Raw genomic sequence first — 72,089 nt, 5'->3', positions numbered from 1 at the left:
GGTTAACGAGCACATGTGTTTATGCCATGCGGTGACACTACTTCGAACTGTTAAAAAATGCATTGGAGTTGCCCTATTAAGGGAACGAGCGTGGTGTGCCGCCGTCTGGATGGACAACATTTTATGGCAGACCATGTCCGGTTAGAAGTGGTTAACGAGTACAAGTGTTTACGCCAAGCGGTTACACTTCTTCGAAATGTTCAAAAATGCATTGGAGTTCCAATATCAAGAAAAAGATCGTGGTGTGCCGCCGTCTGGATGGACAACATTTTATGGCAGGCCATGTCCGGGTAGAAGTGGTTAACCAATACATGTGTTTACGCCAAGCGGTGACACTACCTCGAACTGTTCAAAAATGCGTTGGAGTTGCCCTATTAAGGGAAAGATCGTGGTGTGCCGCCGTCTGGATGGACAACATTTTATTGCAGGCCATGTCCGGGTAGAATTGCTTAACCAATACATGTGTTTACGCCAAGCGGTGACACTACTTCGAATTGTTCAAAAATGCGTTGGAGTTGCCCTGTTAAGGGAAAGATCGTGGTGTGCCGCCGTCTGGACAGACATTTTATGGCAGGCCATATCCGTTTGAAGTAGTTAAAGAGTACAAGTGTTTACGCCTAGTGGTGACACTACTTCGAACTGTTCAAAAATGCATTGGAGTTGTCCTATTAAGGGAAAGATTGTGATGTGCCGCCGTCTGGACAGACATTTTATGGCAGGCCATATCCGTTTAGAAGTAGTTAAAGAGTACATGTGTTTACGCCTAGTGGTGACATTACTTCGAACTGTTCAAAAATGCGTTGGAGTTGCCCTATTAAGGGAAAGATCGTGGTGTGCCGCCGTCTGGACAGAAATATTATGGCAGGCCATATCCGTTTAGAAGTAGTTAAAGAGTACATGTGTTTATGCCTAGCGGTGACACTACTTCTAACTGTTCAAAAATGCATTGGAGTTGCCCTATTAAGGAAAAGATCGTGATGTGCTGCCGTCTGGATGGACACCATTTTATGGCAGGCCATGTCCGGTTTGAAGTGGTTAACCAATACACGTGTTTACGCCAAGCAGTGACACTACTTCGAACTGTTCTAAAATGCATTCGAGTTGCCCTATTAAGGGAAAGATCGTGGTGTGCCGCCGTCTGGATGGACAACATTTTATGGCAGGCCATGTCCGCTTAGAAGTGGTTAACCAATACATGTGTTTACGCCAAGCGGAGACACTATTTCGAACTGTTCAAAAATGCATTGGAGTTGCCCTATTAAGGGAACGATCGTGGTGTGCCGCCGTCTGGATGGACAACATATTATGGCAGACCATGACCGGTTAGAAGTGGTTAACGAGTACAAGTGTTTACGCCAAGCGGTTACACTTCTTCGAACTGTTCAAAAAAGCATTGCAGTTGCCCTATTAAGGGAAAGATCGTGGTGTGCCACCGTCTGGACAGACATTTTATGGCAGGCCATATCCGTTTAGAAGTAGTTAAAGAGTACATGTGTTTGCGCCTAGCGGTGACACTTCTTCGAACTGTTCAAAAATGCATTGGAGTTGCCCTATTAATGGAATGATCGTGATGTGCCGCAGTCCTGACGGACATTTTATGGCAGGCCATGTCCGGATAGAAGTAGTTAAAGAGTATATGTCTTTACGCCAAGTGGTGACACTAGTTCGAACTTTTCAAGCGAAAGATCGTGGTGTGCCGCCGTCTGGATGGACAACATTTCATGACAGGCCATGTCCGGTTAGAAGTGGTTAACTAATACATGTGTTTACGCCAAGCGGTGACACTACTTCGAACTGTTCAAAAATGCAGTGGAGTTGCCCTATTAAGGGAAAGATCGTGGTGTGCCGCCGACTGGATGGACAACATTTTATGGCAGGCCATGTCCGGGTAGAAGTGGTTAACCAATACATGTGTTTACGCCAAGCGGTGACACTACTTCGAACTGTTCAAAAATGCGTTGGAGTTGCCCTATTAATGGAATGATCGTGGTGTGCCGCCGTCTGGATAGACAACATTTTATGGCAGGCCATGTCCGGGTAGAAGTGGTTAACCAATACATGTGTTTACGCCAAGCGGTGACACTACTTCGAACTGTTCAAAAATGCGTTGGAGTTGCCCTATTAAGGGAAAGATCGTGGAGTGCCGCCGTCTTGGCAGACATTTTATGGCAGGCCATATCCGTTTAGAAGTAGTTAAAGAGTACATGTGTTTACGCCTAGCGGTGACACTACTTCGAACTGTTCAAAAATGCGTTGGAGTTGCCCTATTAAGAGAACGAGCGCGGTTTGCCGCCGTCAGGAGGGACAACATTTTTGGCAGGCCATGTCCGGTTAGAAGTGGTTAACCAATACATGTGTTTACGCGAAGCGGTGACACTATTTCGAACTGTTCAAAAATGCATTGGAGTTGCCCTGATAAGGGAAAGATCGTGGTGTGCCGCCGTCTGGATGGACAACATTTTATGGCAGGCCATGTCCGCTTAGAAGTGGTTAACCAATACATGTGTTTGCGCCAAGCGGTGACACTATTTCGAACTGTTCAAAAATGCATTCGAGTAGCCCTATTAAGGGAACGATGGTGGTGTGCCGCTGTCTGGATGAACATTTTTATGGCAGGCCATGTCCTCTTAGAAGTGGTTAACGAGCACATGTGTTTATGCCATGCGGTGACACTACTTCGAACTGTTAAAAAATGCATTGGAGTTGCCCTATTAAGGGAACGGTCGTGGTGTGCCGCCGTCTGGGTGGACAACATTTTATGGATGGCCATGTCCGGTTAGAAGTGGTTAACGAGTACGTGTGTTTACGCCAAGCGGTGACACTACTTCGAACTGTTCAAAAATGCATTGGAGTTGCCCTATTAAGGGAACGATCGTGGTGTGCCGCTGTCTGGATGAACATTTTTATGGCAGGCCATGTCCTCTTAGAAGTGGTGAACGAGCACATGTGTTTATGCCATGCGGTGACACTACTTGGAACTTTTCAAAAATGCATTAGAGTTGCCCTATTAAGGGAACGATCGTGGTGTGCGGCCGTCTGGACAGACATTTTATGGCAGGCCATATCCGTTTAGAAGTAGTTAAAGAGTACATGTGTTTACGCCTAGCGGTGACACTACTTCGAACTGTTCAAAAATGCGTTGGAGTTGCCCTATTAAGGGAAAGATCGTGGTGTGCCGCCGTCAGAACAGAAATTTTATGGCAGGCCATATTCATTTAGAAGTAGTTAAAGAGTACATGTGTTTATGCCTAGCGGTGACACTACTTCTATCTGTTCAAAAATGCATTGGAGTTGCCCTATTAAGGAAAAGATCGTGATGTGCCGCCGTCTGGATGGACACCATTTTATGGCAAGCCATGTCCGGTTTGAAGTGGTTAACCAATACACTTGTTTACGCCAAGCGGTGACACTACTTCGAACTGTTCTAAAATGCATTCGAGTTGCCCTATTAAGGGAAAGATCGTGGTGTGCCGCCGTCTGGATGGACAACATTTTATGGCAGGCCATGTCCGCTTAGAAGTGGTTAACCAATACATGTGTTTACGCTAAGCGGTGACACTATTTCGAACTGTTCAAAAATGCATTGGAGTTGCCGTATTAAGGGAACGATCGTGGTGTGCCGCCGTCTGGATGGACAACATTTTATGGCAGACCATGACCGGTTAGAAGTGATTAACGAGTACAAGTGTTTACGCCAAGTGGTTACACTTCTTCGAACTGTTCAAAAAAGCATTGGAGTTGCCCTATTAAGGGAAAGATCGTGGTGTGCCACCGTCTGGACAGACATTTTATGGCACGCCATATCCGTTTAGAAGTAGTTAAAGAGTACATGTGTTTACGCCTAGCGGTGACACTTCTTCGAGCTGTTCAAAAATGCATTGGAGTTGCCCTATTAAGGGAAAGATCGCGATGTGCCGCAGTCCTGACGGACATTTTATGGCAGGCCATGTCCGGATAGAAGTAGTTAAAGAGTACATGTCTTTACGCCAAGTGGTGACACTAGTTCGAACTTTTCAAGCGAAAGATCGTGGTGTGCCGCCGTCTGGATGGACAACATTTCATGACAGGCCATGTCCGGTTAGAAGTGGTTAACTAATACATGTGTTTACGCCAAGCGGTGACACTACTTCGAACTGTTCAAAAATGCATTGGAGTTGCCCTATTAAGGGAAAGATCGTGGTGTGCCGCCGTCTGGATGGACATTTTATGGCAGGCCATGTGCTGTTAGAAGTGGTAAACGAGTACATGTGTTTATGCCAAGCGGTGACACTACTTCGAACTGTTAAAAAATGCATTGGAGTTGCCCTATTAAGGGAACGATCGCGGTGTGCCGCCGTCTGGATGGACAACATTTTATGGCAGACCATGACCGGTTAGAAGTGGTTAACGAGTACAAGTGTTTAGGCCAAGCGGTTACACTTCTTCGAACTGTTCAAAAAAGCATTGGAGTTGCCCTATTAAGGGAAAGATCGTGGTGTGCCACCGTCTAAACAGACATTTTATCGCAGGCCATATCCGTTTAGAAGTAGTTAAAGAGTACATGTGTTTACGCCTAGCGGTGACACTTCTTCGAACTGTTCAAAAATTTATTGGAGTTGCCCTTTTAAGAGAAGATCGTGATGTGCCGCAGTCTTGACGGACATTTTATGGCAGGCCATGTCCGGATAGAAGTAGTTAAAGAGTACATGTGTTTACGCCTAGCGGTGACACTACTTCGAACTGTTCAAAAATGCATTGGAGTTGCCCTATTAATGGAATGATCGTGATGTGCCGCAGTCCTGACGGACATTTTATGGCAGGCCATGTTCGGATAGAAGTAGTTAAAGAGTATATGTCTTTACGCCAAGTGGTGACACTAGTTCGAACTTTTCAAGCGAAAGATCGTGGTGTGCCGCCGTCTGGATGGACAACATTTCATGACAGGCCATGTCCGGTTAGAAGTGGTTAACTAATACATGTGTTTACGCCAAGCGGTGACACTACTTCGAACTGTTCAAAAATGCATTGGAGTTGCCCTATTAAGGGAAAGATCGTGGTGTGCCGCCGACTGGATGGACAACATTTTATGGCAGGCCATGTCCGGGTAGAAGTGGTTAACCAATACATGTGTTTACGCCAAGCGGTGACACTACTTCGAACTGTTCAAAAATGTTGGAGTTGCCCTATTAAGGGAAAAATCGTGGTGTGCCGCCGTCTGGACAGAAATTTTATGGCAGGCCATATCCGTTTAGAAGTAGTTAAAGAGTACATGTGTTTATGCCTAGCGGTGACACTACTTCTAACTGTTCAAAAATGCATTGGAGTTGCCCTATTAAGGAAAAGATCGTGATGTGCCGCCGTCTGGATGGACACCATTTTATGGCAGGCCATGTCCGGTTTGAAGTGGTTAACCAATACACGTGTTTACGCCAAGCGGTGACACTACTTCGAACTGTTCTAAAATGCATTCGAGTTGCCCTATTAAGGGAAAGATCGTGGTGTGCCGCCGTCTGGATGGACAACATTTCATGGCAGGCCATGTCCGCTTAGAAGTGGTTAACCAATACATGTGTTTACGCCAAGCGGTGACACTATTTCGAACTGTTCAAAAATGCTTTGGAGTTGCCCTATTAAGGGAACGATCGTGCTGTGCCGCCGTCTGGATGGACAACATTTTATGGCAGACCATGACCGGTTAGAAGTGATTAACGAGTACAAGTGTTTACGCCAAGTGGTTACACTTCTTCGAACTGTTCAAAAAAGCATTGGAGTTGCCCTATTAAGGGAAAGATCGTGGTGTGCCACCGTCTGGATGGACAGCGTTTTATGGCAGCCCATGTCCGGTTAGAAGTGGTTAACGAGTATATGTGTTTACGCCAAGCGGTGACACTACTTCCAACTGTTCAAAAATGCATTGGAATTGCCCTATTAAGCGAAATATCATGGTGCGCCGCCGCCTGGAAGGAAATTTTATGGCAGGCCATGTCCGGTTAGAATTGGTTAACCAATACATGTCTTTACGCCAAGTGGTGACACTAGTTCGAACTTTTCAAAAATGCATTGGACTTGCCCTTTTAAGCGAAAGATCGTGGTGTGCCGCCGTCTGGATGGACAACATTTCATGACAGGCCATGTCCGTTTAGATGTGGTTAACGAGTACATGTGTTTACGCCAAGCGGTGACACTACTTTGAACTGTTCAAAATGCATTGGAGTTGCCCTATTAAGGGAACGATCGCGGTGTGCCGCCGTCTGGATGGACAACATTTTATGGCAGGCCATGTCCGCTTAGAAGTGGTTAACCAATACATGTGTTTACGCCAAGCGGTGACACTATTTCGAACTGTTCAAAAATGCTTTGGAGTTGCCCTATTAAGGGAACGATCGTGGTGTGCCGCTGTCTGGATGAACATTTTATGGCAGGCCATGTCCTCTTAGAAGTGGTTAACGAGCACATGTGTTTATGCCATGCGGTGACACTACTTCGAACTGTTAAAAAATGCATTGGAGTTGCCCTATTAAGGGAACGAGCGTGGTGTGCCGCCGTCTGGATGGACAACATTTTATGGCAGACCATATCCGGTTAGAAGTGGTTAACGAGTACAAGTGTTTACGCCAAGCGGTTACACTTCTTCGAAATGTTCAAAAATGCAATGGAGTTGCAATATTAAGGGAAAGATCGTGATGTGCCGCAGTCTTGACGGACATTTTATGGCAGGCCATGTCCGGATAGAAGTAGTTAAAGAGTACATGTGTTTACGCCGAGCGGTGACACTACATCGAACTGTTCAAAAATGCATTGGAGTTGCCCTATAAAGGGAACGATCGCGGTGTTGCGCCGTCTGGATGGACAACAATTTATGGCGGCCCATGTCAGGTTAGAAGTGGTTAACGAGTAAATGTGTTTACGCCAAACGGTGACACTACTTCGAACTGTTTAAAAATGCATTGGAGTTGCCCTATTAAGGGAAATATCATGGTGCGCCGCCGTCTGGATGGACAGCGTTTTATGGCAGCCCATGTCCGGTTAGAAGTGGTTAACGAGTATATGTGTTTACGCCAAGCGGTGACACTACTTCCAACTGTTCAAAAATGCATTGGAATTGCTCCCATAAGGGAAATATCATGGTGAGCCGCCGCCTGGAAGGAAATTTTATGGCAGGCCATGTCCGGTTAGGATTGGTTAACCAATACATGTCTTTACGCCAAGTGGTGACACTAGTTCGAACTTTTCAAAAATGCATTGGACTTGCCCTTTTAAGCGAAAGATCGTGGTGTGCCGCCGTCTGGATGGACAACATTTCATGACAGGCCATGTCCGTTTAGATGTGGTTAACGAGTACATGTGTTTACGCCAAGCGGTGACACTACTTTGAACTGTTCAAAATGCATTGGAGTTGCCCTATTAAGGGAACGATCGCGGTGTGCCGCCGTCTGGATGGACAACATTTTATGGCAGGCCATGTCCGCTTAGAAGTGGTTAACCAATACATGTGTTTACGCCAAGCGGTGACACTATTTCGAACTGTTCAAAAATGCTTTGGAGTTGCCCTATTAAGGGAACGATCGTGGTGTGCCGCTGTCTGGATGAACATTTTATGGCAGGCCATGTCCTCTTAGAAGTGGTTAACGAGCATATGTGTTTATGCCATGCGGTGACACTACTTCGAACTGTTAAAAAATGCACTGGAGTTGCCCTATTAAGGGAACGAGCGCGGTGTGCCGCCGTCTGGATGGACAACATTTTATGGCAGACCATGTCCGGTTAGAAGTGGTTAACGAGTACAAGTGTTTACGCCAAGCGGTTACACTTCTTCGAAATGTTCAAAAATGCAATGGAGTTGCAATATTAAGGGAAAGATCGTGGTGTGCCGCCGTCTGGATGGACAACATTTTATGGCAGGCCATGTCCGAGTAGAAGTGGTTAACCAATACATGTGTTTACGCTAAGCGGTGACACTACTTCGAACTGTTCAAAAATGCGTTGGAGTTGCCCTATTAAGGGAAAGATCGTGGTGTGCCGCCGTCTGGATGGACAACATTTTATGGCAGGCCATGTCCGGGTAGAAGTGGTTAACCAATACATGTGTTTACGCCAAGCGGTGACACTACTTCGAACTGTTCAAAAATGCGTTGGAGTTGCCCTATTAAGGAAAAGATCGTGGTGTGCCGCCGTCTGGACAGACATTTTATGGCAGGCCATATCCGTTCGAAGTAGTTAAAGAGTACAAGTGTTTACGCCTACTGGTGACACTACTTCGAATTGTTCAAAAATGCATTGGAGTTGCCCTATTAAGGGAAAGATCGTGATGTGCCGCCGTCTGGGCAGACATTTTATGGCAGGCCATATCCGTTTAGAAGTAGTTAAAGAGTACATGTGTTTACGCCTAGCGGTGACACCACTTCGAACTGTTAAAAAATGCATTGGAGTTGCGCTATTAAGGGAACGAGCGTGGTGTGCCGCCGTCTGGATGGACAACATTTTATGGCAGACCATGTCCGGTTATAAGTGGTTAACGAGTACAAGTGTTTACGCCAAGCGGTTACACTTCTTCGAAATGTTCAAAAATGCATTGGAGTTGCAATATCAAGAGAAAGATCGTGGTGTGCCGCCGTCTGGATGGACAACATTTTATGGCAGGCCATGTCCGGGTAGAAGTGGTTAACCAATACATGTGTTTACGCCAAGCGGTGACACTACCTCGAACTGTTCAAAAATGCGTTGGAGTTGCCCTATTAAGGGAAAGATCGTGGTGTGCCGCCGTCTGGATGGACAACATTTTATGGCAGGCCATGTCCGGGTAGAAGTGGTTAACCAATACATGTGTTTACGCCAAGCGGTGACACTACTTCGAACTGTTCAAAAATGCGTTGGAGTTGCCCTATTAAGGGAAAGATCGTGGTGTGCCGCCGTCTGGACAGACATTTTATGGCAGGCCATATCCGTTTGAAGTAGTTAAAGAGTACAAGTGTTTACGCCTAGTCGTGACACTACTTCGAACTGTTCAAAAATGCATTGGAGTTGCCCTATTAAGGGAAAGATCGTGATGTGCCGCCGTCTGGACAGACATTTTATGGCAGGCCATATCCGCTTAGAAGTAGTTAAAGAGTACATGTGTTTACGCCTAGCGGTGACACTACTTCGAACTGTTCAAAAATGCGTTGGAGTTGCCCTATTAAGGGAGAGGTCGTGGTGTGCCGCCGTCTGGACAGAAATTTTATGGCAGGCCATATCCGTTTAGAAGTAGTTAAAGAGTACATGTGTTTATGCCTAGCGGTGACACTACTTCTAACTGTTCAAAAATGCATTGGAGTTGCCCTATTAAGGAAAAGATCGTGATGTGCCGCCGTCTGGATGGACACCATTTTATGGCAGGCCATGTCCGGTTTGAAGCGGTTAACCAATACACGTGTTTACGCCAAGCGGTGACACTACTTCGAACTTTTCTAAAATGCATTCGAGTTGCCCTATTAAGGGAAAGATCGTGGTGTGCCGCCGTCTGGATGGACAACATTTTATGGCAGGCCATGTCCGCTTAGAAGTGGTTAACCAATACATGTGTTTACGCCAAGCGGTGACACTATTTCGAACTGTTCAAAAATGCATTGGAGTTGCCCTATTAAGGGAACGATCGTGGTGTGCCGCCGTCTGGATGGACAACATTTTATGGCAGACCATGACCGGTTAGAAGTGGTTAACGAGTACAAGTGTTAACGCCAAGCGGTTACACTTCTTCGAACTGTTCAAAAAAGCATTGCAGTTGCCCTATTAAGGGAAAGATCGTGGTGTGCCACCGTCTGGACAGACATTTTATGGCAGGCCATACCCGTTTAGAAGTAGTTAAAGAGTACATGTGTTTACGCCTAGCGGTGACACTTCTTCGAACTGTTCAAAAATGCATTGGAGTTGCCCTATTAATGGAATGATCGTGATGTGCCGCAGTCCTGACGGACATTTTATGGCAGGCCATGTCCGGATAGAAGTAGTTAAAGAGTACATGTCTTTACGCCAAGTGGTGACACTAGTTCGAACTTTTCAAGCGAAAGATCGTGGTGTGCCGCCGTCTGGATGGACAACATTTCATGACAGGCCATGTCCGGTTAGAAGTGGTTAACTAATACATGTGTTTACGCCAAGCGGTGACACTACTTCGAACTGTTCAAAAATGCATTGGAGTTGCCCTATTAAGGGAAAGATCGTGGTGTGCCGCCGACTGGATGGACAACATTTTATGGCAGGCCATATCCGGGTAGAAGTAGTTAACCAATACATGTGTTTACGCCAAGCGGTGACACTACTTCGAACTGTTCAAAAATGCGTTGGAGTTGCCCTATTAATGGAATGATCGTGGTGTGCCGCCGTCTGGATAGACAACATTTTATGGCAGGCCATGTCCGGGTAGAAGTGGTTAACCAATACATGTGTTTACGCCAAGCGGTGACACTACTTCGAACTGTTCAAAAATGCGTTGGAGTTGCCCTACTAAGGGAAAGATCGTGGTGTGCCACCGTCTAAACAGACATTTTATCGCAGGCCATATCAGTTAAAAAGTAGTTAAAGAGTACATGTGTTTACGCCTTGCGGTGACACTTCTTCGAACGGTTCAAAAATGCATTGGAGTTGCCCTATTAAGGGAAAGATCGTGATGTGCCGCAGTCTTGACGGACATTTTATGGCAGGCCTTGTCCGGATAGAAGTAGTTAAAGAGTACATGTGTTTACGCCTAGCGGTGACACTATTTCGAACTGTTCAAAAATGCATTGGAGTTGCCCTAAAAAGGGAACGATCGCGGTGTTGCGCCGTCTGGATGGACAACAATTTATGGCGGCCCATGTCAGGTTATAAGTGGTTAACGAGTAAATGTGTTTACGCCAAGCGGTGACACTACTTCGAACTGTTTAAAAATGCAAAGGAGTTGCCCTATTAAGGAAAATATCATGGTGAGCCGCCGTCTGGATGGACAGCGTTTTATGGCAGCCCATGTCCGGTTAGAAGTGGTTAACGAGTATATGTGTTTACGCCAAGCGGTGACACTACTTCCAACTGTTCAAAAATGCATTGGAATTGCCCTATTAAGGGAAATATCATGGTGCGCCGCCGCCTGGAAGGAAATTTTATGGCAGGCCATGTCCGGTTAGAATTGGTTAACCAATACATGTCTTTACGCCAAGTGGTGACACTAGTTCGAACTTTTCAAAAATGCATTGGACTTGCCCTTTTAAGCGAAAGATCGTGGTGTGCCGCCGTCTGGATGGACAACATTTTATGACAGGCCATGTCCGTTTAGATGTGGTTAACGAGTACATGTGTTTACGCCAAGCGGTGACACTACTTTGAACTGTTCAAAATGCATTGGAGTTGCCCTATTAAGGGAACGATCGCGGTGTGCCGCCGTCTGGATGGACAACATTTTATGGCAGGCCATGTCCGCTTAGAAGTGGTTAACCAATACATGTGTTTACGCCAAGCGGTGACACTATTTCAAACTGTTCAAAAATGCTTTGGAGTTGCCCTATTAAGGGAACGATCGTGGTGTGCCGCTGTCTGGATGAACATTTTATGGCAGGCCATGTCCTCTTAGAAGTGGTTAACGAGCACATGTGTTTATGCCATGCGGTGACACTACTTCGAACTGTTAAAAATGCATTGGAGTTGCCCTATTAAGGGAACGAGCGTGGTGTGCCGCCGTCTGGATGGACAACATGTTATGGCAGACCATGTCCGGTTAGAAGTGGTTAACGAGTACAAGTGTTTACGCCAAGCGGTTACACTTCTTCGAAATGTTCAAAAATGCATTGGAGTTCCAATATCAAGAGAAAGATCGTGGTGTGCCGCCGTCTGGATGGACAACATTTTATGGCAGGCCATGTCCGGGTAGAAGTGGTTAACCAATACATGTGTTTACGCCAAGCGGTGACACTACCTCGAGCTGTTCAAAAATGCGTTCGAGTTGCCCTATTAAGGGAAAGATCGTAGTGTGCCGCCGTCTGGATGGACAACATTTTATGGCAGGCCATGTCCGGGTAGAAGTGCTTAACCAATACATGTGTTTACGCCAAGCGGTGACACTACTTCGAACTGTTCAAAAATGCGTTGGAGTTGCCCTGTTAAGGGAAAGATCGTGGTGTGCCGCCGTCTGGACAGACATTTTATGGCAGGCCATATCCGTTTGAAGTAGTTAAAGAGTACAAGTGTTTACGCCTAGTGGTGACACTACTTCGAAGTGTTCAAAAATGCATTGGAGTTGTCGTATTAAGGGAAAGATCGTGATGTGCCGCCGTCTGGACAGACATTTTATGGCAGGCCATATCCGTTTAGAAGTAGTTAAAGAGTACATGTGTTTACGCCTAGCGGTGACACTACTTCGAACTGTTCAAAAATGCGTTGGAGTTGCCCTATTAAGGGAAAGATCGTGGTGTGCCGCCGTCTGGACAAAAATATTATGGCAGGCCATATCCGTTTAGAAGTAGTTAAAGAGTACATGTGTTTATGCCTAGCGGTGACACTACTTCTAACTGTTCAAAAATGCATTGGAGTTGCCCTATTAAGGAAAAGATCGTGATGTGCCGCCGTCTGGATGGACACCATTTTATGGCAGGCCATGTCCGGTTTGAAGTGGTTAACCAATACACGTGTTTACGCCAAGCGGTGACACTACTTCGAACTGTTCTAAATTGCATTCGAGTTGCCCTATTAAGGGAAAGATTGTGGTGTGCCGCCGTCTGGATGGACAACATTTTATGGCAGGCCATGTCCGCTTAGAAGTGGTTAACCAATACATGTGTTTACGCCAAGCGGTGACACTATTTCGAACTGTTCAAAAATGCATTGGAGTTTCCCTATTAAGGGAACGATCGTGGTGTGCCGCCGTCTGGATGGACAACATATTATGGCAGACCATGACCGGTTAGAAGTGGTTAACGAGTACAAGTGTTTACGCCAAGCGGTTACACTTCTTCGAACTGTTCAAAAAAGCATTGCAGTTGCCCTATTAAGGGAAAGATCGTGGTGTGCCACCGTCTGGACAGACATTTTATGGCAGGCCATATCCGTTTAGAAGTAGTTAAAGAGTACATGTGTTTACGCCTAGCGGTGACACTTCTTCGAACTGTTCAAAAATGCATTGGAGTTGCCCTATTAATGTAATGATCGTGATGTGCCGCAGTCCTGACGGACATTTTATGGCAGGCCATGTCCGGATAGAAGTAGTTAAAGAGTATATGTCTTTACGCCAAGTGGTGACACTAGTTCGAACTTTTCAAGCGAAAGATCGTGGTGTGCCGCCGTCTGGATGGACAACATTTCATGACAGGCCATGTCCGGTTACAAGTGGTTAACTAATACATGTGTTTACGCCAAGCGGTGACACAACTTCGAACTGTTCAAAAATGCATTGGAGTTGCCCTATTAAGGGAAAGATCGTGGTGTGCCGCCGACTGGATGGACAACATTTTATGGCAGGCCATGTCCGGGTAGAAGTGGTTAACCAATACATGTGTTTACGCCAAGCGGTGACACTACTTCGAACTGTTCAAAAATGCGTTGGAGTTGCCCTATTAATGGAATGATCGTGGTGTGCCGCCGTCTGGATAGACAACATTTTATGGCAGGCCATGTCCGGGTAGAAGTGGTTAACCAATACATGTGTTTACGCCTAGCGGTGACACTACTTCGAACTGTTCAAAAATGCGTTGGAGTTGCCCTATTAAGGGAAAGATCGTGGAGTGCCGCCGTCTGGGCAGACATTTTATGGCAGGCCATATCCGTTTAGAAGTAGTTAAAGAGTACATGTGTTTACGCCTAGCGGTGACACTACTTCGAACTGTTCAAAAATGCGTTGGAGTTGCCCTATTAAGGGAACGAGCGCGGTTTGCCGCCGTCAGGAGGGACAACATTTTTGGCAGGCCATGTCCGGTTAGAAGTGGTTAACCAATACATGTGTTTACGCGAAGCGGTGACACTATTTCGAACTGTTCAAAAATGCATTGGAGTTGCCCTGATAAGGGAAAGATAGTGGTGTGCCGCCGTCTGGATGGACAACATTTTATGGCAGGCCATGTCCGCTTGGAAGTGGTTAACCAATACATGTGTTTGCGCCAAGCGGTGACACTATTTCGAACTGTTCAAAAATGCATTCGAGTAGCCCTATTAAGGGAACGATCGTGGTGTGCCGCTGTCTGGATGAACATTTTTATGGCAGGCCATGTCCTCTTAGAAGTGGTTAACGAGCACATGTGTTTATGCCATGCGGTGACACTACATCGAACTTTTCAAAAATACATTGGAGTTGCCCTATTAAGGGAACGATCGTGGTGTGCCGCTGTCTGGATGAACATTTTTATGGCAGGCCATGTCTTCTTAGAAGTGATTAATGAGCACATGTGTTTATGCCATGCGGTGACACTACTTCGAACTGTTAAAAAATGCATTGGAGTTGCCCTATTAAGGGAACGAGCGCGGTTTGCCGCCGTCAGAAGGGACAACATTTTTGGCAGGCCATGTCCGGTTAGAAGTGGTTAACCAATACATGTGTTTACGCGAAGCGGTGACACTATTTCGAACTGTTCAAAAATGCATTGGAGTTGCCCTTTTAAGGGAACGATCGTGGTGTGCCGCTGTCTGGATGAACATTTTTACGGCAGGCCATGTCCTCTTAGAAGTGGTTAACGAGCACATGTGTTTATGCCATGCGGTGACACTACTTCGAACTTTTCAAAAATACATTGGAGTTGCCCTATTAAGGGAACGGTCGTGGTGTGCCGCCGTCTGGGTGGACAACATTTTATGGATGGCCATGTCCGGTTAGAAGTGGTTAACGAGTACGTGTGTTTACGCCAAGCGGTGACACTACTTCGAACTGTTCAAAAATGCATTGGAGTTGCCCTATTAAGGGAACGATCGTGGTGTGCCGCTGTCTGGATGAACATTTTTATGGCAGGCCATGTCCTCTTAGAAGTGGTGAACGAGCACATGTGTTTATGCCATGCGGTGACACTGCTTCGAACTTTTCAAAAATGCATTAGAGTTGCCCTATTAAGGGAACGATCGTGGTGTGCGGCCGTCTGGACAGACATTTTATGGCAGGCCATATTCGTTTAGAAGTAGTTAAAGAGTACATGTGTTTACGCCTAGCGGTGACACTACTTCGAAGTGTTCAAAAATGCGTTGGAGTTGCCCTATTAAGGGAAAGATCGTGGTGTGCCGCCGTCTGGACAGAAATTTTATGGCAGGCCATATCCGTTTAGAAGTAGTTAAAGAGTACATGTGTTTATGCCTAGCGGTGACACTACTTCTAACTGTTCAAAAATGCATTGGAGTTGCCCTATTAAGGAAAAGATCGTGATGTGCCGCCGTCTGGATGGACACCATTTTATGGCAGGCCATGTCCGGTTTGAAGTGGTTAACCAATACACGTGTTTACGCCAAGCGGTGACACTACTTCGAACTGTTCTAAAATGCATTCGAGTTGCCCTATTAAGGGAAAGATTGTGGTGTGCCGCCGTCTGGATGGACAACATTTTATGGCAGGCCATGTCCGCTTAGAAGTGGTTAACCAATACATGTGTTTACGCCAAGCGGTGACACTATTTCTAACTGTTCAAAAATGCATTGGAGTTGCCCTATTAAGGGAACGATCGTGGTGTGCCGCCGTCTAGATGGACAACATTTTATGGCAGACCATGACCGGTTAGAAGTGATTAACGAGTACAAGTGTTTACGCCAAGTGGTTACACTTCTTCGAACTGTTCAAAAAAGCATTGGAGTTGCCCTATTAAGGGAAAGATCGTTGTGTGCCACCGTCTGGACAGACATTTTATGGCAGGCCATATCCGTTTAGAAGTAGTTAAAGAGTACATGTGTTTACGCCTAGCGGTGACACTTCTTCGAGCTGTTCAAAAATGCATTGGAGTTGCCCTATTAAGGGAAAGATCGCGATGTGCCGCAGTCCTGACGGACATTTTATGGCAGGCCATGTCCGGATAGAAGTAGTTAAAGAGTACATGTCTCTACGCCAAGTGGTGACACTAGTTCGAACTTTTCAAGCGAAAGATCGTGGTGTCCCGCCGTCTGGATGGACAACATTTCATGACAGGCCATGTCCGGTTAGAAGTGGTTAACTAATACATGTGTTTACGCCAAGCGGTGACACTACTTCGAACTGTTCAAAAATGCATTGGAGTTGCCCTATTAAGGGAAAGATCGTGGTGTGCCGCCGTCTGGATGGACATTTTATGGCAGGCCATGTGCTGTTAGAAGTGGTAAACGAGTACATGTGTTTATGCCAAGCGGTGACACTACTTCGAACTGTTCAAAAATGCATTGGAGTTGCCCTATTAAGGGAACGATCGCGGTGTGCCGCCGTCTGGATGGACAACATTTTATGGCAGACCATGACCGGTTAGAAGTGGTTAACGAGTACAAGTGTTTAGGCCAAGCGGTTACACTTCTTCGAACTGTTCAAAAAAGCATTGGAGTTGCCCTATTAAGGGAAAGATCGTGGTGTGCCACCGTCTAAACAGACATTTTATCGCAGGCCATATCCGTTTAAAAGTAGTTAAAGAGTACATGTGTTTACGCCTAGCGGTGACACTACTTCGAACTGTTCAAAAATGCATTGGAGTTGCCCTATAAAGGGAACGATCGCGGTGTTGCGCCGTCTGGATGGACAACAAGTTATGGCGGCCCATGTCAGGTTAGAAGTGGTTAACGAGTAAATGTGTTTACGCCAAGCGGTGACACTACTTCGAACTGTTTAAAAATGCATTGGAGTTGCCCTATTAAGGGAAATATCATGGTGCGCCGCCGTCTGGATGGACAGCGTTTTATGGCAGCCCATGTCCGGTTAGAAGTGGTTAACTAATACATGTGTTTACGCCAGGCGGTGACACTACTTCGAACTGTTCAAAAATGCATTGGAGTTGCCCTATTAAGGGAAAGATCGTGGTGTGCCGCCGTCTGGATGGACATTTTATGGCAGGCCATGTGCTGTTAGAAGTGGTAAACGAGTACATGTGTTTATGCCAAGCGGTGACACTACTTCGAACTGTTCAAAAATGCATTGGAGTTGCCCTATTAAGGGAACGATCGTGGTGTGCCGCCGTCTGGATTTACAACATTTTATGGCAGGCCATGTCCGGGTAGAAGTGGTTAAAGAGTACAAGTGTTTACGCCTAGTGGTGACACTACTTCGAACTGTTAAAAAATGCATTGGAGTTGCCCTATTAAGGGAACGATCGTGGTGTGCCGCCGTCTGTATGGACAACATTTTAAGGATGGCCATGTCCGGTTAGAAGTGGTTAACGAGTACGTGTGTTTACGCCAAGCGGTGACACTACTTCGAACTGTTCAAAAATGCATTGGAGTTGCCCTATTAAGGGAACGATCGTGGTGTGCCGCCGTCTGGATGGACAACATTTTATAGCAGGCCATGTCTGGTTAGAAGTGGTTATTGAGTACATATGTTTGCGCCAAGCGCTGGCACCACTTCGAACTTTTCAAAAATGCATTGGAGTTGCCTTATTAAGGGAACGATCGTGGTGTGCCGCCGTCTGGATGAACAACATTTTATGGATAGCCATGTCTGGTTAGAAGTGGTTAACGAGTAGGTGTGTTTACGCCATGCGGTGACACTACATCGAACTCATCAAAAATGCATTACATTTGCCTATTAATGGAACGATCGTGGTGTGCCGCCGTCTGGATGGACAACATTTTATAGCAGGCCATGTTTGGTTTGAAGTTGTTATTGAGTACATATGTTTGCGCCAAGCGGTGGCACTACCTCGAACTGTTCAAAAATGCTTTGGAGTTGCCCTATTAGGGGAACGATCGTGGTGTGCCGCCGTCTGGATGGACAACATTTTATGGAAGGCCATGTCGGGTTAGAAGTGGTTAACGAGTACATGTGTTTACGCCACGCGGTGACACTACTTCGAACTCTTCAAAAATGCATTAGAGTTGCCCTATTAAGAGAACGATCGTGGTGTGCCGCCGTCTGGATGGACATTTTATGGAAGGCCAAGTCCGGTTAGAACTGGTTAACGAGTACATGTGTTTGCGCCTAGCGGTGACACTACTTCGAACTGTTCAAAAATGCATTCGGGTTGCCCTATTAAGGGATCGATCGTGGTGTGCCGCCGTCTGGTTGGACAACATTTTATGGAAGGCCATGTCCGGTTAGAAGTTTGCTTTGGTTTATGGGGGTTTAACGTCCTAAAGCGACTCAGGCTATGAGAGACGCCGTAGTGAAGGGCTCCGGAAATTTCGACCACCTGGGGTTCTTTAACGTGCACTGACATCGCACAGTACAGGGGCCTCTAGAATTTCGCCTCCATCGAAATTCGACCGCCGCGGCCGGGATTGGACCCGCGTCTTTCGGGCCGGCAGCCGAGCGCCGTAACCACTCAGCCACCGCGGCGGCTCGGTTAGAAGTGGTAAACCAATACAAGTGTTTACATCAAGCGGTGACACTACCTCGAACTGTTCAAAAATGCATTGGAGTTGCCCTATTAAGGGAAAGATCGTGGTGTGCCGCCGTCTGGATGGACATTTTATGGCAGGCCATGTTCGGTTAGAAATAGTTAGAGGACATGTGTTTACGCCTAGCGGTGACACTACTTTGAAATGTTCAAAATTGCATTGGAGTTGCACTATTACGGGAACGATCGTGGTGTGCCGCCGTCTGGATGAACAAAATTTTATTGCAGGCCATGTCCGGCTAGAGGTGGTTAACGAGTACATGTGTTTGCGCCAAGCGGTGACACTATTTCGAACTGTTCAAAAATGCATTGGAGTCCCTCTTAACGTAACGATCATGGTGCGCCGCCGTCTGGATGGACAACAATTTAGGGCAGGCCATTTCCGGTTAGAAGTGGTTAACCAATACATGTGTTTACGCCAAGCGGTGACACTACTTCTAACTCCTCAAAAATGCATTGGAGTTTCCCTATTAAGGGAAAGATCGTAGTGTGCCGCCGTCTGGATGGACATTTTATGGCAGGTCATGTCCGGTTAGAAGTAGTTAAGGAGTACATGTGTTTACGATTAGCGGCGACACTAATTCGAAATGTTCAAACTTGCATTGGAGTTGCCCTATTAAGGGAGCGATCGTGGTGTGTCGCCGTCTGGATGAACAACATTTTATTGCAGGCCATGTCCTGTTAGAAGAGCTTAACCAATACATGTGTTTACGCCAAGCGGTGACATTACTTCCAACTGTTCAAAATTGTCTCGGAGTTGCCCTATTAAGGGAACGATCATGGTGTGCCACCGTTTGGATGGACAACAATTTATGGCAGGCCATGTCCGCTTAGAGGTGGATAACGAGTACATGTGTTTGCGCCAAGCGGTGACACTATTTCGAACTGTTCAAAAATGCATTGGAGTTGCCCTATTAAGGGAATGATCATGGTGCGCCGCCGTCTGGATGGACAACATTTCATGACAGGCCATGTCCGGTTAGAAGTGGTTAACTAATACATGTGTTTACGCCAAGCGGTGACACTACTTCGAACTGTTCAAAAATGCATTGGAGTTGCCCTCTTAGGGGAACTATCGTGGTGTGCAGCCGTCTGGATGGACATTTTATGGCAGGCCATGTGCTGTTAGAAGTGGTAAACGAGTACATGAGTTTATGCCAAGCGGTGACACTACTTCGAACTGTTCAAAAATGCATTGGAGTTCCCCTATTAAGGGAACGATCGCGGTGTGCCGCCGTCTGGATGGACAACATTTTATGGCAGACCATGACCGGTTAGAAGTGGTTATCGAGTACAAGTGTTTACGCCAAGCGGTTACACTTCTTCGAACTGTTCAAAAAAGCATTGGAGTTGCCCTATTAAGGGAAAGATCGTGGTGTGCCACCGTCTGGACAGACATTTTATGGCAGGCCATATCCGTTTAGAAGTAGTTAAAGAGTACATGTGTTTACGCATAGCGGTGACACTTCCTCTAACTGTTCAAAAATGCATTGGAGTTGCCCTATTAAGGGAAAGATCGTGATGTGCCGCAGTCTTGACGGACATTTTATGGAAGGCCATGTCCGGTTAGAAGTAGTTAAAGAGTACATGTGTTTACGCCTAGCGGTGACACTTCTTCGAACTGTTCAAAAATGCATTGGAGTTGCCCTATTAAGGGAAAGATCGTGGTGTGCCGCCGTCTGGATGGACAACATTTTATGGAAGGCTATGTCGGGTTTAGAAGTGGTTAACGAGTACATGTGTTTACGCTAAGCGGTGACACTACTTCGAACTCTTCAAAAATGCATTAGAGTGGCTCTATTGAGGGAACGATCGTTGTGTGCCGCCGTCTGGATGAACATATTATGGCAGGCCATGTGCTGTTAGAAGTGGTAAACGAGTACATGTGTTTATGCCAAGCGGTGACACTACTTCGAACTGTTCAAAAATGCATTGGAGTTGCCCTATTAAGGGAACGATCGCGGTGTGCCGCCGTCTGGATGGACAACATTTTATGGCAGACCATGACCGGTTAGAAGTGGTTAACGAGTACAAGTGTTTACGCCAAGCGGTTACACTTCTTCGAACTGTTCAAAAAAGCATTGGAGTTGCCCTATTAAGGGAAAGATCGTGGTGTGCCACCGTCTGGACAGACATTTTATGGCAGGCCATATCCGTTTATAAGTAGTTAAAGAGTTCATGTGTTTACGCCCAGCGGTGACACTTCTTCGAACTGTTCAAAAATGCATTGGAGTTGCCCTATAAAGGGAACGATCGCGGTGTTGCGCCGTCTGGATGGACAACATTTTATGGCAGCCCATGTCAGGTTAGAAGTGGTTAACGAGTAAATGTGTTTACGCCAAGCGGTGACACTACTTCGAACTGTTCAAAAATGCATTGGAGTTGCCCTATTAAGGGAAATATCATGGTGCGCCGCCGTCTGGATGGACAACATTTTATGGCAGCCGATGTCCGGTTAGAAGTGGTTAACGAGTATCTGTGTTTACGCCAAGCGGTGACACTACTTCCAACTGTTCAAAAATGCATTGGAATTGCCCTATTAAGGGAAATATCATGGTGCGCCGCCGCCTGGAAGGAAATTTTATGGCAGGCCATGTCCGGTTAGAATTGGTTAACCAATACATGTCTTTACGCCAAGTGGTGACACTGGTTCGAACTGTTCAAAAATGCATTGGAGTTGCCCTTTTAAGCGAAAGATCGTGGTGTGCCGCCGTCTGGATGGACAACATTTTATGACAGGCCATGTCCGGTTAGAAGTGGTTAACTAATACATGTGTTTACGCCAAGCGGTGACACTACTTCGAACTGTTCAAAAATGCATTGGAGTTGCCCTATTAAGGGAAAGATCGTGGTGTGCCGCCGTCTGGATGGACATTTTATGGCAGGCCATGTCCGGTTAGAAGTAGTTAAAGAGTACATGTGTTTACGCCTAGCGGTGACACTACTTCGAAATGTTCAAAATTGCATTGGAGTTGCCCTATTAAGGGAACGATCCTGGTGTGTCGCCGTCTGGATGGACAACATTTTATAGCAGGCCATGTCCGGTTAGAAGTGGTTAACCGATACATGTGTTTACGCCTAGCGGTGACACTATTTCGAACTGTTGAAAAATGCATTGGAGTTGCCTTATTACGGGAACGATCGTGGTGTGCCGCCGTCTTGATGAACATTGTATGGCAGGCCATGTCCGGGTAGAAGTGGTTAACCAATACATGTGTTTACGCCATGCAGTGACGCTACTTCGAACTGTTCAAAAATTCGTTGGAGTTGCCCTATTAAGGAAAAGATCGTGGTGTGCCTCCATCTGGACAGACATTTTATGGCAAGCCATATTCGTTTAGAAGTAGTTAAAGAGTACATGTGTTTACACCAAGCGGTGACACTACTTCGAACTGTTCAAAAATGCATTGGAGTTGCCCTATTAAGGGAAAGATCGTGGTGTGCCGCCGTCTGGATGGACAACATTTTATGGAAGGCTATGTCGGGTTTAGAAGTGGTTAACGAGTACATGTGTTTACGCTAAGCGGTGACACTACTTCGAACTCTTCAAAAATGCATTAGAGTGGCTCTATTGAGGGAACGATCGTTGTGTGCCGCCGTCTGGATGGACAACATTTTATGGAAGGCTATGTCCGTTTAGAAGTATTTAACGAGTACATGTGTTTACGCCTAGCGGTGACACTACTACGAACTGTTCAAAAATGCGTTGGAGTTGCCCTATTAAGGGAAAGATCGTGATGTGCCGCCGTCTGGATGGACACCATTTTATGGCAGGCCATGTCCGCTTAGAAGTGGTTAACCAATAAATTTGTTTACGCCAAGCGGTGACACTATTTCGAACTGTTCAAAAATGCATTGGAGTTGCCCTATTAAGGAAACGATCGTGGTGTGCCGCTGTCTGGGTGAACATTTTTATGGCAGGCCATGTCCTCTTAGAAGTGGTTAACCAGCACATGTGTTTATGCCATGCGGTGACACTACTTCGAACTGTTAAAAAATGCATTGGAGTTGCCCTATTAAGGGAACGAGCGCGGTGTGCCGCCGTCAGGATGGACAACATTTTTGGCAGGCCGTGTCCGGTTTGAAGTGGTTAACCAATACATGTGTTTACACCAAGCGGTGACACTATTTCGAACTGTTGAAAAATGCATTGGAGTTGCCCTATTAAGAGAAGGATCGTGGTGTGCCGCCGTCTGGATGAACATTTTATGGCAGGCCATGTGCTGTTAGAAGTGGTAAACGAGTACATGTGTTTATGCCAAGCGGTGACACTACTTAGAACTGTTCAAAAATGCATTGGAGTTGCCCTATTAAGGGAACGATCGCGGTGTGCCGCCGTCTGGATGGACAACATTTTATGGCAGACCGTGACCGGTTAGAAGTGGTTAACGAGTACAAGTGTTTATGCCAAGCGGTTACACTTCTTCGAACTGTTCAAAAAAGCATTGGAGTTGCCCTATTAAGGGAAAGATCGTGGTGTGCCACCGTCTGGACAGACATTTTATGGCAGGCCATTTCCGTTTATAAGTAGTTAAAGAGTTCATGTGTTTACGCCTAGCGGTGACACTTCTTCGAACTGTTCAAAAATGCATTGGAGTTGCCCTATAAAGGGAACGATCGCGGTGTTGCGCCGTCTGGATGGACAACATTTTATGGCAGCCCATGTCAGGTTAGAAGTGGTTAACGAGTACATGTGTTTACGCCAAGCGGTGACACTACTTCGAACTGTTCAAAAATGCATTGGAGTTGCCCTATTAAGGGAAATATCATGGTGCGCCGCCGTCTGGATGGACAACATTTTAAGGCAGCCCATGTCCGGTTAGAAGTGGTTAACGAGTATATGTGTTTACGCTAAGCGGTGACACTACTTCCAACTGTTCAAAAATGCATTGGAATTGCCCTATTAAGGGAAATATCATGGTGCGCCGGCGCCTGGAAGGAACTTTTATGGCAGGCCATGTCCGGTTAGAATTGGTTAACCAATACATGTCTTTACGCCAAGTGGTGACACTAGTTCGAACTGTTCAAAAATACATTGTAGTTGGAGTTGCCCTTTTAAGCGAAAGATCGTGGTGTGCTGCCGTCTGGATGGACAACATTTTATGACAGGCCATGTCCGGTTAGAAGTGGTTAACTAATACATGTGTTTACGCCAAGCGGTGACACTACTTCGAACTGTTCAAAAATGCATTGGAGTTGCCCTATTAAGGGAAAGATCGTGGTGTGCCGCCGTCTGGATGGACATTTTATGGCAGGCCATGTCCGGTTAGAAGTAGTTAAAGAGTACATGTGTTTACGCCTAGCGGTGACACTACTTCGAAATGTTCAAAATTGCATTGGAGTTGCCCTATTAAGGGAACGATCCTGGTGTGTCGCCGTCTGGATGGACAACATTTTATAGCAGGCCATGTCCGGTTAGAAGTGGTTAACCGATACATGTGTTTACGCCTAGCGGTGACACTATTTCGAACTGTTGAAAAATGCATTGGAGTTGCCTTATTAAGGGAACGATCGTGGTGTGCCGCCGTCTGGATGAACATTGTATGGCAGGCCATGTCCGGGTAGAAGTGGTTAACCAATACATGTGTTTTCGCCATGCAGTGACGCTACTTCGAACTGTTCAAAAATTCGTTGGAGTTGCCCTATTAAGGAAAAGATCGTGGTGTGCCTCCGTCTGGACAGACATTTTATGGCAAGCCATATTCGTTTAGAAGTAGTTAAAGAGTACATGTGTTTACGCCAAGTGGTGACACTACTTCGAACTGTTCAAAAATGCATTGGAGTTGCCCTATTAAGGGAAAGATCGTGGTGTGCCGCCGTCTGGATGGACAACATTTTATGGAAGGCTATGTCGGGTTTAGAAGTGGTTAACGAGTACATGTGTTTACGCTAAGCGGTGACACTACTTCGAACTCTTCAAAAATGCATTAGAGTGGCTCTATTGAGGGAACGATTGTTGTGTGCCGCCGTCTGGATGGACAACATTTTATGGAAGGCTATGTCCGTTTAGAAGTATTTAACGAGTACATGTGCTTACGCCAAGCGGTGACACTACTTCGAACTCTTCAAAAATTCATTAGAGTTGCGATACTAAGGGAACGATCATGGTGTGCCGCCCTCTGGAAGGACAACATTTTATGGCAGGCCATGTCCAGTTAGAAGTGGTTAACGAGTACTTGTGTTTGCGCCTAGCGGTGACACTACTTTGAACTCTTCAAAAATGCATTAGGATTGCCCTATTAATGGAACGATCGTGGTGTGCTGCCGTCTGGATGGACAACATTTTATGGAAGACCATGTCCGGTTAGAAGTGGTTAACGAGTACGTATGTTTACGCCAAGCGGTGACACTACTTCGAAGTTTCCAAACATGCATTGAAGTTGCCCTATTAAGGGAACAATCGTGGTGTGCCGCCGTCGCGATGGACAACATGTTGTAGCAGGCCATGTCCGGTTAGAAGTGCTTAACGAATTGATATGTTTACGCTAAGCGGTGACCAAAAATACGGATAATGAAGGAAAAAAAACGAGAATGAGTAATGCGACAGTGTGTACTTGGAGGACGCATTCTCAGACAAAAAAAAGCAGAATTATAAGTTGATTTAAGACCGCGCATTGTGCTATAGAGGTGAAATCATAGCGTCAAAATGCAGGAAAAGATAATATTGCTAATGCAAGAACCTCAGTTTCTGTGTGTACAAACCTAACGGGAATCAAATTGATGAATTGTGCCCAGTGGATCATATGTTGCGGAGAACAAGTAATCGATTGTACGTTATATAACAAAGCGGATTTCAACAAAAAGTAAACGTCGCGGGGGCGAGAGAGGGCCACGAGGAAAGGAAGAAATGTGCGGTGCATATTAGTTCTGCATAGCCTAAATACCATTAAAAATGAACAGGATAAGATGTTTGGCGAGTTGGTTCAGAGCGATAGAAAAATAGGTGGCGCCACTGGATCCTTCACAACAGAGTATAAGACGGGTAGGCAAAATCCCGTCTTAATCGTCCTCTCTTGTGAACGTTCCATTTCTGCAATCAATCTTTTTGTCATTAATACCATCATATAACGTTGCTTATTCAAATTGACCATTCCTGCCCATCCGTACTGCAGTGGCAGTAATCTTAGCACTCCACACCTGATCTTTTGCACAAGAACCTGGCTTTATAGTGTAAACTATCCAACTTTCGTTTTCAAGAATCCTATCTTGGTAAAAGCCGAATTCACAAGAAAGAAGAAAAAATGCGCTGACATTGTCATCGCTCCTGGAAGAAGAAAGAAGCACAATTGTTTTTATTGATACATTTTTCAAAGTTCACTCTTGTTGCTAAATTTTTGTCGTAATCTCCTGAGGAAATTTCCTTGCTTTTGCGACTGCACCTAGGCCAATCCCCCCATGTGGGAGTTGCCATGCCTTAAGAGGGCGAAGAAGATGAAGATGCCTAGCGAACACTCGTGCAAGCTGCCAGGGAGCCAGCGTCTTTCACTGAGTGCCAGCTCAGCCAGCTACGTCTCTAATCACCTAGTCCCATGGATGCTACCAAGGAACAAGGCTCCGCGAAGAGCTCGTCGGCATCACTGAGCGCCTCCAACAGTGCAGGATCGAAAGGGTCTGACGGAGGAAACCCCAGGAGAAAATCCAGCAAAAAACGCGTGGCCCAAAAACCTAATGATGCCGGGTGAGTCGCTGTACCATCAAAGGGAGGCGAAAGCGGGCAACACGTATATAGTCGACAAATGTTTCTGGGACGCTGAGAAAGTGGGCTTCGTGCTGTTCATCGCAGCCCACGTCGATGTTTTAAACCGTTATGTGGCAGCTCAAAATGGCATCAAGGTTTTATTACAGTCTCATAGGGGTAATTTCGAAATAATTTCCGGCGAATGTGTGCAAGTTTAGAAAACATTTTTGAAAACGGCAACGCAGTGTAAATTAATGCAGGTTGTTGCTGACTCCTAAATCTCCATCGACAACGACCAATTGAATTGCTTTGATTATAATTTAAACACATTTCTTAGGCAATCCTCGTTTCTTCACATGATCAGGCCATGTGGGAGAAGAGCGCCGCATGAAGCAGCTCAAATCTTCAAATGCATGCGAAGCATTATTAGCCGAAGGTGTTAGATCATTTCTACAGCCAAATTTTGGAGCATTCTTAGCCCTTTCTCTCGCCATTCGTTTTCGCGCAAAACGTACTTGCAGACTGGTCAGGTTTTTCAGTTTTAAAAGAATTAATGAAATTATTTAACATGCAGCTTTGAAAAATGTTACTCTCTTTAACGTTGCATACCCAGTAATTCTGGAGAAAAGCATTTATAATCACGATACCTTTTCTGGACGCAATTGTTTCACGTAATTAAAGATTTCACTCTAAAAGTCTCTTTTCCGCTGATCATCGGCCAGGAGGTTCGTATTTTTTCTTCTATTAACGTTTTATCAATCGTCAAAAGGTGTCCTCCTTTGCTTTCAATGGCAGTCTTAACTGTTGGATGCGATCGATGGAAACACTTTAAAGAAAAATTTTGCTACATATCAGTTTAATGACAGTGTCTTATTATTTTTCAATTTTCAAAATTTTTGCCCGAATATGCTGGGCACGCGTACAAAGTTTTGATGTGTTTGGCCCATGAGATCCTTAGCTCCTTACGCGCCATGAAACTAAACATAACAGTCACACGACGTTAAGAACACACGACGTTAAGGACAACGACGAAAATGACGTCATTTTTCAACTGCCACATCGTTGCCATTTAGAGGAAAGTTGAGCCGGTGGAGTCCGAGCTACGCGGCCCTTATCCGCGTATCTTTGCTATCGGCACGCAAGCCTAGATCAAACCATTCAATTTCTGCCTCCCCGAGGAGTCGGGAGCTCTGTGCAGAGAGATTCGAATTTTTTGTGGTGGCGTAGAGCATCATAGGCGCCAGTAAAAAGCGGACCACCTTCGTGAACGTGTGCGGTACGGCCACGTTCAATTTGGCCAAGGCACTCACTACGTCAGCCTAAATTTAACGATATTCCATTTTAAACAATCCCTAAAGATCCTGAGGAGCACCTATCCACGAAGCGTCCGGAACTCTGGGTGTGCAATGCAAATTTCACTGCCACGACCAGGAGCAGGGCGAGTACACAGCCGCCCACTTCTTGTCCTTTGGAACCACTGCGCAGCAATAAAACGCCGCTTTCTGAGCCTGTCATTGTGAGATGACCACTTTTGCCTAGCGGCCTTCCCGTACTCGAGGAAGGGTTCTACACAACTGGTGAAGAGGAAGAAAATGGTGTGGAAGCCATCGCATTTCTAGTCGCAATTACAACCACACCGCGCACCGAGTCGGTGCACCAAAGGGCGAGCGGCATTGTTGACGGCAAGCAATGAGCCGCCGAAGCAATCTTCCTGCGGTCACGGGCTGTTCCCTTGAAGAGAGGGTACCCGGAAAGCAGAGGGTGGACTGTGGTCGCGTTGTTAAAGTGTGCCGGTTTCGTGACAATGACTGTGCCGAAAGAATCGACTGCATGCTTCGCACTACCCTCTAGTAGCGCAACAACCACTCAACGAGCGCTATCGACAGGGTGCCGGAGCCCACCCAGAATACCAATGGGTGTTCAAAATCGCAGTATGGGGAGCCTTCGGGTCGGTTTTTTTTTTGCTCATCTCCGACATTGCAGCTCGACAGATTTATTTTTCGAACGGCCGTTTCCCAAGCCTGAAGCGGTTCGACAGTATGACGAGGATCTATTCAGCTTACCTTGTAGCCCTATACAGGATTGTCAATTCCATAGTGTTTTCCAAACCTTATCATGACCCAGTACACTTCTGAATGTCATTGGAGGCGTTCGAGTCTCGTCAAACGCTACTTGTTCCCAGCAGATGGTAGCAGTATCACAGGAGAGTAACACATAAACCAGCCGGTTCAGTCGCTTGATTGCATATTCTAGAAGTTTTCCTCCGTACTCCATAGAGTGGTGGAATGTTACTAATGAGTTTGAAGCTCATATTTTTTCTGCGCAACGGCACACAGCCAAAGAAAGGAGGAAGGAAGAGAAGAAGGACGAACACAGCGCTGACGGACAACTGTTTATTCAGAGACCCACACAGAGCTTAAATACTCTTAGACCAGCGCAGGCACAAACCGCGAAAGGGAAAAAAAGAAAAATAGGAAAAAAATTCAGTGTGCGCCTGCGCTGGTCTGAGAGTATTTAAGCTGTCTGTGCGTCTCTGAATAAACAGTTGTCATTCAGCGCTGTTTTCGTCCTTCTTCACTTGCTTCCTCCTTTCTTTGGCTGTGTGCCGTGGCGCAGAAAAATATGAGCTTCAATCAATACCAACTAGCCCAAGAACTAGCTCTACTGAATTAAAAAGGAGCGTCTGTGCAGGTTCCAGACCACCTGGAAGTAATTAGGGTTGTTCTCCTTTTCTGCACTAAAAAATGAAGTCGAGGTTGTGACAAGGTTATACAGCAGGAAGTTCTGGAGTTAATGACAGAGAAAGGAGAAACCACTTTAGCTCTTCCTTGAAAGAAAAGGGGGTGCCCATTCTGTGAGGAATGCAAAAGCGCTGTTACCAGCGACATGACAACATTACGCATATCGAACAACAAAGGTCAGTCATCTGCTCGTCTCACTCTCCGGAAAAATCATCGCTGCAAAGTATGTCTTGACAAAGCAAACCTGCAGCCTTGGGTGATGATTCAAGTGGAGGAGCTGCGTACTATCTTAACCAGTAGGAGAATTTTGGTGTTCTAGATTCCACAACTGCACTTCGCATCAGCGCTACTATCGCTGCCTTCTGCAATGCAATAAAACAATAATGGAGACGTTAGAATTCGACAGCATTAAAAGCAGCTTAGCTGCTTCGTGTTTTTGCCACTGTAATTCCTTTGAACCCGTGCCTAATGTTTTCACAGTCCCATGAACTGTCCGCTTATTAGGGCAGCTTGCTGTCGGGTAATGAGCTGGTGATCTCTCCCGCAAGCACGCTTCCTGGAGCTTGGAGCCCTTCATATATTGACGTCCTGACAACTGCCGCTCATGGTGCAGCCACTCTGGAGTGATCGATCCGAAACGCTCACTTAATCAGAATAGGCCAAAAAATTAAGTTGTTGCCTTGAAAGCGGTAACAGGTACTAATGTACGAACTGGGCCGGCGTCGTTTTATACCGAAAAGAGCAACACTAGGCTTCTCGCCCGAGAATACATACAGATGGGCTCTCACGAGCATGTGCGGTCATGGGAACCAGCTTGGGATGTCCCACACATAGCTATCAAGGGACACTTCATTAAAAAGATAACAGGTTGCGATGCATTTACTTGCTTGACTTGGCTTTGTAGCAGCACAGAGAAAGAGATTTAGCGTTGTGGAGATGCATACCGGACCACCTGGCACCTCCTACGCACGCGCAGTGGCAAGGGCGAGCCAGATCAGGCCACTTTGGTCTTAGTGATTTTTTAGTGCAAACGTGTGGACGCTGCTAGGCATTAGCTACTTTTTAGTTTTCAAAATTTAATCGCCTCTCGACGCGTTTTCTCTTCGGTGAAGCAAGACAACCGCGTATGTTTATTCCATCCTGAAGCGTGAGTCGTGCGAGGAAGAGGACAGGAGGAAGCGTAGATATGGAGTATACACCGGTGAGAAAGACGAGACCGCATAAAGAGGTCACACAATTGCAATTGCGGTCAGAAGCGGCCAGCCTGGCCACGACTAAAGCGATGCGGTGCGCCGAATGAAAGGCCTCGTCCGGGAAGTGTAGACCATTTTAGTTCCGTGATAGCGGCGTCCAGCAGGAGAATCAGCGGGAGTCACTCCGTAATTCACAGAAGTTTGGTCAAGCACCAAGTAGGAAACAAATAAACTACTCTTGTGGTAGCGACTCTCGCGGCCTTCCTGGCTGTCTTTAGTGTTGAGGCGAGCAAGAGGGCGGCATCTGTACACTCAGGAAACGAAATAGTCAGAAACAGACGGGGTGGACCTCAGAGGCGTAAAGAGAGGTCGTGAAGGGTTGTGGGATGACGGCCATAAACGAGGAAAAACAGGTAGCTACCGATGGATTGATAGAACGCTGAATTTTAGGCAAGAGCGAAGAAAGGAAGGACTGCGTCCCAATTTCTTTGGTCAGGTACCACACAGCATCGAAAACAGAGGTGCCCAGTACGTGACACCATTGGCTCAAATGCGTCGCTCCTTCACAAGCGTCACGTAGTAGTCTGAATGGCTCGTATACATTTCCTGCATCAAAGTGTCTGAAAGCGTCTGATCTTGCTCGTTTTGGCTTCGCACGAGAAGTAGCCCATACCTTGAACTCACAAGCTGGCGCGCTTCCCGGCTAATTCCCCTGCTTTGAAAAGGCGTCGACAACGTGAACTTTTTTCTAATTCTAGCAGCTGCTCGCTACTTCGAGCTGCTGCAGTACGTGAATTGCTTTGTTTACGAATTCTAAGGTTTGGAACAGCGTTCTGGGGACATTCTCAGACGACCGCACCCTTTAGCAGGAATGTACACGGTGGACACAGAAATATGTCGCCACCAGCGGTACATGTTTTGTGGGCGTTAGCGCGTCCAGGGCAGTTCTGTCCCCGTTAGCACATAGATAACATATCTGAAAGGGTGCGATTGAACCGTTCAGTGAGACAATTTGTCTGGGGGAGTAGATAGAGGTCATCTTGTGAAAGGTTGAGAACGCTTGAAGAACCACAGAGGGAACTGCAGACAAGAACTTCATGCCGCGGTCGCTCAGAAGCACTTTAGGGGCGCTATGACACAATAAGATAGATTCCAAAAACAAGATTCCAACTTGGGGCGCCGAGCCATGGCGCAACGGTGTAGTCTAAGCGCAGTGAGTCTGATGGTCGACGGCGGTGACTACCTAACGCGTACCGTGCGTAGAGATGAAGGAGGCCGCCGCCGACTGGGAATGGTGTAGCGGTCAATGGAAGGGAATGGGATAGTCCAGCAGAAGCCGCCAGTCTGCGCTGGCGCTGGCACAGCGAGTGAGATGTGACGTATTTAGGCACGCTTGTGGAAACACCAATTCAACAGGAACTGCTTTTGACACAGTCACAGGTTTTGCCAAAACCGAAGCGGCTAGCCGTAGCGTGGCCGAATGCCTCTAGAATATGGATGCAAAGGGTACATGACACCACTGCAACCCGCCGGGTGCTTTCAAGCCAATAAACTAAGTGGCAGATCACACAATTGTCGAGTTCTAATTAACAAAGTTGCCTAGGCATCCTAGCGTTAAAAGCGTAGATAGAAGCATAAGGAGGTTAGTTAGGCAACGGCAGTATGCATCGTGTCGTTGATATGACACAAGGCCGTGGTGATCATCACAAGGCTCATAGGGCACGGCGGCAATGAGCCGATCTCCTGGAGACGATGCGACGTCGCGTTGGCAGGAAGCAGGATGCGCAAAAAAGCGACTCGAAGACCTATTTACCAAGCATTTCACCCCAGATTAGCTGAGCACAAGACCAGAGAAAAAGCTTGTACCCATTGTGTCGTGGGTGGATACGCGGTGGCAACGAGGATCGAACCTCGCACCTCCCGCATGTGAGGCGGATGCTCTTACAACGAGGCCACCGCTGGGGTGGAAGCGAGCAACGAAATAGGGGAGCGGCGTATTCACAGCTTAGAAGGATGGACCCACATACAGTGCTGATAATAGTTGTATGCGTGGTCGTATGTAATTATTTTTTGTCACGGTAACCTATTTTGCCAGTTGCATCAAAGCCCTGTCTGCTTTGAAACCTCGCTTAGGGGCCCTGCATTCCTGAAGCGTTTGCTTGCCAGTGTAGCTCCCTTTCGTAACATGATTTCAACTGCTAGCAATTTCGCATTGTATTTTTACAGCCGCAGCAGTAAACAAGACAGAGTAAACACCGCTTACATCACTACTTGTGGCCCAGAGCTCCGGCGTTCACATTCTGACGGACGCCCTCTAACATGGGCCCTGTGCGGGCGAGTGATTCGTAGCCGGCTTGGACAAAGGAAGCCTTGTAATGGGTGTTGTCAAGGGCTGGGGTGCGCTGCAGCTAATGCTCTCGCGCATTCGCCTTGGGTGTAGCGCAAAGTGCGCGAGCTTCTAGTTATGTGCTATGAAAATAAACCGCTAAAAATAGCTACAAAAAGAATTGTGAGCAGCTGAGATGAGCTTTTGAGATTCTGAGACGAATACTTACTAGTTTCCTCAGTGTTTTCGCTTGCAATTTCCATTCTAAGCAACTGCCATTTATTTTTATTTCTCGTACAGCAGCGAACTGCAGGCATTCTTAATGACAGCAATTAGATGCACCTCTGTGATAGAGGTTGAGGTGAAACCTCTCACATGCCTTCGCTAAGTGAATTTTTTGTCTGGCAATTATCTTCGCCACTGCAAATTGCTGCAAAGCTTGTACACTTACTGCGCCCGAACAGCGCCGCCTCTATTTTTACAATGCCAGGCGCATTGCTCTCTTCGTAATTGGAGCTGCCGGTACGCCTCACTTCAGCAAGTTGCCGCGCTTCGGCGCTACGCAAATCGTTGGACTGCTTGCGGCATGCTTGCCAACGCTCGCGCGGTGCTGGCGTTATTTGTCTTACTTCTACACTACAGACCTTCACAAGCGCGTCTCTCAGATTGCTGCTTCGTACCCCTCCTTGTGTACCTCGCGATTCATCCGCGGAGCAGCGCTTTTCCCAACGTCAATCGGCTCCAGCCACTTTGCTCGCCGTTTGCTGAGATGGGTTCAGGCGTTCTGTCCGACTATCACTTGAGGGTGCTTTTGTTGCCTGACGAATAGAGCGTTGTAAGTGTTTACGTTTGTTCGTTTCGTGGCACCATGATTAAGGAAAATTGTTTTGCGCGGAAAAATGGTGTGGTCGGCAACGCTGACGAGGTGTCCTCACAGCAGCACTAAAATGGCACGAGTTTATTATGGCAAGCATGGTTGCGGCTTTCAGTTTGGTGTGAAGTGTGGGAAATTTTTAGCTCGTTTGTAGAAAAGAAGGGGACGCTCACGTGCATTTATTTACATTATTTACAACACTTTACAGCAATAGCATATACAATACTTGGCATGTGTCCTCTGCTATATACATTACAACTCTGTATTTATAGCCATTCACATTTGTAGAGTTTGTGTATTTGCTTGCATTGACTCTTATGTGCACACATAAGGAATATGCATTGTATAGCGCAACCACATTTGTACGCTCGAGGAGGACAAACCATCTCGTGCGTGAGCGGAACATAACAGTGAACAAAACAAAACTCACCTAATGCCCGTCTGGACAAAAAGTTCGTAGACCCAAGTGTGTTTGATCACCCTCTCCTGCGGCTGGAGGCGGCAACGACGGTAGAATAAACGCTGAGGCTGGGCAAAAAAAACGCTGCCCTGTGGTTAGGCCTTTACGTGACCGCGCCTGAAGACGTGCTCAAGTGGACTTGATTTCGATTTAATCTGCCTCCTTTCCTTCAAGCGCTTTTTGTAGTTTTTCGTCATTTAATTAACGCCTGGTTGTAGTCAAGAACAGGCAGAACGTCCGAAATGCTTCGACATCAGCTGCTGCGCCGTGAATTTGCGACGGGGGTTCTTTTCGCGTCTTAAAACAATCATAGCTGCAGTCTGCCACGCAGAGAGAAAAATCTTTATCTAGTTGCCGTAACGATGAGAGCTTAGCCTTCAAAAAGTAGAGCTATGACCTGAAAGCTACTGCTATTTGGCAGTTTCGAAAAATGCCTTCTCGGCAAGATATATTATTCCTTCTTTATTTCATGCTCCCATTTCACTCACTCAACATAACTGAATCGCAAATCAATAGGGTGAAACGTATTACTAACAATCTTTACCCTCTGATGTCATATTTCTGCCAAGCAGTTTTAGCACCTCTCCCGGAATGTTTCAGGTTCTTAGCTAAAAGACAGACATGATTCGAACTAGGCGCCATAGCCATTCGTTAAAATGCCAACGCCGCTGCACCACATGCTCTGTGGCTCCTATTAAAACCAGCGCCTGCAGCGGCTCCACGGTGAGCAGCACCACGAACGGCGCGCTCTATGACGCGTCAATACCTGACAGGCAACATGATTACTATGAGGGATGCAGAGCGCCGCCTCACGAAGAAAGAGAGAACGTTTCAAAAATTCTCTTCGTCCGCTTTCCGTCGTCAGGCGCCACTAAGATAGCACTCTACCTCCCGGGCGTAGAGCAGGCGCGAAGGCTAGCCCACGGGGGAGCACAGAAAAGGAGGATAGGAGAGGGTGTTGGACGGTCGGATCGGCCGTACTCGGCAGACATTGTAAAAATAGAGGCAGCGCTGGCCAGGATATACCTAAGAAAGTATGCCAAGATTCCGTTGAACGCTAATTCGTGAATGGTATAAATTTTACAGGTCATAAAAGGTGCAGCGCGCGTGATAAAGATATCTTCATGTCATGATTCATATCCTTTGGTTCTTCGTAGACCTCACATCTCGTAAACGCCAACCTAAAGCAAATACACAAGCTATTGCGAAGTTTGGGACATCGATAGATGCGCGCAGTTTTTTGAAGGATGTCACCCTGGGCTGCGTGCAGTTCTTCGGTGGGCCCCACGGAAGCAGCAACAGCCGTGTCGGAGGAGCCCAAAGTGAAAACCAAAGAAGAAGGCGACGCAGACTCAGCAGGTTCGGCTGCGTCAGCCAAATCAGACAGGCCAGACCCAGCGGTGGCTGTCGCCGCTGCTGTGGCGATGGCGGCGTCTTTGGAGGCTCCTGAAGCTATGGACCCCACTTCGGCACACGAGCCTGCAGCAGTAAAAGCTTTTTCCTATCGCCCTCCCCTCCTCGGTCTTCGAAGAAGAAGGAAAGTTAAGAAAAACACGAGAGAACAGATGGCAGCAAAGAGTGTATCGTGACCCTGCTTTTCTGCTTTTCCATTCCAGCCCTTCCGCTGCGGAAGAAAAGTTCTCTTGTATGACATACTACGCAGATGCTGTCGACTATAGAGGAAACCGACCTTGCTAAGATGTGTTGTAATTTAGAGGCTCTGCTGCCTCAGATGGCATCCATATGAAAAATGCACAATCGCCGTCATTAGTTTATGAAACGTGGCTTTGTCGAATACATATAGTTTTTTTGCATGCAGCCTGCATACGCTTGAGATTTATTGTTGCGCTGGGCGCGCGCACGATCAGAATTAGGCTGCACATATCGATTGAAGGCTGCACTGAAAAGTGGGGATGAAGTTATTTTTCCGCTATAGTTGCGTTCTATCAAATTTTGACTGCGGATGTACTCATGAGCATAAACCAAGCCACGCATGCCCACACAACGTACTAATTGCGCGCAAAAATAAGCTGCACTGACATCTCCTCTGCCACGTTTTGGTCGCATTTGTTGTCACTGAGCCCAACCATTGTCAGCGCGTCTGACTTTAGCAAATACAAGTTTATGATATTCTTGGTGAAATCACTAGGAGGAAATTGAATTTTTCTGGGCGTGCAGTGGTCTGTTCGGATAAAAGGGCTGGATACCAAACAAAAGCAAGCGCCGCAGATGCCGACAGATGATAAGGGGGTGTCATTGAAGTTGGAAAATTTGCTGATATGATGCCGCACGGGACAGAGCCAACAGGGAATCAATACCAAATGCCTTAGTGCTGGTACAGATTGAGATTCGCTAATGGTGATGATGGAAAGACCCGCTAACTGCGATTGTGTTTATTTTAGATTTTGGTGTTACCTCCCTGGATGCATAGCGCCACAACGCTTGATTTACTTTTAACCTTAAAGTTGGCGCTTGTGTGGGAGGCGGGTACGCGGCGCAGTAAATTTTTGTTGTTTGTATTTGTTTTTCACAGCGAAGCTGTTCTTGCCTCAGGCTTTCATGGGACAAGCCGTGGTAACGCGGGTGCAGCGATGAGTAGAGGGCAAAGCCTAACGAGGTGGAGAGCAAGCGTCAACCACAGGTGCAGAGTAGTGGGGAGAGCAGGAGCACGCGCCAGGCGCGGGTGGGCGGAGCCAAGTCGCGGCTGAGATCAGGCCGAGTGCACGTGCGCTGAGTGAAAGAGAGGAGGAGAGTAGTCGGCCATTTGGAGAGCGCGCGCCCAATAGATGGTTCAGAGGAGTGCTCATATATATAACCGTATTTATATAACCATAATCCTGAGCCATTCTCCGGCGCGGCCATTTTCGATTGAATGGCGGTTCGTGGTGCGGGCGTTTCTTTGTGGACTGCGGGGCAGCGGCAGCTCTGCGGCCTCCCCTGCATATTTCTGTGATTTACTGCCGTTCGGGCTCCAGAAAAGGAATTTTCGAGCATATTTTCACATCGCCATTGTTTTGAAGGATTTTTTGCGTTATCAACGGGACAAAACTTATGCGTTAATCATGATATCTGGTTCGACGTTCGCGCTAATTGTGCCAGCGCTTAGCACGCGTCTGTACTTATATCACTGCCGTCTTGGTGCTTCATCGCAGAAAAAAACTTTTTTGTCAGTATCAAGCATTAGATGTATGGTTAGCACGCAGTCTCACTCCAATGCGCTCTTAATCGTTCCTGCCAGCCATAAAAGCATTCCCACAAATAGGGCTTTGTTGTCGCCTGCGTGGTGGTGCGCCAGTTTTAACTGTTCGAACTTGTAGATAGACAGAGACTTAGTTCCCTACAAATTAACGGGGCGCGACACCAACGAAGGGAACAGGCCGGGAACCAGGAATCAACTGAATTTATTCTACGCCGCACGTGGTGCCACGTAGCCAGCGCGAGCGCATCTCACGATCCGAGGTGCGCCGCACTGCTGATGATGATAGTGCCTCTACAGGGATTACCCCCCCCCCCCCCCCCCCACGGAGAGGTAGGAGAACGCCAGTCAACAGCAGGGCACCCATGAGACATGCCTGCTGAAGGCGTGGACCGAATCAGTGGAAGTGGGGCTCGTGATTTCGTGCTGGGGGATTAAAAGAGAAACGTGCGCGATGTAGGCGAGTTTCACGCGGTCGATTGCAACGATTTCTCATCGTCCATCGATAGAAGCTTATGGGTTTTCTCACGCCGCTTCTGGACGGGATAAAGGCCATCGTAGGGAGGAGTGAGCGAAGGCTTGTTGACGTCTCGGGGCACAAAGACAATGGTGGACGTGGCGAGGACTTTGCTCAAGAAGACTTTTTGAGTCGATGGACGTGCGTGAACGGGTTGTAGATGCCTGAAGATCAAGCGTAGTTGTTCAACGTAGGCAGGCAGAGAGATGTCCTTGGTGCGGGCCTAAACGAACTCGCCGGGCAAACAGACGGTAGTCCCGTAGACCATTTCTGCTGCCGTGCACTGAGGATCATTAAAGCTGATCGAAGGCCGAGGAGCACCGAAGGAAGGGAGTCGAGCCAAGAGGTGCGAGCTTCGCGTTCAACAAGGGTAGCCTTCAGCGGTCCGTCCAAGCGTTCAACCATGCCGTTCACGGAGGGTGTGAACATGGTGGACGCCAAGCAGAGATTTCAGGCCGCGAAACAAGGCGCACTCAAACTGGCGGCCACGATCCGTCGTCATTACAGTGGGGCAGCCGAAACGGGAAATATATCCACTGTAAAAAGTGGACGCCACTCTAGACGCCGCCATATCGGGCAGCGGAAAGGCTTCGGGCTACCGGGTGTAGCGGTCAACACACGTAAGGATGTATTAGAAACCTCGCGATTGGGGAAGAGGACCAACAAGGTCGACGTGTTCGAAACGACGGTCGGGGGGCCGGAATGGGTGGTGAAGTGATCGCGTGTCGCGCGTTGTTTTTGCACGCTGACATTGCAAGCACTCACGAGCCCAGCGACGCACATCTCATTTGACGTTTGGCCAGACCAACCCAGACGTCACGAGCCGCTGCGTATTACGAATGCCGGGATGGCTTGCGTTGTCCAGCTGTTCGAAGACTTAGCGGCGGAACGCTTTGGGTACAAAAGGCCGTGGAGAACCACTGGAAACGTCGCACACGATGGTGTCCGAGCAGAACTGTAGGGACATTGGTGACAAGATCAGAGAGCCAGGGATGTCCTGGAAGTCTTGAAGCTCACTGTCTAACGCCTGTGCGGCAGCTAGCGCTGCCAAGTCAAGCACGCCTGATGCAAGAGCAGTGACACTTGAGAGGGCATCGGCGGCGCAGTTCACGAGTCCTTCGATGTGTCGTATATCCACCGTAAATTCAGAGATAAAACTCAAGTGCCGTATCTCTCGAGCGATGTATAAGCTTTGATTCACACGAAAAGCAAAAGTTAAGCGCATGATTTACGTGAGCACATAAAAAACGGCTCCTTCCAAGATGTGACGAAAGTGTCGAACGGCGAGATAGACAGCTAGCAACTCACGGCCGAAAGTACTGTAGCGCCTTTCTGCGGGCTTGAGCTTCTGGGAGAAGAAACCCAGCGGGCACCAGCAGTCGTCCTGAACCTGTTCCAGGATGGCGCATACAGCTGCACCAGTGGCGTAGGTGATGAGACGCGAAGGGGCGTCGGCCAGCGGGTGCATGAACAGAGTAGCGTCGGCAAGAGGGCACTTGGCGGCTTGCAAGGCGCTTTCGGCAGCCGACGTCCTCTCGAGAGGAGTGTGGGGACCATGCGGTGACTTTGTGAGCTCGGTGAGGGCCAGGGTAATACGGGGAATGCTGTGCAAGAAACATTGGTGCAAGTTCAGGAGGCCGAGGAACTCGCGAAGCTTGCGAAGCGACTTGAGGTGAGGAAAGTCGCGGATGGCGCGCTCCTTGCTCTCCAAAGGACGAGTTCCATGAGCTGTGACGTGATGGCTAAGGAACTCGATGGCGTCGACGCCAAAAATGCACTTGGCCGGATTGATGAAGAGACCGTGCTCTTCGAGGCGTGAAAAAAGCAGGCGCAGGTGTTCAGCGTCTTCTTCTGACGAGCAACCAGGAGATCATCGAGGTGCGCCAACACAAAACGCAGGCCACGAGTGGCCTCGTTGATGAAGCGTTGGAACGTCTGAGGAGCGTTTTGCAGACCAAAGGGCATACGGAAGTACTCGAAGTGTCCAAACGGTGTTACTGTTGCAGCCGTGGGGGTGTTTTCAGGCTCCACCGGGATCTGATGGTAGGCCTTGGCCAGGTCAATGTGGAAAAATATGGCCATGCCATGCAGGTCGGCCGCAAGGGCATGAATATAGGGGAAAGAATACCGATCTGGGAAAGTGCGGGCGTTAAGGGCACGATAGTCGCCGCTGGGGCGCCAATCGCTGGGGTCACGTTTCGGCACCATATGCAGCGCCGAAGACCAAATGCTGGACGACGGTCGAATGGTGCCCAAGTGCAGCATAAGGTCGAATTCGCGGCGGGCAATGACGAGACGGTCGCCAGCAAGGCGGCGCGGTCGGCAGAACACTGGTGTGCCCGTAGTGACTATGTGGCGGGCGATGGTGTGACGGACGGGAAGCTCAAGGTTGCTGGGCCGTGCGATGGCAGGAAAATCGGCCAGAACCGCAGCAGAGGCCGACGACGGCAGCTGAGGAGCGGCTTGGAAGAGGGGGATGGCCACCGTAGCGAAGACGCCGTTCACAGACAAGTGAGTCGTGTGGTCCACTAGTCGACGAGATCGAAGGTCCACAGCCAGGCCAAAAGTGGCGAGAAAGTCCGCTCCGAGGATGGCAAATCGCACGTCCGCGATGACGAAAATTTTTCGGAAAGTGCGGCGTAAGCCCAAATCGAGGGTGACTGACCGCTGTCCGTAGGTAGCGAACTGGGAGATGTTGATCGCCTCCAAAGGGGCTCCTTGCACACCGCGTTGCCGATCGAGGCGGGAGGCAGGCACGACACTAACATGTGCACCGGTGTCCACAAGGAAGTGGCATCCTGAGATCCTGTTGGCGACGTATACTAGGCGGCCGGATGTAGAGCCAGAAATAACCGGCCGCCATCAGTGAGTCGCCGGCGAGCTTCCCGGCCAAGACAAGGTTGCCGGCACTGTCGGGCAGCGGTGCCGAACTTGCCGTGGTGTGAGCAGAACCCGTCAAGGGCAGGACTCGATCGATGACAGGAACTGGAACGATGGCGCAACCGTTGGTGAGAGGAACGCCTGTAGCGACGGGTAATCGACGCTCGCAGTTCGGCAACGGTGCTCGTGAGGTGGTCTATTTTAGCCTCGAGGCTTGACTGCCGGTCGACGAGAGTAGACGACGTGGCGGAAGGAAATGCAACCACAGAACGTGGGCCATAGTCCGAGACACGGTAAGCCGACTCAGCGAGATTATCCAAGCTAACATCGCCTGTTGCAGCCAGGATGACCCACGGGGTCCTGAAGCAGGCACTGAAGGGACAGCTCAAGGAGTAACGGGCTGTTGACGTCCTCTGTGCGGTCGCAGAACAGCTGTCGCATGCGATGGAGGAGCTGAGATGGTCGACGGTTGCCAAGGTACTCAGTGCTGAGCAACTGCTGCAGGCGGCTGCGCTCCGAGATGATCTTATAAAAGCTTGAATGAACAGTAGCAGAAGAGGCAGCTTTCACGAATTACGTGACCCGAAGTCGCGTTTAATTTATTCGCAATTATTCGGTGCGCGTGGCAGCGTCGCGTAGCCATTTGGCCTATTGTCATAGAATGTAATAAAATCTTGTATATTTTGCTCTCATGCATAACGATAGCAACAGCAGAAAGATACTACGGACAACCATTTATCCCGCCGATACCTCTGACATACGTGCGGAAATAGCAGCTGAAACTAGTAGCGGCCGTGATTACATCCAGTGCACAGAAAATGTGTTGAATGGGGACGATAGTAAGATCAGTGCACGGATGCCGAAGACGTGTTGGGGATTGAAAACACGCCCTTCGCCCGGAATGCATTCAGCCTGCAGCTGGCCGATCGGAACAGCACTCACAGCACCAGCGAGCCAAATCAATAGATCTACACTCTCATAAATTAAGTTATCATAGATGGTAGCACACGTAAAAGACGGCAACAAGCGACAAGCCACCACAGATATCTGCTTATAAGCAGCAGTTTCCAGTACGCACCCTACCTGGTCGAATGCCCTTGGATGTCACCATAACGAGTAACAATGGTTCTTCAATAACCGGAGTACGGCCTGGTTGAGAGAAAATGGGACTAGTGATGCACAGCACACACCCACACACTTTAGAAAATGTAGCACATCAACGACAGAAGCGAAGAACGTGTAAAAACGCGTTCTACGCGCGGCGCAGCGCGACCCTCAGCCCACCGCGCCTTGCGCGCCCACAGATGAGAACTGGTGTATGAGTAGGAGCTCGCCCGCAGCCTGCGTGAGAGGGTAAAAGAATATAGTCTATAGACGATTGCGCCGCTTGGCGGTAGTTTCTAGAATGTTCGGAAAATGGGTAAAGTCGCGCGGTCTCCGGAAAAGAAGCCGCCCGTGGGGAGCGCCAGCGAGGGTTGGCATGCGAACGGGCACCGCGTCTTCGGGCGAATCCAGAAGCCCGTGTGAGGGATACTGAAGCTATGCGTAAGCGGAGGGCGGAAAATCCCGAACTTCGAGCGAGAGAAGCCAAAGCCAATAGAGCGTGCCATGGATAGATAACCTCTCAGCCAATCGACCTGCTGGCTTGGACAAGTTATATGAAACTTAGCCTTGTGATTAGGGAACGCCAGGCAGCTACGCTGTCGACATCAGCGTTCGCGACGTTTATCAGGTGAAGCTGGGCTAATTTCTTTGAGACAGTAGCTTGGCTTGTCCACAAGACGTTTTCGGAACAATATACATCAGTGGTTGTAGGGAAGAGTTGCCCTTGACGGCAGTGAAGGAATGGGCAGATATTACTTTCAGAATGCCATGGATGGCAAAGTTGATAAAGAGACGGCAAAAGGCAATACAAATGGTAGTCCTAATTACGGGGCGGAGGGGGGGGGGGGGGGGTGGACATCTTCAGAGCAGTTTTTGAGTGTCTGCTGATGTTTTTACCGGCCTATGGTATCGCGTGCGACACGAACACCAAGTGGAAGATGAGCACGACTTGGCTGGCGAAACGGTCTGAGGCCATACGAATTTATTGGGGTAATGCGGCCCACATGGAACTACAAATTGCATTAGTGCACCAAAACTGTAGAAATGAAAGGGTGGCGCAGCGGGCTGATCCATCCCTCACTCTGTAGTGCAGCTTGATGGAAAACGTTACCAAGGAGACTAAATAAAAAAAATGAACTAGATTTGGCTGTTGACAAGAACAGGTTGGTTTGTTCACCACGTGCCAGGTCGCTGCTGGAATAGCAAACAGCGTAGCTATATACCTCATGCTATAGAGGCGATTCGACAGAGAAGGCTATCGAGCACATCATCATAGAATCCTAAAACCTAAGGCCCGGGAACACATCGTCCTTACAAGCGACAACAGCGCCAACGGAAGAACTTTAAGGTCTCGAAATGCGAGTCATGGTGGAGGAGACAATGAAGCCCTGCCTTGAGGACTAGTGACAGATCTGCTAGCAAGAACATTACTGGTTTCTGGATAAACAGAATTCTGTGCCGCGTTGGTTAGAGGGCTACGTTTTATTTTAAAATTGCCCGCTGTCCTTTCATGACTTGCGCCAGTTTGTTGTGATTCTCTAATAAAAAACCTGGCGTTGGTTTACCTTTGGTTAAACCTGGAGTGACGCGATAGGTACAGCTGGCTGAGTGGAACTTGATCAGTTGAATTGCAAAGTCAGTCTTTCGCCGCTCCGTTTCGCTGGGCGTTCCTTATTCATCTTCGTCCCACTTGACACGGCGCATTCGCACAGCTAAGGCAGCTCGGTTTCGCCGGTGCGCCGCGCTGCCGGCAGCAGCAACTCCTCCGCACCACGTAGCTCGTCACGTTACCAACCAAGTGACGAACCACGTGATCAACCACGTGACAACGTGGTGGCGAAGCCAAGGGATGGCGGCGCCGCCACGTTGAAGGCTCTAAATGCTACCGTAATGTGGCTATCGCTACAAAATGGGAATGGTCGCATCAGCCTGATCATAATCCAACGAAGAAATGCGCCTTCCACTCATCCCATGATATCCCTCTTCTGTGCAAGCCGCGGCCAACTAATATACACATGAGGCACTGATTCTTCTGTTTAAGACGTCATTTTAGTGTTGTGTCGTAGTCAGGGTGTCTTTCGCTCGACGATTAAACAAAATGCTGTCCGTGTGTATTTCCCTGGGGACAGCTACTCTCGGAAAGGTTTTAGGTGATTTTATTACAACTGCACGAAACTTTCTCATCTGTCGCTCAGATCTAAGTGCGGAGCGAGAGGTTTCGGAGATACGGACGTCGTTCTTCTACTGATGTACCGCAGCAGTTCTTAAGGGAACAGCTCTATTGCTGTTATTCTGTGAGATCATGCTCCGCGAAAAGCTCGACGCAAGCTCACACGAGCAACTGCTCGCTTTCAATATAATCGTCTGATAGATATTTCACCTGGCTAACTACTTACATGTCATTACCGCTAACACAAAAACGTTGAGGATGCTAAGTCACGGTACGAGTGGAACGCGATAGCATTAGATTTCACATTTGTCGAAACTTCTGTCTCAGCGTCTGTGTGTTTGCGTCAGTTTCTTTTAACTGTTGCTTCGTAAACCTCCACGTTCGACTACACGCTACATTAGCAGGTATCTGCAGACTGCGTTGGCGCCGACACTTGCATACATCACAGATTTTCTGATTTTTTATTCCTATTCCATGCCTAGGTACGTTGTTGTCTAGAATCCAGATTGCTCACAACCCGGCAGTGAGGTTGTGATGACGTCACAAAGTCACGTGACTTCTCTCAACTAGTTGATTTCATTGCCATTTGCCACCGTGGATAGGACGTGGATGCGCCAAATGTTCACGTGCTCTACTGCGACCAATAAGATTTGCTAATCAATGCAGGTTCTGACGACGTCAGGATCTCACCTGACATCTCTCGTCCAATGAGCGAGTTGTTTTGACACCGGACATTGGTGGGGTTTTTGTGTCACAACTTTATGCTATCGCACAGTACTGAGAGGGAACGGCAGTATTATCAATTTACTGCTGTTGTGATATCCTGCAGAAAATCAGTTACTTCTGTCCCCGCTCTGAAATCGGCCACATCCACTCCGCTATGAGGTATTTGAGCACAAACGCTGTTGTGCAGGTACAGCGGCAACCTGCGGCTTCTGGCGCTGTTGAAGATCCTCCAGAGACTCAGCTCAGAATGCCGAGCAAGTAAGGCGATGTCCTATACGTTCACACATTTCGGTAGTGTTCTCATTCCATCGCCACTTTGTTACTGGTATCAATAACGTGTTTACACTAATTACTCAGGGGAGTACTTACTGACGCGAATGGCAGAGCGCTGTCTAAAGTTTATGTTGTCAGAGCAGTTTTTTAGTCCGCCGCCTTGGCTCAGTTGCCGTGACTTCCGTCTACTAGCTCTTCGTAGCGGGGTTGAATCGCGGTCCCGGCGCACAGTTCGGTGACGGACTAACGCGAAACCGTCCTTGCTCTTGGCCGACTGTGGGATACAGCTGCTTCATCTTTCTTTCCTCTGTCTCGCTGCTTGCCTGTGCGTCCTTGAAAGGCCCCGTAAAACTTACCTGCCTACGTCTTCCGTTTATAGGTGGCATTATTAATCACGAGACGTCATCTGCATCCTCTTTCCCAGCTAGGCGCTGCATTAGGACGCTAAGCCGCAAATGACATACCATTTATTCGCTTCAACCGCATGATGCCAGCAGCGGTGGCTAAAAGTGATGGGATATTTGCTTTCCACGTGCCTCTTCCAAGGAAGCAAAAATGAATGAATGTGAGGTTTCCGCATGGCGTGCACCAATTCTGCCTGCTTGGCAGTATCACTAATATTTTTTGAGCCAACTGAGCAGTTATATAACATGTTACCTCTGTGCTAGTTCAAGCACCTAGCCATCGCAGTAACTTGTGAAGGAGCTTTATTTATGGGACTGATCTCGCTTGAGTCCCTGCAATATATATTTTTCTGCTGTTGCGTATATCATGCCTTGGGCACCGGAAGTGCCTCTGATATTATGTGGCATCATATCTTCCATATATTCTCTGTTTTCCGAAGATGCTGACCATTGACGAAGTTCAATATGTGTTGAAAAGTGACCCCAAACGCGCTGCACACAGCATCGCCACCCCTCCCTTTTGCCCAGTACATGCTTCGACGACTGAAAACAGAACATGGATAGACACCAGTGCATGCAAGCTCCTAAGTGATTTCGCTTGCCCGCTGCGTTAGCTTTTTCTTCGTACCTAAGCAATGCAAACAGATCTTGATAATTGAATGCAGGATGGTCCAACGCTTCATCGGCTCATGTTCGCTCCTAGTTGTCTTGATAGCTATCATCATTTTCGTGTTGCTTCTGAAACGGAACGAGACATCAACCACTGCCTCCGGTGGCACCAGTACGTCAGCTGCCTCGGCCACCGCGCCTCCAATGACGCTAACGCCGACCACCTCTCCAAAGGTTAGTTGACGCCATTTTTCAGTTGCACTTTGTGCAATATCCTGTATGGGGGAGTCAAGACAGCAAGCTGTAGGAAGTGACATAACGCGAGTCATATATCCCTCTATTTCCATACCTGGCGCCCGCACTGAGCATCATTGAGAAGCGTCTCTTATTTTGTCCTTGTCTCAAGGTGTCTTTCCATGGCAGCATATCTGCGAAGAATATACCAAGTAGCTCTTACCACAGTTTTTTTATGGTAGCTTGTTACGAAGCCAACAGGCATAACTTGCACCTCTTAAAACTGGTCACTGCAGTACTGACCACTCCACGCCACCTTATTTCAATCACTTTATACTCGAAGCTGAAGCGTTAATTCCTTGATTCATTCTTTAGAACTTTCTGCCAAAGATCATCACAGCAGCAGTAAACAGGGCCGTAGTTACGAGCGCTGCCTAGAGTAACAAAGCTCTTGTCTGTGCTAGTTATTATATTCTTCAGAAAGCTGCTCTTCAAGGGGGTAACTCGAGATGATAGGCACAAAGAGATGCATGTTTTTCTCACACCTTGTCTTGAAGCTGTATTTCGTTCCAACAGAATTTTGTGATGAGAACAGCTGAAGTGAATGGGTGGCCGCGTACTACTGCCGAAGCTTTTGGCGCTCCCTGTAAAAATGAGGAGGGGTTTAATGCATAGATGCGCCTCAGACTTTATTATGCCGGACTAAGCTTAAGAAAAGTAACCTGTTTACAAAGATTACAAGTGGGACAAATAACCGATCCATGTGAATAGTGCAGTAAAGATCGTCTACAGATGTGGCATTGCACGAAGGAAGGAGGCAGCTTTTTCCCGATATCTACCTGTTTAAGCGAGTGAAAAGATTATAAAATATAGAATGTGTTAGCAAAATGAACGTGGCAATAGAGAGCGCAAATTCATCAGAAGCGGTTGTAAGCATATGCTCCCATCACTGCTTTTCCACTTATCACATTGATGCGCATTGCATTACCTTTTACCGTTAAAAAAATTACTTCTGTGAACTTTCGAGAATCGCCCTGTCTCCTAAGGCATAATACAGCAGCCTCATAGGAACCTCTTTCGGAGATAAATTCATGCTTTAAGACGAAACAAAATTTTTCAATTTCTCCACGAAGGGCAGATGCTCAGTGAAGAACATCAGACTGCCAAAATCAAACATTGCATTATTGCGTGTTATAGCTAGCCAGCAGCTTGACAACGTTTTACCTCTCATACTTGGCCGCCGCGGTGGCTCAGTGGTTATAGCGCTCGGCTGGTGACCCGAAAGACCTGGGGTCACCACCGGCCGCGGCGGTCTACTTTCGATGGAGGCGAAATTCTAGAGGCCCATGTACTGTGTGGTGTAGCAGCACGTCAAAGAAACCCACCTGTTCGAAATTTCCAGATCCTTTCACTGCGGCATCACTCACATCCTGAGTCACTATAGGACGTTAAACACCATGAAAACCTGTTAAACCTCTGATACCATACAACTTTGAGAGAAAATTTCTTATGTTAGCAAAAAGCGACTGAAGCAAAACGTTTGGCCATAGCCGCGGTTTAACTGTCCCTCCCATATTGTTATTTCAGAAATACTCAGTTATACCCCCAGTTGCATTCGAGGGTTCGAAAAACCCGCGCATGAAAAAAATCTCAGCTTTTACCACTGCTGAAGTTTAGAGTCAAGTCGCTGAAAGGCGGAGACGACTACTTTGCATTTTCGCTAGGACACGCCATAGAGCAAAAGGTTTTCCCTTCGCTGTTTACTCTCGGGTTCAGCATTTTCAATCGTCAAACGGGAATTTTCATGTACAAGCATGTCAACTTGTTGCTGCATAAGGAGCAAACCAAGCTGAACGGGAGCGACTACAGAATTACGGCCAGCTTTTTCCACGCTGTTTTCAGTGTCAGAAGAATTCTTTGGAAATCACTGTTGACTTCTACCCATTTCACTACTGAAGTCACTTACGTCACATTGATCACTTTTTGTTGTTTTTTTTGCATAAAGCGTGGTGGCGCATATGGCAAAATAAATATGTTGCCAAACCACTTAGGTTGCAAAATATCACTGCATACATACAGCCCGAAGCGTGTAATGGAGCCAGGAATGTCATTACCACTAACAAAAGAAGAAATTCACTAGCAATGCCGACGCATTATCGGAAAGCACTCGTCGTTGCCGGATGGTGGAAACGAGCCATCGAGACGGATTTACGTTTTGCATTTTGTAATGTTTTGTACAGACAGAGCAAACAATAGGCTAACCAGCCAAGCGAGCACAAGGGCATAGTGAACCGTTTCGCCAATGTAGGTCATGCCTACTAAAGGTGCGTGTGTCGCGCCCCTCTTAAACACATACCGGTTAACGTCATAACGGTCAATTCTTTACTATGATGTGCGTTTGGTTTTCGATCGAAATTAGTATATATTTTAAGCAAGTTCACTAAGCGAAGTCTCTTTTTTGACAGCTCCGACATGACAGCACAGGTAGAAAGCTTTTAGCAAGTACTTTGGCTTCATTTTTTTTTTATTTTTTCTTTGGCATTGATAAATTTCGTTCTCCAAGTCGACAATCAGGACGAAGTTGGCGAAGAAGTTTGTGTACCTTTTAGAAATTTTTTTTCTGTCTTAAAATGGGGAAACAACTTTTACTCATGTGGAACATGACGCCTTCTTGTTTGGATTTGGCCGATCCGGCTTGTTTTCTTAAAGGGTTTATTGTTCACATCAATATTTTATTGATTTTCTTTTCGTGCGCCACTTGAATATCGAGAATTTGCTTATCTTTTTTGCGTTCTGTAATGCTCTTCGGGCTGAATTTTGGCATGAATAAAGAAGTATAACAACAAAAAAATGATTTCGTGTCATATCTTGATGAACGCAATAAGCACAGGTTTACGATCGCATGAATAAAACCTCACTTGATAGTGGGATTACCGTGAAATCAGGCGCAAGACACGATGGCTTTCTCGTCGGTCCTCAGGGGATAGCCTAGACTGCTGACGCTGCAGAGTTTATTGATATGCTCATTCATAATACCTTCAATGCGTGCAGCATCGTGAAGAAGACGTGCAAAAAATACGCTGATATCCAAAGAACAAGAACTTTGCATGCATAGACCGTTGTGAAAGAAAGCAACAAATCTCCGGCTCGACTAAACTCAGCTTTTATTGGGAGTACGCTTGGCGCTGGCAGCATGAAAAAAAAGGCGGGGGGGGGGGGGGGGGGGTTAAAATGACATTATGCGCTGTTAACGGGAAATTGCCAGTCAAATTCAACAAAAGGAATGTATTAGCTACCATAATGCCGACGCATAGTTGTAATTGGTTATAAGGGATATTTAGCTCCATCCTAATTCTTACAATTGCGGTTTTGTCTTTTTTCTAACCCGGTAGTCTGTCGCTGTTAAGAAGCAAAAAGAACACAGAAGATTTTGAGATTGCTAACATTCGTTTTTTCCAGGACCAAATCACCACAACCACTAAGCGGAGTGGAACACATCTCCCACTTTCAGAAAACATAGTTCCGGGCTCCCCCGCGGTAAGCGAACGGCGTTTGAGTTCTCGTGTGCGTGAGCTCTCTGTAAGTTAGAAAATTATATCGTTGACAGTTTTTGAAACTCGCAGATTTTAGCTCTGCTTTCGTAGGAAGAAATAGCGAGAGGTGCCCTGTCATCGGGAAGGTGTCAACTTAAGGCTCTACAAAAGCTAGCTTCCGTCGCCGTCCATGGTATAAAATGCATCAGTATCGTCACCACGCTTCGCGTGATGTCAGCTGTAGACCATAAGCTAGTGACGTCTGCAGCTAGGAAAACGTTTTTTCCCAAAGACACTGGGACTTGAACCAAGGACCTTCATACTGCAAGACGAGCACACACCGGCTCTTCAACCACGAAACCGCATTATTTTCCCCCATTAAAGGTGAGCTTAGTATATGCGTTTTATTACGACTGTATGCTAATGAGTAGGTGCGTCATTAGAAAGGACGGAATCTTTAATGAACCTCACAACAGTGCTCACGATGAGAGAATCCTTTCGCATTCAGAGCACGTTAGCAGTCTTAAGTGCCCATCGTAAATTTTACAGTGCACTCAGTTTCAGTTATTAGCCTCTCCCTTTCCAGTGTTTGCATGTTACTCCATGGCTAAGCGTTTTCAACTGAAACCCTCGCATAAAAATCTGGACTTTGAAAATGGTAAAGAATAAAAAAAATGAATTGGGAGCAGTCGTCCCCATGTAAGACCATAGTGTACGTTTAATTGCTGATTCGTTTTGTTTTTCCGATATCAATGACGAGAAGCGTTGAGAGTCAGGCAATAAGCTATGAGATTGCTCTGAGATATTGCTCAGCAGCGACAAGGAACGGTTGCATATGCGCATTACACGTATATCGTTCGGACAGAGAAAAGTGGAGGCCAAAATAACGCGCATAATATTTACCGCACGAACGAGGCTATCAGGTCTGGAAACACGCGAGTTAGAGCTGGAAGCTTTCCTTTACGGCGGAAAAGGTCATTCGTCAGAGCTTCAATTCACTGAGCAGAAATGTAAAGCCGCTAAGCTCAAGGTCAGTGAACACTGAATAGGTAAATGCGACAACCTCCACAGAAACCACAGCCGGCTCCGAGCGGTAGGCGTGCATACACATTCGGCTTGCACATGCAATATAAAAGCAATCTAATACCTGCAGGTATTGTACACACGCGAAAATCGGTATTTTTGGCGCCGTGATAAACACGTAAACCAGAACACGACCTTTAAGCGCGCGCAGCAAATCCTAACCATTGTAATGGATGTCGCTGGTCGACTTGATTCTGCATTGTTCTGAAAATCTGATCACGACTATGAAAGAATAAAGACAGAAGGGACAGAGTTTTCAGGCGCTTCATACGGCGGAGGCATATCGAGATCAAGTGATCACACACACGTATTAAACGAAATCTTCGTTCTTTTCTTGTGAAAGGTGTTCATGGGTTTACTCGCTGCCTGGATGTTTTTGAACGTATTCTGTTGAGCCACAGGAGCCCCTACCAGGGGTTCTGAACTGCGCGCGCGCTGTTCTTAAGCGTGGCCCGCATGGAGCGTTTCTTCTTCCCGCGAAATCGCGTCGCGCGCCCGACGCCCGTGTCGCCGTCGACGAATTCACTCCCGCATGGTCAGTAGCCAAGCGGCGTTTTTTTTGCCGCCCAGTTGTGCGATGCGCGCGTCCCCATCAATACTCAAAGCGAAATGAAGCCGCTGGCTCTCGCGAGCGAAATGTTCGCGAGCGCGCATCCTCCATGCGAGAGTCTCTCCTTGAAACCACTGTAGCCGGGTGCACCGGCGCGGGCCCGTCCAGAATCACGTGACTCCCGCTCTGGCTCCCATTGGTCCTCTATCGCTGCCCTCTCCCGGGGTCGACGGGGCGTCGGCGATTTTATCTGTTCCGCCAGAACCCGACGATTTGGCAAAAACGTCCTCTCTGGCGGCAAAAAAACGCTCCGCTGCCGTCGACGCCGACGAATTGCCCGGAAAAACGCTCCATGCGGGCCACGCTTCACTAAGCCGATGGTGCCTTCTTCCGAAGAGCTCTTGTTCTCTTGTTAAGTGTTCCGTCTCCGTATGCTCAGCTATTTTCAGTTGCTTGTGTTGGGAACATAATGACCTGCTGAGATGTCGAACACACTACACAAGGCGAGGGCTGGCAACCGGTGCGGCCCAAAGAAATGTTTTTAAACAAAGTTTCAGAATAAGTTTCGCATCCCACGGCCTTCCTAACAAGTCGGCCCGTCGTTAACAGCTTGCGTCAAAGTACGGGACAACACTTCGAAGCTGCTACGTTCTTGAAATGGTATGGCAACCTGCTCAATCATGTCAGAGTCGATCTATTAAACAGTGATTCCGGGTGGAGTTCATCTGCGCATTTCAGACTAATAGGTGCAAGCATCAAGTTGCAGTGGGAAACAAGAATTAAATCATGAGGTATATAAATATAAGCACCAGCAAGCCCACAACACACAGGCGCTGAGACGGTGCTCTTGCAGCCAACTGCATCGCAGTTTGTGAACAATCACTAGAAATACGCTGTACATTAAAGTATCAAAGAAAATGATGTAAATAATCCGTCCGGCGTGTCATTCTTCTCTGCTTGCCGCTTCCATTTCGCCGCACCACAAACTCATTCACCATTCTCTATTCTTAAGGTCCTGAGAAGCAATAAACACACATTGAAGGGGTAGCCCAGCGTAGTGCTGCATTCACATTCACAACGTTTTTGACGACGGAAAATAGCACTGTCAGTTGGTAGCTGATTCTACGGAGACAGTGCGCGAAAAACGAACCACAGTCTAGAAATGAAAGATGCGAACGCTGACTAACGAGTGAACATTACTGCAGGTCTCGCAATAAATACTGGAAGAAGCGCACACACAACAAAGAAACGGAACAATAGCATACTACTTTACACCGCGCGTACTACGCACGAAACGGAGTTGATGGCATGCTTCATTTTACAAACCAGATTTTGGTCATTCTTCAGTCAGATAGTGTGCAAAGACCTAACACATTGTGAGTGGCCGTGAAGGCCCCATTGACGCCGAAGTTTCCTGCTACTGCATTCAATTTGTGAAAGATGCTGTGGACCTGGACTTACACTTCCAATTTCTCTTTCCAGTTTCTTGCAAGGCGCTTTTGGTGTTAGGTCTTTGTTCTCAGATCATTTTTCTAAGCAGGCTTTCTGCTATTTCACTGAGCACTGGCATAGGAAAACCACCATGCTTCTTTCTATCAACTTGGAGGCCAAAACTCGATTCCAATATGTGGTTCTGGAAGACAATGACCTAATTCCACGATCGACTAGTTTAGAATGCGAAAACTAAAGATAAAAGAGCCATTATCGAACGTGGTGTGTAGAACCAATACGTGCGGTTTGTCATGGTTAAAAATTTTTTTGAATATATAAACTCCAATGAGGGATATCACATACCTAAATACACCAATGAGTGACGTTGTGGAAGTTAAAAGCAAACTTTTTGCACTTTGAAACAGCAATCAATCCTACAAGACGGTGTAAGAATAAAAAGAATACCTTTTAGGCACCAGGAGGTCATCGTAAACCTTTTGTATTTTATGTGCCATTTCCATTTTGTAACCACGACCCTTTTCGTGTACGTGGTTTGATCTGTGTTGTTTTTCTCCAGTATTCTTCTCGAATAAAAGCTTCAGTTGTCAGTCAGCACTCGTCCGTCTTTCTTCGCTACCAACTGTCAAATTGCCCAGAGCTCCACTTGTAATATACAGATACAAAGACTAAACAAGTGTTCATAAACAAGAGGAGGACCGCCTTTTCGCGTCGAATAGTAACTGAAAGCGGATAACGAAGAGAATTATGTTCCGAAATAAAAAATACATTCCACTCAATGTCGTGGCTAATGCTACGTGGGTGCTTACGGGTCATGAGCAGGCGAACACGACATCCGGCCAGCTCAAGGGGAGCAAGGTGGACGTGGGCGGCGTGGTGCTGGACCGGTGGCTCGCTGTGGCGTACGCCGCGCGCGGGATGCGCTTCAAGCCGGCGGAACCCCGAGTTCGCTCCGACCGCCCCTCGGTTGATGTCAGCCCGATGGGATCATCCTGCGCACAGCTGGTCGGAGGTCGCCTAGTGGGCAGTGAGGACTGCTTGCACGTGAACGTGTGGGCCCCCGCCCAGCCTCCGCCGGACGGTGCCTTGAGGCCCCTGGTGCTGGCGCTGACGGCAGACTGGTTCTCGCGCGGCTCCAACAACGTCGGCGAATGGGAACAGCTGGCCGCTAAAGGTGACGCTCTTCAACGCTTTTGCTGCAGCGCCATTGAGCGGAGGAACATCGCAAAACAAAGTGCACTTTCGAGCTATCATAGCTCATTCCTAATAGAAGCTGGTCATTATTATCTTCATTACTGTTACGCTCTCCCATCCACGTTCATCACAAGCGACAAAGATGTCCCTCAGTTTCCTTCATTTAATCGCTGTGTTCTGTGCAACCTGCAGCTACTTATACCCACAAATTTTCAAATTTTCTCAGCCGAACTTACGCTGCACCAGCTCAGCTTCTCTTGAAATCTGCTCTGTTGTCCTATCCTACTGCCACCGGCAATCGGTTCTTTATTCTCCCCATGCACGCTTCTTCTTGATGTGAACTTGAGTATTACTAACTCCTCTTCATTTTATAATCCACTCTCTTGCTTTCAATATCCTGCCGCTCGTCCTATCGTTTCATTTTCAAAGGTGATACGTGTTACTGAAATATAATTTTAAGCCTGTTCTTTTTGTTTTTTTATTTTGTGTGCTCTTAATGCTTTTTTATATGTAAATGTACCTCAACCATCTCCAGTTTGCGTTACAGGAGATGCATGTTCAAGCCACTCCTTAAAGTAGACCTCTGCCAGGAATGCCGCACTGCTGCCCTTGGTCAGGCTGGAAGAACAGCAATTGATGCTGGATTTCGGATGGACGTGGTCCTGATGGACAAGTACTTGGACGTGTAGTTCCTGGCGTCTCCTAGAAAAGCAGCGGCAATAAAATAACATCAGAACAAGACCGAAGAGAAAAATTGGCAGTGGTTTAACTGTGATTAAACCTTGAGTGACGAGATAGCTACAGCTGTCCGAGTGGAACTTGCCTAGTTGAATTAACAAGTCACCCTTTCGCCACTTCGTTTCACTGGGCGTTCCTTCTTCATCTTCGTTCCACGTTACATGGCGCATGCGCGCAGCTGTGGCAGCTCGGCTTCGCCGGCGCGCAGTAGCTGCTCCGCACCAAGTGGCTGGTCACGTGACCAACCAGGTGGCAAACCACGTGATCAGCCACGGCACTGCGCGGCCGGCAGCTGCTGCACACCACGTGACGAACCACGTGAGAGCGTGGCGGCGCCAGGCTGAAGGCTTGAAATGCTACTGTAATGTAGCTATCGCCACAAAATGTAATCTGCCTTCCATTTCCGCAGTTTTCCAGCAATGAACTGATATAAAATCGTCCGTCTTTCTATTCCGCGCATATGCCAACCGCTGGCTTACTCCGCTGACCTGAAACAGTCACTACTACCCTCCAGTTCACAGTGTAAGTGCGAAAGCACTAATACAGTGGCTCTGTCTCTAGAAAAATCGTCTAGCGTTTGTCTGTCTATACGAGAGCAACCTGTATCGCACATATTCCGCCGGTGACAGCACCTGTCATTTCAGGGCAGTGGCGCACTGCTCAGTCGCTGCAACACTGCGCCAGGAGTGGTATGAGGGCTCCCAGGGATCTACGAGTAATAAGTAGAGAAAGGCCAATTCTGCATGTATGGGCACGCGTTGCTTTCGCACAGTATACGAGTGTTGTAAACGTTTTCTCTCATTTTGAAGTGTTCGTTAATGCCATTTACCACTATAACATCTACTATCGAATTCCCACGGAGAGGCTGATCGCTACTTAGAACTCGCTGCTTTCAAAAAGGCCAGCGTACAGGATCTGCGAAGAGCAAACGGTTTATAGCGTTGTAACCATTCTTGTGCTTTCGGTGTGTATGCAGTTTCCAATCTTGTGCCGTAAGTATGTAGTGGGTTTATTCAATTAACAAGGCAATTTTTACTGCGGAGAACCTGCGCAAGAAGCACAACTATCATAGGCTAACCTTCGCTCACAAGCACAGCCAGTGGCCAGCTCATCGTACTGAGCGTCAGTACGAATGAACCTAAAAGAAGACGACCTATTCGACCCACGCGAACATGGACGCGGTATTAAAATGCCTCCACTGCCAAATGCTTTCTGCAGGTAGTTTGGTGGTGATGTCACCCAACGTGCGACTTGGAGTGCTGGGATTCCTTGGGCCCAGATCTTCGGTGGGGTTTCGAGGGGACCTGGCCCTGAACGACACCAGAGTCGCCGTGCAGTGGGCTCTCTCGAACGCCGCTGCATTCCGCGCCGACCCGAAGAGGATGATGGTGGTGGGCCACGGCTCCGGTGCCTACCTGCTCGCCGACGCGGTCGTGTCGCTCAACCTGACCTGCGTGCGAGCTGTGCTGGAGGGCCCGCTCCCCGGATCAGTCCTGCCCACGAACACGGCATGTCCTGGCCTTGTTTGATCTCATGCGCCTTATTTTGTAAACAACATATGGCGGATAAACTGGTGCTGTCTTGAGCCGACAGAATGGTGCATTTTAATGCAAGAATTACGGGATGATCAGACATACAATGCGACATTTCAGCGAAAACAGTTTGATTTACCCTCAATAATTACTTTCATGCTTGCATTCTATTGAATGCCTTTACTCTAAGCCGAGGTATCACACCCAAGGCGGAGTTCATATAGACAGTGAAGGTTGCCGTTAAATTAATGGTTCATCGCTAGAGGTTGATCACCCAATGAACTCTGCAGCCTATTCTGCCGGCCTCTACCGGCGAATCGAAAGGTCAAAAGTCAAGTGGTGCGACACCATAGTGGACCACATATGATAAGGCCCTTAGCCACACCTCACCTCGGACTCTCTTGAAGGTCAACCGGCAACGCACGGCGAAATCGACTTTACCTAGCATAGTGAAACTTTCGCTGAAAAAAAAGACAAAAATTGCGAATCATTTACCGTTGTCAGATCAAATGCGAATGAGCTGCGCTAGCACTTCGGTTCTCGCTTAGGTGTCGTTTGGAGGCTCGGTTTTCAAGGTCAAGCAGGCTTCAGACGAAAATTGACGAAATTGATGAGTTGTGAGGGCCTTAGTTCTAGCGCACTAGACTGGAGAGGTCTCTTGAGGTCAGCGTTAAGGGTATGACACTATAGAGTTATTTATTTATTTTTATTTATTTATTTAAATACCCTAAAGGCCCAAGTGGGCATTACATAGGGGGGGGGGGAGGGCATGAAAACAACACAATACAGATTATTGGCACACAGTAGTTAACAAATACAAAGAATAACTATATATACAAATTGCAAGTACACATCACTGCAGTCGCTGAAAGATACATAGGTTGAGCGTATGAGACTTAATGCTTCAACAATACTGAAAATATCACGGTGAATTTTGTAGTTCAAGGTGCGATGAAAGTTTTGTTTGGAAATGTGATAACTCAGTTTCAGAAACTATGTCAGCCGGTAACGAGTTCCACTCTGCCATAGATAATAGTAAGGGTGATGTTTGATATTTCAGTGTTCGTGCGAAGATGGGTTGCACTTTGTGGGAATGATCAGACCGGGATGAAACATGATGGGCAGGGGCGATGCGATCAGCTGTGAACGGGGAGCCATCGTAGTACAAGGAATGAAAAAACGATAAACGAGAGAACTTGCGTCGAGTGATAAGGTCGGGAATACTGATAGTTTGCTTCAATAATTACACACTTTCATACGGTGAGTATGAAGAAAGGATGAACCTCACAGCTTTATTTTGCACAGACTCAAGACGGTTAATTAATGAAACACTACTTGGACTCCATAATAAAGATGCATATTCTAAGGCTGACCTTAAGAGTGTAGTATACGCGCGAAGCTTTGTCTCGGGGTTGGCAAGATATAGACGACGTTTGATGAGTCCCAGTTTCTTAAATGCTTTGTTTGTGATGTGATTTATGTGGGTGTTCCAGCTTAAATCAGCACTGAGATAAACACCTAGGTACTTAAAACAATCCGTTCTTTCAACTGTATTCTCATTAATTGTGTAGACATTAGAAGGTATATTAGTGCGCGTGGAAAAGGTCATCAACCATATATGCGGAAATTGTGACTCTCAACTTTACATTCATAGCCCCCTTGAAGTCCTCACACCACTCCTCCCGCAATGCTCTAGCCGTGAAGGGATGCGCCACTCCCCTTCGATGGCAGGCACTGGTGGGGTTTGTGCGACCCATGGTGCTCTTCCCGCGCTACGTTTCGCGGTTAATCATTAATTTAGCTGCCACCTGCCAGAGTGGTCAGTTTCCTTGAAATCCGGTGGACAGGTTTTGGTTACGCCATAAGGTCACGTGACTATACTGACCCCCCCCCCCCCCCCCCCCTCCAGCTTGCTTCTCCAGGCCGATTTTCTACCATGGCGGGTTGGGCGTGAGCTTGTGCTTCATGTCAACCGCAGGGTGGCTACCGCCGGTCAACGGTCCGGTGGCCAACTGAGTGAGCCTAGACCACTCTATTTTTTGCTGAAAACCCCGGCGACTCCTGATTTTCTTTATAATGAAGCCCTTTACACTATCGCCTAGTAAACGGGCGAGGCTGTGTCGGGTTCCAGCCCCCATCGTTTCGACCACGAGCCGCCAGTCGCCTTCAACCATCTTTTCGTCTTCCTTCTCCCTCCCCTGAAAATGGAGATGTGGATTTCACTCTCACCACTTTGACACCTGCCAACTAAGTCTTTAGACAGGCGGAGGGGCGGACGAACGGAAAGACAGTTCCAACAGTGGGTTCTAATGCCAACGGATAAAAATGTTGGAGGAAAACGCCGTGTTGGTTGTCTGTGAAGTGCGAAAGTATTCGTAACAATACCATGGGTGCAACTCTTTCTGCACGATGCAATGAAAGTATCTCGTAGTGTCGATCTTGTGCACCAGGGAGGTCTGACGGAAACCACAGTGTATCGCACACGCTGAAAGACGCTTTGAATTTTACGTCTTGCATCAAGCGCTCCATGTTATTCTCCTGGACGGAATCCGCGAAGTCTTTATTCTCTTCAAGAACTTCCACGCATTGAATTTGCTCTGACTTACACAACTCTTTGTAGCGCTTGTCGACAGCCTCCTCCGGTATCGTGACGTTGTAAGGACTATACAGCGACATCTTACAAAGGCGTTTCAACCGCGCGTTCACGTCGCACTTCTTCACGATACCTCGAGCATACACTGACTTCGTCACCATCATCTTAAGGTTCACATATGTGCATATGTTATCGGTGACGTTAGGTGGTAACGACTTCAACGTCTCCTCGAATTACGCCTTCGCAAACGATGCCGAACTGCCCACAATGCACGGGACGCCTGAGGCGCATAAAGGGGATGCGTGGTTAGGCTTGACGCTTAGTGATGCTGAGCGGTGGTAAATGGGGTGGCTTTTGCGGGTACCCGAAGCCGTTAATTCGGTCGAGTCCAGCAATCTTCTTTTTGTTTCAACTATAGTTTTAAGCGTGGAGCAAAGTGTGAAGATACATAAATTTTCTGTTGGGACCGCACTTGAGGTAGAAAAAAGATTTACTGAACCCAGAAGTTTTGCCGGAGGCCGCTGATCGGCATCCTAAGCTGAGGTGTTAAGCAGCTTGCGCTGCCTTCGGGACCCGGTTAATCAACTTGCGCTGGTCTTCCAGGTCCCAGATGGACGCTGCTGCGCCCACTGCTCTCGTGTGGTACATGTTGCTTCTATTGCTTGTTATGCCATTGCGCTCCCACATTACGTCGTATAGCGCCGGTGCCTATACCGCACCAAGGTAATGAGTTGCTCTATTTGTCTGGATAAATTACGTTGTATTTATGCAGGTTTGGTTATAGATTTGCTTGTAACTGTCACCGAAAGGTGGCTTCTCCAGCGTTTAATTTTTTGTGTGCGGGGGAGATAGTGACTCCTATTGGCGCTGAGTATTTCGAGTTTATTCCTATATTGCTGAGAAAGTTGAGAGCCTATCTCGTGGTGTGCATCTTGTACACTCGTGAGGTCTGACGTGTGAGCCACACGCTACCGCGCGCGCGGCATGACGGTCCGGACTCGCCTTGAATGAAGTGCTTCGCAAAGCAGGCGTCGGCTCTGCAAACGACGCCGCCTAAATTCATGCATCTTGTCTACCCTCGCCTCTTGCTCCGAGGTGGCTTCGTGGGCCTTCCTTTATCGGCCGGCTTCTCGAATCTGCTCCAGGAGCTGTTTTGCATCGCCGGATTCGCGTGGGTGGCGCTGCCAAGTGGCTTGCCGATTCCGTTGTAGGCGTTGACGTTTATTTTCGAGGAGGTGGTCTTCTGAAAGGACTTGTCAAGATAGGTACGGCTGCAGTGCACCCCCTGGCCGGCCTCTCGGCGAACGAGCGCCGGCGAGCGAGCGCCGGCTATCCGACCGGCCTAATGTCGGCATGCGCATGGCGCTCAGACTGGTCCAGCTGCGGCGAGCGCGCCGCGCCGCACATTATTGCAGCTTGATGTGATCCTGCGAGCGTCCCACTAGAGCGTGGAGACTTGTTCGAGTGCTCTGTCTGTATATACTAGTTAGCAGGAAAACTCACGCAGGAACACGTAGCGGCTCTTATATCTAGTTTGTGCACTAACACGCAACTTAACAGCGCTACTAAGATATATATGTTTACAGAGGAAAAAAATGGCAACAGCGTTTAAATGTGCCGGAAAAGCATGCACGCAACGGAGGAAACGAGGTTCCGAACGCGCCGATTCTTCTTGGACTACTGTTGCGGAACGGCCGCCGAGCGCGGTCGGTTTCTTTAAAAATGCCAATAGTTGTTGCCTGTGCAGAGCAAACCACGAAGCGCTGCGAGAGGCGCGCTATTTCTGAGTTTGCCTCTCGATGTCGTAATTGCGGGGAGCTGTTCGAACCACAACTTCTGTAGGGAAGGAGGCCTCCCTTTAAGGACGTTTGTTGTGCCCACAAACAGCGAAAATATCAATCTATAGCCGTTTCCCGCCAAAGACTGGAAGTGTTCGATGAGAGGGGAATTGCATACGAATTCATATGGAAATGCGTGATTTGCGGTGCAGGAAGAAGCGGACAGCTGGTCGGAGCTGGCCACCGCCCTGCGCTGTGCTGAAGACGCCACGAAGTGGAGGTCGTGCTTTGTGGACGCCAGCGTGGCAGACCTCCTTGCGGCAGCGGCTAACGTCACCTTCCGCTTCGTGCCGCGCTGGGACCAGTACCAGTGGCGACACAAGGGCGCTCCACTGAGCGCAGGCGAAGTCATCGCCGGTGTAGATATCGCGGAGGTGTGGCTTGCAGCCTGTGGTCATTTTAAATGATAGCTTACTGCGCTCATAGGCTTGCCAAGCTCATGGGCGCCGCAACGCTTGATCTGGAACACGTACAGCCAAACTTAGCGTAATGGTGCTCTCTAGCGATAGCTTAAAGAGCTCGTCGGCTCACCAAGTTCATGTGTGCCCTAAAGCTTGGGCCTGTGGTACTGGACTGGTAATAAATACAGGTGCACCACTGTTCCACCGCTAAATTTAGCAGGCGCAGTGGCGCCCTCGGTGGCCTTATGGGATATCCACAAATTAGCGGTGTTCTTAAAATTCAAACGAAGAGAGAAGAAGCATCACGACTGACTAATGAATGCGATTCGTGTCAGGAGATTCTGTAGTAGTGCTGTGTCACGCTTGACGAGACTGGCGAGATCATAGTGTTATCGCCAAACTAGGCTAGGCATTACCCAGGTGTCCGCCAATTTTTTTTATTGCCTGTCACCGGGAAGCGTTTTTGCTTTCAGTGAGGCTAGTAAAGAGTCTTCACCATGTACTGTGCTTGTCTGACCGGAGTAGCAGGCCGTAGTGAGGGCTAGCTAACCACTGCACTATAGCTTCAACATTTTTAAATGCGCAATGCACACAAAGACGCGCACACACAAGAAAAGAACCCTCAAGTCCTCCTCTTGTTTATGAAAAGGGCCCCTGTGAGGGCTCAGAGGTTGTGGAGCTCGGCTGCTGACCCGAAACACGTGGGTTCGATTCCGGCCGCGGCGGTGAATTTTCATGGAGGCGAAATTCTAGAGTTCCTTGTAATGTGAGATGTCAGTGCACGTTAAAGAGCACCAGGCTGTCGAACCTCCCGGAGCCCTTCACTACGGCGTCCCTCACAGGCCGAGTCGCTTTGGGACGTTAAACCCCCATAAGCCCGTAAACCCTTGGCTTCCTTCCTTGGCTTCCTTCTTTTGGCCTACCCCGTCCAAGCGAGTAGACTGCCAGCGTTTTCCTGTCGCAAAAACAGCAACTTCCTTTCGAAATTCCTTATAGCATATTCCAGTTTTCTTTACGCAGCATCTCAACCGCAGCGGTGGCCAATTGGTTGAGCATCCGCCTCGCATGCGGGAGGTGCGGGGTTCGATCCCCAGTGCCGCCGGGTACCCACCGGTGATACAATGGGTACAAGCTTTCCCCTGGTCTGGTGCTCGGCTTATTTAGGGTGAAATGCTTGGGAAATGGGTCTTCGACCCCACCTTGAGAATTTGAAAAAACACCTTGTGCCATGGCGCTCTTTGGCCATAGATGCCCTTGCGCCATAAAAATCCATCATCATCATTTACGCAGCATCTTACCGAATCCTCGAAGGAGCAAGATATCCGTAGTGGTCCAATCAGAACTCAGGCTATCGATCCAGAGCGCGCTTTCAAATACGCTCTTCGGTTTTGTTGACCAAAAAACTTGCTCCGGTTCCCGTTTCAAATACGCCATTAGATAATTCGCTTATAGCCGCAGCCTCACGTGCTGCGTTATAACTGGTTCTTTCGGGATACTTCTTAACTTCTTCTTGCTTGTCATATTCCATTCGTTGCTTTCGCGCTTCGAAATATCAGCGTCAAAACAATGCCGTTCAGCTTAGCTGTAAGTGAAACGATTAATGACTGTAGCTTTTTAAGCCTAGAATGCAGCCAGTCAGTCCCTGCCCGCTGGTCTGGGTCGAGGAACAGAATCCGGTGAAGGCGGTGGTGACCCGTTCAGCAGCCTAAGGGCGTGGCAAATTTTCTGAAGCGAGGCTGCCGCCACCTATGAGGTGTCATGGAATACGCTAGTCTTTCCGCCAATCCAATACATTATTACAAATACTTTCGTCGGCAAGGTATAACTTGCAAATTTTTAGCACCTAGTTCGGGCGGTATGGCCGGTATTTTAGCAATAAAATCAATAATAACTCGTCATTCCTAAGACAGACCATGTCGGTTCAGAAGAGATTTTTAAGTTATTAAGCCTTAAGCACGCCAAAAATATCAAAACGCGCGGTAAATGAAGATAGAAATCAAAAGACTGCAAAATACTTCGGTAAAAAGTAAAGATTTTTTTTAAGTTCCACGAGAAGTTTATATGCAGCTATTGCGGATAATTTTACACGAAGCAAAGGGTTCAGGGGAGCGATTATCACCTGCTCATTAAGGTTTTGACTTAGGAGTTTATGTGGCGCTTGCCTTTCGTGCTGCATTTATGGATAAGAAATAGGCGGCTCCGGAGCTGGCCGCTCAGGTGGCAAGAGCTCTTGTAAGACATAGAGCAATCGCCTTTGTACCTCCGGTAATAGTCAAGGCTGCACACATTTTCAATGCGTGTTCTTGCATTCCTTACATCAACATGAAACCACTTACCAAGTTTTGCCTACGTTCTCTGCGTTTTCATCCTGAGTGTACGCGCTGGCTTTGAGTTCAACTGAAGAGATATACATGAAAGCTGGTGAAGGATGTACCTACCGCGTATTTCACCTGATCTGCTATCCAATTAAAAAAATGGTGTTTACAAGTTAGAAGAGCGCTTTTTCGGCATTGCTTTGTCAGGTGTGTAGCGCATCTGAATACAGCTCAGACATGCAAATTAGTAGGCTGTTTAACTAGTGTTAAGCAGTTACTTTTCGAATATTAGTGTTTGTCTCCTTATTTATTGAGGGGAGTGTAACCCACCCTATGTAATGTCTATTTTCTTTCCAAATTCGTTCTCCAAATTCTATACGCATAGAAATTTTAGAACGCTTAACCCTTGGAGCCGTAGCTCAACCCATTTTGGCCATTTCGACCAGTTACTTGCACTGGAGAGGTTGTTTTGTGTGCAAGCATCTCGAAAGCGCATGTCTTCTCGTGCGATGTAGGCAAAAATTGGATGGGCCACAGCAATGAGGGCAACTACGTTGTAGAAGGTATGAAAACTAATGAGGATATTACTTACTGTAAGCTACACGGCTCTCAGTAAATAAAGAGACCCATAGTAAATAAAGAGACCCATAGAGACCCATAGTAATAGTTTAAAAATTAACTGTTCAATATTAGTTACGTACTTTACTAGTTGGCACGTCTTAGCTGTCTTCTGATACGCTACGCCGATGAGAATTCTATGCTAAAAGAAAGAAAAAAACGAAATAATATATCAATAAGCAAATTTTTAAAATTGCAGAATGTCTTAGGTGAAACACCTGGTATGCTGAACAGCATCATTATTCTTCACGCTGTTCAGTAAGCATAACTTTGAGTTAGTTTCTCCAGCCCCTGTGCTGCAGTGCCTACAGAATTTGCAGTGCCTTCGCTGATCGCTGTGCACATATTTATTTCCCAGTAAATAAAACATTTTAGAAATACAGCCTGGGGCCTTGAAGTACGGACGAGTTGGTTCTGTCGCAGGCTCGAGCCTTCTTCAGGGAGCACGTCAAGAAACCCGCCGAGGCAAAGGACTGCGCTTCTACGCTCGTCTATCTCTACGATTACACGCTGCAGTACCTCTTCCTGGATCAGACTCCTGCCCACAGGAACGTCCTGAAGTTGTTCGAGCCAAAAACGGAGCAGGACATTGTGCGCTTGCTCGCCGCGCTTATGGCAGGCTGCGACACGCAGCGTTTAGCGGAGAGCGCCCGGCAGAAGGGCCACCACTACGTTGCCGACGGGGAAGGAAAGGCGCTCTTCGAACCGGCTCTAGACGTGGCGGCCATCGCGGCGTTTCTGGAGAACGGGTGAGCTCGGGGACAGGGTTCTCCGCCACGGCTTTAGACTGTTTGCTTTATTCCATCTACAAGTCCGGATTGCAGGAAATCATACACGAATTGGTTGCGGTTGCGGTGTCCGCTTAGAAGTGAGACGGTTTGAGCACCTTTCAAGCAAAAAAGAATTTTCGCTTTCGTATCCGATGCATAGCATTTCAGCGCTGAATCATCAAAGCAGGCACAAATTTAGTTTTTTCGGTATCAGCTTAACAGCGTTGCCTTTTTGAGTTATCTGCTTATTTTCGTTCTCGCTTAAAATTTTGGTTGTAGTTAATGGTCCCGTCTGCTTGTCTTGCTGGTGTCGTCTTACTACCGTCGTCTTGCATTTTGCGTTGGTTTTATTTACAAGCCCGCCTCGAGAATATTTTGTACAAACATTGTGAAAAACACTGTAGGATAGCGGTTGCAGCCGAGCGTGGACGATAAGTTTAGATAAAGAAATTCATAATAATTGAATAGCCTAATAAAGATAAACTTAATATTCATAATTTTTAAAACGTAATTCAACTTATCCCGGTTATGAAAGCTTCAAAACACTATGGTAACCACCGATTCTGTGCTTTGAAATGTGGCAGATGTGTGCAGTGATAATGCATGATTTCTGCAAGAGAAAGTGCACGAATACAACAGATTTCACAACAGAAAGTGAACGAATGAGGGTGGAACCTCTGAGTGCTTGCCAACGTTTCGACAAGAGGACTTGACAGTCCTCTTGTCGATGGTTTAGCCAGCACTCAGAAGCTCCCCTCTCGCTTTACTTTGTGCTGGTATGTACTAGGGGCACATAAAGCATATACGGCAAAGATCAGGAATAGTCTTACTAACAGGTTGGACCACTCATCCAGAATGACGCATGTAGTCGGAATAATCAAAAGAGGAGCGCAAAAAGAAATCATAACAGGAACTTTCAAAAGTTTCTGAAGGTAGTTGACTACGAGGCGAGCGAGTGAACAGTTCTTGTAGTCGTAAACACTCTTTTTATTCTAGGATTCCCCTAAATAAATAAAATAATGAGAGGTGAACATTGTGTCAATAATACTGAAATCTACCATGAACAATTACAATCTACAAATACAAATTACAATTTTATACCTTTCTTTGACATATTTTTGTGTCTATTGCTTTTTTGTAGGTTGTATATTTAGGCTAACTACATGGTACACTGCCTTCCATTATTTCCGATTTTGCCCACTTCTTTTCCTGCAGAGCCCTTCCCGAAAGTCGTTTTCTTAGTGACTTCCTTAATTTTATTGTATTTACTAATATTGTGTGCATTACCAGATAAATTTGAAATTGAACAAGTTACCTTAAGAATTTTAGTAGAGGAAAGGTTGCTTGCAATATCCAGAGTGTTAAGAATTCAATTAAATCTTTCCGTGCGCCCATGCCTTTTTTACCAACCGCCGGGGTCGCTCAGTAAACATGGTGCTGGGATGATGACTCGAGGGATGCAAATTCGATCCCGGCCCCGTCGGTCGCATTTCAGTTGAAGTGAAATGTTAGACACGTATATTGTGCGATTGCAGTGCAAGTTAACGAAATCCAGGTGATCGAAATTACCCAGTGCCCTGCATTACGGCGTCTATCATAGCGTGAGCCGCCTTGGGATGTTAAACACGACAAAACTATAAAACCTTGAGTTTTAATACCTAGAAGTGCTTTACAGGAACTCGCAAGAATGATTTGAACTTGTAAAAGCTCGTCGTTTAGAAATAGTTGAAGAATAACGTATGGTGCTAGCACTACTAGTAGCGAGACCGGTCATCATTTTTATTATTTCAACATTGCTCCATACACGTCATACTTTAAAAGGAAGAAAAGATACCAGGCTATAGGAATTTCGCTTGGTGCCGATGATTACGTATTGTCAAATACATTTGAAGGCGGAGCAAAGAAAAGCACTGAGCTGAGATTGGGTGTGTAGGCAAAAGGCGGTCTCTCAGTGGTAATACTATTACTGAGAGAAGCATCAGTACAGATGCGCGTCGCTGAATGCCATCTTGTGGGTGAGGCACGCTTGTGAGCATGCACCGCTCCCAGAGTGCCGGGCTTGAGCGAAAAACAACCGTTAATACTGGTTACCTGCTTAGCTTACTACTGACACAGCCAAAACGTGGACGTCAGATTTTTTTTAATGCTGTGAGACGGTGGCTCATATCATGGTTGTTGTTTATTCCCTTGCATGCGAATTTGTCTCCCAAGCGCGACTGTACCTGTGATGGATTCCTTCAGCAGCAGCGCGGCGCAACAGCTGGCGTTTCCCTTCTCTCCAGGACCGTTCCCAAGCTGAAGAGCGGTGGCGAGTGGCCACCGTTCAAGTCCACTGGATCTAGTCGTGTAGTCTTCGCCAATGGCATGGAAGAGCTGCTGGACACGCGCAAGTCCTCTGACACTTGCCAGGACGAATTTTTTCCTGCCGCAAGGACACCTTAGTCCTCCGTACAGCCAGTCACGAATTCCTTCACATGACAAAAATGAAAGATTTTTGTTAGCGCCCAGCCATTTATTAGATGAGACGCTGGAATAAATGATTTTGAAATTGCAGTAAACAGCCGTTTTGTGCGTGTAACATTTTTCATGTTCCTCCATGCTTCTGATGAAGCTATCATGAATGTTGAAGACTCTCTCGCAGCGGAAACGAGCTTTTTCTTTACTACAGCATGCAACGTTTGATCACTGTCTAAAGAGCGATAACTCATGCCGGAACGTATTTCGTCCTGGATCGCAGGTTCACTTAGATTTTAACTTCAATGTGTTAGCAATACTACGATAGCCAGCTCAAAATCTGCCCGTCTGATGTTGTGTAAAGCCGCCATTCTCTAGAGGACTACCATCCACCTTTTGCCCTTCGCCCATCTCGACCCACAGAACCCTCCATCCATCACCTGACAACGCACATTCTCGCTTCGGAAATTCACGCGCCACCAACCATCCTCCAGAAGCCTCCACCCACTTTCACTCGCCTTTTCCCTCCATCAGTCTTCACCGTTCAGAAGCCACCACGCGCCAGCACGCAACCTACTTACCTCCACCCTACCGAAGCCCCTCCCACAATCAATCACACACATAAACCCCCTAAACGGTGCTACCAGCCACCCATCCACTCACTTCCGTCCTCCAGTGGTCCCACCCACAAAAACCCTACGCAGTACTACAATCTAAAAGCGACGGCGAAATATTGTTCAATATTATTCTTATATTCTATTATTATATTATTCATGGACAATTACCGAGCGACTGGAAGATAGCCAGGCTTGTGCCAATACCCAAGAAAGGTGACCACGAATTACTACAAAATTACCGTTCATTATCGCTTACATCATCATGTTGTAAACTAATCGAACATATTATTGCCTAAGCAAGGCAGCAATGTGGGCTAGGTTGTACATTTTGGTTTGAATAAAGCGCTACACACTAACAAAACGACACCGGAACGAAGGACACAGGACAAGTGCGCACTAACAACTAAAATTTTATTCTGGTACGAGGGTACATAAATACATTCCACGAACATGCTGAAACAATCAATTCATTGCCAACGGCTGTGTCGCACGCTCCTTCGTGTTTTGATTAGATGCGCCTCCTCACTTGATAACAACACCGAGGGTGTGCTTACGCTTGCTTCTCCGGCCTCCAATATCTCAAAGGCTTCTTTTATTTCCCTTTCTTTCTTTTCCTTTGCTCGACATAAATTGCTGTCTGATCAAAGTACGGAGAATATTTGGGATTATCGCAATGGGGGGCGCTAATTACGTCAGTGGCTGAAAAGAATCTACAAAAGCTACTGAAGAGAAAAATACCGCAGAAAAAGCAGGCTGACCAGGGTGCTGGTGTTGTTGTCATCCCTTATGTACATAATGTTTCGCACGGCTTAAAGAAAGTAGCAGACAGATATGGTGTTCCTGTGGTGTTTACCGCGCCCAGAAAATTTGTGAGCCTTTGTCACGAAATGAATAAGTCGAAGAAAAAATTGGCTAACACTTCTGGTATCGCACACCAAGAAAAGTTCGTAGAATGTGCCACCGGTATAGTGTACAAAATTCCCCTGTCATGTGGCATGAGCTGCATAGGTCAATCAGGCAGATGTCTAAACACCAGGTTGAAAGAGCACAGTAATAACTTAGGAAAAATAAAGAATCCTGGAAATCTCGCCCCCCATTGCGCAAATCACAAATGTTCACCGTGCTTAGATCACACAGCAATTTTAGGTCGGGCAAAGGAAAGAAAGGAAGAGAGATAAAAGAAGCCTTTGAGATATTGGAGGCCGAAGAAGAGTGCGTAAGCACACCCTCGGTGTTGTTATCAAGTGTGTAGGTGCATCTAATCAAAAAACGAAGGAGCGTGTGACACAGCCGTTGGCAATGAATTGATTGTTTCAGCATGTTCGTGGAATGTATTTATGTACCCCCGTACCAGAATAAAATTTTAGCTGTTAGTGCGCACTTGTCCTGTGTCTTTCGTTCCGGTGTCGTTTTGTTAGTGTGTAGCGCGTTATTCAAACCAAAATATTTTTGACAACCAGATTAATGAATTGGTAGATGCGCACGCGGTCATCTCTAATTTCCAGCACGGGTTTAGAAAATAATTCTCAACAATTACGCAACTAGTGACAGTAATACATTCACTCGCTTCATGTCTTGATAAGAATGGTCAGATTGATGCGATATTTCTTGACTTCAGCAAAGCTGTCGATAGAGTTCCTATGACAAACTACTACTAAAACTCAGACGCATTTACCTCCCAGAAATTTTAATCATATGAATATCAAACTATTTAACCAATCGCTGCCAATTTCTGGCAGTTAATGAGCGACAATCTGGTTGCCTTCCGGTCGGTAATGGCGTGCCCCAAGGAAGTGTGCTGGGACCATTATTGTTTTTACTATATTTTGATGACATTGCGAACATGATCCGAATGTCTAAATCAGGTTGTTTGCGGTTGATTGTGTGCTTTTTTCAAGAAATAACTTCAATTAAGGACCTCTTGCTAAGATTTTTCAATGGCGTAAAACGTGGGCCATGCAACTTAACACTGATAAGACCGTCTTTCTTCGCTTCTCTCGAAAAAACTCCGCTTTATTTTAACTACAGGCTAGGTTCATCGCCTTTACTGGAAGAGATTAAATATATGTATTGGAATGTCACACTTACTAATACTTTATCATTGAATTTAGATATCGATAACATCTGCTCTTTCACATTTCGTAAACTACTTTTTTAAGACATAAGCTCAGAAATTCTCTCTAGTGCGAAATTACTTGCTTACAATTCACTAATTAGACCAACACTTGAATATGCATGCGTTGTCTGGGACCCGTTTACTAAACACAATATCACCCGCCTAGAAAAGGTACAGAGAAAAGCTGTAAGGTTTATATACTCTAAATTTTGCCCGTATGACTCAACCTCTGAAATAATGCAGGTTAACGGTGTTCAATGTCTTGAGCAACGAAGATAAAATGTACGTTTGGAATTGCTTTTCTTGCTTTGGAATCAAGATCTATCTATTAACCCTTCTCCAAATCTGGCTTTCAACGTCGAGGCATACGCGCCACCATCATCCTTATTCTCTAACGTCCTAGTTTGTGCGAACCTATTTATTCAAGTTTTCATTTCTTCCTCGCACTGTAACCGACTGGAATGAATCTTTATTGCCTTTCGCCACACTTAGATATTTATTAACTTCGTTATTATTGTTTTGTTGCCGTTTAAACCAACCTGCTTGGACCTGTACTAGGTTGCATTATTGAATAAAGAAAGAAAGAAGCCGCATTGTGAAGGCGATTACTGTGCCAGCGAAATGTATAACAAATACTGCTTTTGCATCACTTCGTATTATCGCCAGTGTATTTAATTTTTAACAATGCTAGGCTTTGTTTTATTTAGCAATGTAAATACGGTGTCAACCGTCGGTTTGGAAACAAAAATAATTAACTTCCTGCTTTTGCTGGTTTCTAAAGCAGGATAAACGCTTCAAATGCTCTACGGCTGAGGAAGTAATAGCCATAAATAGGTTGTGAAAGATCTTTCGCCGCGCTACACTGCTCAGACTGTGTAATTTTGATACACCTGTTTCTCGCAGACAGCCTCTTGTTTGAGATCAGTGATATCGATGTCTAGCTTGTGACTGTAGATGTAATGCAAGCACCTTGTGCAAGCGATAGCGGCCACTTTTCTCGCCTGGATATCCATTACAGTTTGTTACATCACTCTTTGTCAGCGACGGTGGCATATCATGCTTGTCGCGGGCTCGAAACGCCATGACCGAACCTCATCACGCTTCCGTCATAGGCATAATTTCTCAGTATTACATAGAGGGAAAGGTGGCGCAATCGTGTGTGCGAGTTTCTCAAAGAGCCATTCATCTGCCGCGGGAATTCCTGGAAGACGGCAATTCGTATTTGGCTTGGCTAGTGTGGGGCAGAAAACTTGGATTCTGCAGCTGTGGCACTAAGCTGTCGTCGGCGCGCGGACTAATTTGTTTTACTGTTTATTTTTAGTTTTCACTTCAATAAATTTGACGCAATTGTTAGGCTAGTACAGAAATTTTCACCGCATTTTTCTGAGGTTTTCCGCGAAAAGATCTGTCTCGTTATGGCTTAATCCGCATTTCATGCCCAGCGATAGCCACAACAAGAAGAAAACTTCGTCTTCCCGGGATTTCTGCGCCCCTCTTTGGTTAATGAAGTGTAGCGCCACCTTGTTTCTTTCTAGACAACGTTAATATACTCTTTTGTAATAGAGTGAGCTGACCAATCCTGACTTTAGTCTCACCACTGCCAGCCCTTGCGCGTACGCAAGAGTCCTTTATCTTTAGTATTACTGAGTAGAGAGTAGTCGCGGCTTCACTTGCCGTGGACGAACTTGAAGGGTATCGTCTGCGTTGTTTCCTACACTGCGGCCTTGTTGGCAAAGACTACGTTGAGGTAAGGTGGGCAATGAAGCGTTGTTTCCTCATGTTCTTGGTTTATCGCTGGCGGCATTTACTTTCATAGCATTGTTACACAAGAAGTGACCTATGATCATCATGGCAGTTTATATGATGTCCGCAAATACTGTGGGCGTTTTAGGGGCCTCATCTCAAATTTGCGAGTGAGGGCGACAGTGACGATCTTTCGTATCCCTGCGGTTGTCACTTGCCCTTGCAGTTCTGGGCACTGCCAAGTTGCTTCCTGCTCGTGTTTACAAGTTCGTTTAATAAATAGTGTCTTATGTGAACCAGCGTTATTTCCTCTCTTCTGGGACCAAGCGTGTCGTCGCGGCCTTGTGACATCTGCTAGCAACGCTTCGCTGCACTGGTACAATACTCGCAGCATAATTTTATGCAGAGCTTCTGATCACGACCTTTTTCGTTCAGATAGGAAATTTAGATTTGTGCGCGCGAGATTTCGGCATTTTTTTTCGATTACCTTGCACAATCCTTGTCAATACCTCCACGAAGGAGTCAACAGTCTCAGTTTACAAAACCTGACCGCACTCGTAGCTGCAGGGATAGCTGTAACACGACAGGTATCTGCCGTCTATGCATTTACATTTCTCAGGTTTTTAATGACGTGCTCCTTGGAAAGCCGGAAAAAGCACAAAGAAAGGCTATACATGTGATGTTCGAATCATCTCTTCTCGA

At 47.1% G+C, this 72,089-nt stretch overlaps 1 protein-coding gene across 1 annotated transcript; it reads left to right on the top strand.

Moving 5' to 3' along the window:
- Window positions 1-25,918: 25,918 nt before the first annotated feature.
- On the top strand, window positions 25,919-66,959 carry LOC144108643 (uncharacterized). The gene is made up of 10 exons (XM_077641827.1): window positions 25,919-26,136; window positions 35,001-35,217; window positions 44,511-44,581; window positions 45,666-45,843; window positions 49,303-49,380; window positions 53,281-53,632; window positions 55,609-55,898; window positions 60,506-60,727; window positions 64,111-64,436; window positions 66,740-66,959. Exons 1-10 carry the CDS (start codon window positions 25,988-25,990, stop codon window positions 66,897-66,899), a joined length of 2,043 nt encoding a protein of 680 aa, XP_077497953.1. The 5' UTR covers window positions 25,919-25,987; the 3' UTR covers window positions 66,900-66,959.
- Window positions 66,960-72,089: the final 5,130 nt, after the last annotated feature.

The sequence above is a fragment of the Amblyomma americanum genome, chromosome 10 (assembly GCF_052857255.1).
Source record: "Amblyomma americanum isolate KBUSLIRL-KWMA chromosome 10, ASM5285725v1, whole genome shotgun sequence".
NCBI classification, from domain to species: Eukaryota; Metazoa; Arthropoda; class Arachnida; order Ixodida; family Ixodidae; genus Amblyomma; species Amblyomma americanum.
Note: the sequence above shows the minus strand (reverse complement) of the source record. Positions and strands in the feature narration are given on the sequence as shown.

What these genes read in the sequence shown, in the direction of transcription:
- LOC144108643 (XM_077641827.1), top strand. Translation starts at nt 25,988, where the DNA reads ATGGATGCTACCAAGGAACAAGGCTCCGCGAAGAGCTCGTCGGCATCA. An exon ending in CAGTCCTGCCCACGAACACG is followed by an intron (nt 55,899 to 60,505) that starts GCATGTCCTGGC and finishes TTTGCGGTGCAG; the next exon opens with GAAGAAGCGGACAGCTGGTC. An exon ending in GCGGCGTTTCTGGAGAACGG is followed by an intron (nt 64,437 to 66,739) that starts GTGAGCTCGGGG and finishes CCTTCTCTCCAG; the next exon opens with GACCGTTCCCAAGCTGAAGA.